Here is a 72,089-nt window from a genome sequence, read left to right on the forward strand (position 1 = left end):
TTTATCCTCAGCAGATGTGGAACCAAACATCCCTATCAAAAGTTTCAAGTAATATTTCTGTGAAGTCTGCAATATACTTTTTCCACTTCTGAAACAAACTATGCTCCAGTAAAGAGGAAGTATTTACTGATGTAACTTACCAGTCTCTCTTTCACAGTTTGCTTCAATTATTTTTGAGAATGAAGACAACAGTGAAACTAGCCTGTAGTTTTCAATGCTTTGTGCATTACCTTTTTTTTTTTAGTGAGGGCACCACTCGTGCGTGCTTTATATACTCCAGGAAAACACCTGTACTAAATCATTCATTTACTATGTTTGTTAATGGGGCTTGTACGGTATCCACACGACTCCAAAACAGAGACAGGGACCTCAACTATACTTTTTGACTTCTTATTTCTTTAATCTTTGCACTGTTTTGCTAATTTCAAGCTCTGTTGTCAGCAACATATTGTACTTTCCCTGAGTCATCGTGGGTGCTACATTTGTTTTAGGCAGATTTTGCTGTAGTTTCTTTGCAGTACCAAAGAAATAATAGGCTTGTGTACTTTTAACGGACTGCACACTTTGATGGCTATAATTAATTCTGAGCGCTCTGTAGCGGCATTTGGTGGCAGCAGGTACAATGTTCCTTTGATCTGTGCCGACAGAGCGGGAACATTGGCGTTGTGTCGCCATCATTTTGCAAACATCGGTATGCCAATAATAGCAGCGAACAATGTTGGGGCAATGTCGCAGAACACGTTTTAAACCCAGGGTAAAAGCGCCTTTGTAATCAGAGCTTCTCCGGCATTCGGGACATGTATATTTTTTATCTTCATTCATCATATTTCAGATGGTACTGCCCTAGTTCAAAAACTAGAAAATCTTCACAGTTTCACCACACCTAAAAAAGTCACATGACGGCTACGAAAGCTACACACTCGACTGCAGTTATCAACTGATTGCTGAACATCACGTTCTCGTATTTTCTGTTACCTAGCGAAACATCGGTTGTTTCCGTGGCAGATCGGCTTCATGGAGCTGGTAGTTGAATGTCAGGCTCTCCAACAATTTATGAGAATATTTGAACTCAGAGATGTAAATTCCGCTTAACTCTATGATTTGTTTAAAATTTTTTTTTATTTTGTCAGTATGCATACAATTGATAGTATGTTGCGTAAATTTTGAAAAATGCATTGAAAAATCTATATCGAAAATGAATTTCATCAGATGTGGGTTGAGTTGTAACGTTGGCGGTTTGTGTTAGCCGTAATGAGTGAACGTGTGGTTGTGTGGGTGTCGTGCGTTTTATTTAGGTGTAGCGTTGGGGGTAAAGTTAGTAACGATGTGCGTGGACTAAAAATGAAAAGCAATGCTAAATAAGTATTCGGCTGTAAGACCGACATGGTCACTATTTGTTTTGTTAAGTTGTCGCTGAAAAAGTAACCTCAAAACAATCAAAATGACAGGTATCTTAGAAAAAACAATAGCCTCAATTGGGTCACTATTTTCACCCCTGGAAACAAATGCCAGTCTGAAAGGCCTGTTCGAAAAATGCATTAATTCTCGAACCCGAGTAGTAAGTAGTGTTTTTCACATACGGTTTGCGTTTACAATCTAAAGTACATTGTTTATCAAAGCTTCCTATCACGATTCCTTACAGGAAGAAGAATGGACTATTAAGCAGTGCTTGCGATTAGTAAGGGAAAAATTATCAGAGCCAAATATTAGTTCCTCGACCATTGCAAAATGTTTGGTTTTTGTGGTCTTTGCAGAAACACTTGGCTACAAGGCCGAATTCGCATATATACATGCTGTTAAACTCACACAGAATGGATCGCTGATAGAAAAGAAAATAGGTAGGTTAAAACAACATAAAGAAATTAAGATTCTAGCTTAGCTGGATACATAGAAGCGATTGGAATTGAGTGACGTTGCGCCTGTTTTTTATTGCAATGCTTTTGTGTTAGTATTAGACCCGGAATGACAGATTAAGTTAATGTTTATAGCTTTCACCTAGACAATACGTACGCCTCACTATAAACCCAAGGATAGTGTTCTTTGTCACAGTCCACATTGATTTGAAGTGTAACTAATTTGCTCATCGTTTCCTATGTCTTAGCTCGTGACATCTAATGGTACAAGGTCTTTTAGATAAGATAGATGGAATTTTTCATATTTAATTAAATATTTGTCACAAGTTGCAATTAGTAATTACGTTTTAAGCTGTTTAGAGATCAGACATGCGGCGGCAGTTATTATTCAGTAATGTAGAGGAATAACTAAACTAGTTCTACTGGAAAACGTAACTAGATACATATGTTGAATGGTTTTGAAAAAGTTTGATCTGGGTGGCTAAAATTTAAATAAAACATAATAAATACTATTTCAATGTTTTATCTACCACCTGTAAAGGGATTTATCAAATTTTCAGAATATGACATGTAAGGAAATAGGATACAAGGACTGTACAGTAAATGCACAAAAGTGCAGCACACATGTAGTGTGCAAAGCTCAACCATTATTCTGACAGTTAAGGTTAATACACAATTTAATATTTTATCGAATCCCAGCCATTTCATTAGAACATTGTTGTTGGTTTCAGTCAGCAGAATAGTACACAGTAATCCATCCTGTACACGCCACTTCATTTCTGCATAACTATTGCAGTCAGTGCCCTTGTTAACCTACTTACTGTACCCAAGCCGTGCTCTCCCTCTACATTTTTAACACCAGCCCCCCCCCTCCCCCCCCCCCCACACACATATATATGCATACACATCTTTTCACTACCAAGTTCTTCATTTAGAAAATGTATAGTGAGTAAAAAAAACCCTTGGAAGATACGGTAGGATTCAATGAAAGAGTAAGAAGTCCTATTTCAATCTTCTTGCTGGTAATGCTTACCAAAGCCTAAATGAATATTTAAACCCACCAGTTGGCTCAGCTCAAGAGAGATCTCAGTATGAATTTGTTAAATCTGAATTCCAGAGTTTAGGATTGATCCATTTCTGTGGTCCTGCAAACTGTGTACATGCTTCAGCATTTGTGGCATTATAGTGACCATTCAACATCAAGGTGAGCTATAGGAAGGAGAATGGATGTTGTGCAGAAACTATACTTTATATTTTGCAACATATACATCACACGAGTTGTGGAGATAATTCCTGGGTTGAGAGGCTGCTTTCATTTTTTTCCTATTACACACACAAATCACTTTAAGAAATCATTACTGGGCATATGACTTGAAAATGCAAATATGATGTAATACTAACATACTTTTTAATAGCACCAAGAAAAAAAAATTACCGGTAAGACATAAGAAATGTGGATCAGTATGCATGAGACAAGGAGCACATGTTTGAATCATCTGCTTAATGATCTTGTGATCTGATCAAGAATGGCTTTTTGTTTAAGAGGAGGAGTCCAAGAGATGAGTTGCCAGATGAAAATATAGCCATTTAATAACTGGAGGTTAGTTTAAACAATATAGTGCTTTAGTAGGCATCATTCAAATTGATGTGATATGCCCTTACCTTCCTCCAGTCTGAGAACTTGCCCAACCAATTGTGAAGGTGTCCACAATTTAATCACCAGAAGAAATTTTAGGACCAACAAAGAACCGTTTGTAGTCCAATGCCAATATTATGTCTACTCTGAAGCAAAGCAGACATTTTAGTAATGCCCACATGAAGTTTGGTGTAGTTCTTCCATCTTACTTAAGAAGTATACTCTTAAAGTAAGTCCTTCAAACTAGATACAGTCTATCATTCCATAAACATTACTAGCACTTAATGTGCAAATATTTGTTCACAAATGCCTATTACAAATATTCCACATTTTCAGTGTAAATAGTCATCTTTATATGAAGGAAGTATACATTCCCCAATGCACACCTCATGCAACCTGTATATACTGTAGACTGTGGTGCAAATTGGCTCGTGACTTGGTGAGTCGAGCAATCTCTGCCTAATTTCAAGTTATTTGAACCTGGGATATTCATGTTGAAGTTCATAAGCACTGCTATAACAGTAATTCTATTGGGTGCCATTGTATGCTTCGGTGAAACATTCGTTATGGAAAACTTAATTTTTTCTTAATTCATCAAAGATTACGGTTGGTTAGCAAGCTGGAAATTACATCTGGGACAAGTGGGTATCAGATTCCACTTGTCCATGATGAGTTACTTTTTTTCTTAATTTCCCAATTTAATCAAGCTAAATGCTGAGATGGTTCCTTTGAGAAGGACATGGCTAATTTCCTGCACTGCCCTTGCCCCATCTATGCTTTTACGCCATCTCTGACAACTTTATCAATGGAATGCTGGACTCTATTATTGTCTTAATTTCCAGAGTTAGCCTGCAGAAGACCTTTAACTCAGTTGCTTTGTCAACATATATTTAAACTGTATATTCATTCATTGTTAAAATGCAGCTTTTTAGCCTAAATTGGGTATGTTTAAAAGGCCAGATGTATGTTATATACCTCGTGGACATTTAAAATGCCGGCCACTCGAATAAGATGTATCATGCAAAAGCCATTATTCCATTGGAAGCTATTGGCATATCAAATCACTGTACTGAACAGGTCATTGAATGTTGTGCAGGAGCAGTTGAATTTAATGGAAGTGTAGTTATTTGTAGGCCCCCTAACTCAGATTTCAAGACATTACTGGTTGAGCTACAGATAGTTTGCTTTGTAGAACTTACCAAAAATTAGTTGTATGTGGCAACTTCAGTATTAATTTTATTTTATGGTACAAGGGAAAAAAGTTGAAATTTCTTACATTCATATCATCTAGTGTAAACTACAGTCTTTCAGGCCAAAGTGTAGCAGAACAGTAGCACAACTGTGTACAACATGTTTGCACATTCTTCATTAGTAGAGGAACATTCCATTAGTGAAAGATAAATGGCCCTTGAGATCATGATGCATGAATTGTAATACTAAAAGGAATTTGTGCACCTGCCCCCCCCCTCCCCCCCTTTCCTACCCCAACACACACGTGTTAAAAAAAACTACAGAATATTTGTAAATGTTAGTCTAGTGGCATAAATACTTCCTTAAAGAACTAGTTACATTATTTTTTTTTATAGTGATGATAACATAGATAATGAATACAATGCTTTCTTCATCATATTTCTCATTCTATTTGGAAGCTGATTTCCATTAGAATATTTAAAACTGGGTGTGAACACTAATAGACAACCTGGATGGCTGAAAGGCATAACATATCATGTAGAACAAAGTGGAAATTTTAGCAAAATGTTAGAAATAGTCACATTGAGCTGGGATAGCTTATTGCAGACGGTACTGGAAGATGCTGAAAAATGTCATTCAGAAGGCAAAAGTGTACGTTATGCAAATAAAGTAGCTAATTCCCAGGATAGAATTAAAAATCTGGTCAGTTGTGAAGAAAGTGTCTGGACAAGAGCACAAAGTTGAGGATATAAAGTCAGCACATGAAAAGTCTGACAAGTCAGATACATGTACAGATTTAACAACCATATGGTGAACACAGCAGTTGAATTAAATAAAAACTTAGTTCCTACAGGAAATCATATAACTCTCTTAGAAAATGGCTTTCCAGGACTACTTTCTGAAACTCTTTGATGCTAACAATGGAGATTCAATTACTGAAGACTAAGGACTATCATAGATATGATGTGGTATCTAACACTTGTACACATTAGTAATTTTGATTTTAAGAATGCCCAGATTCCGAAGTAATTAAAGTTCTCAGTAGAGAATCCACCTCTTAAAAAGGAAAACAGATAACATAATTTGACACCTATTTGTATGCCTTCAGTATTTACAAAAGCTGTTGAAAAGACTGTGTACGTAAGGGTAATTGATCATGTCAGTTCATGAATCTCAGTTTTAGAAGTGGTTTAACAACTTAAAATGCTGTATTCCCTTTTTTTCAGTGAGGCACTGGACAAATTAAACAAGAAGTTGGGAACATTATTTGTTTTCTTTGATTCACTAAGGTGTTTGATCAACAAAAATGAGTTAAATCGTGCTTAAAGATGTAAAAGGGACTAAACAGAATGTTCATGAAAAAGTAGGGGCTAAAGAGAACTTGTTTGGAAAAAAATACATTTTTAAATAGATTTTCTGAATTAATATCAGTGAAGGTCGTAATGAGAGTCGGATATTTTAAGAAAAAAAAACATAATAAATAAATTTATGTGCAGCACTGAAATTGAGAATGTGTATGGCACAATATCACATATCTTTATAACTTGATAATGTGTCAGCACACTGCTGCATTGGTGACACTGGTGTCTAATATTTTTGTAGTTCGAAGGGTATAAGAAATATAGCTTGCATTGAAAATCAACACTGTGTATGACACATTGTCACCACAAAGTCATTTTGAGAATAAGCCCACATGCCTATGCAGGACGGGTATATTAAAGGAACAGACCAGTGACTCTTGGGACTATTTATTCTTTTAGTACAAAATAAAGTCGTGTGGGGTGTTGCCTCACATTGAATAGTGCACATTAAGTGTAATCTTGGCACGCCTAAACAGAAATCTCCAAACATTGGTCTTTTTCATAATTGGATTGGAGAAGTTGATAAACTTTTTGAAAAACCTGTCAGAAACAAGTGAACGAAGGTTATTTTATCATTCATTTTGTGCACCAGTTTTTGTGCTAGTCTTTTTACCTCATATTTTCAAATTGACATTTAAATTTAGTTTACTGACAGACAAATGTGATTCAGTTGAAGTCTTGTTTTTTATTTTCTGCTGTTTTCTTAGTGTTCGTAAGACATGCTAAATATAGGTAAGATATGATAAATAGTCACATTTCCTTCAATGCAAAGATTCCACAGCTCATGTTATCACCGTCACCAGGGAGGATAACAAACAACAGACTTAACAATTAATTTTCTCTGTGACAAGTAGCGCAGTGAAGAGCATTAATATAGGCTAGTGTGATGCTTTAGTGTTGGCTAATGTGCCCTGGTATACGTTAAAGAACACTACTTTTAATGGTTTCCTGGAGAGTATTAGTGGCCACACAGTAGTTGACATAGCATAAAAATTATTTGAAACCAGTGTGTGAAAAGGCTCTTGCTGATATTAAAATGGACATTGGCGACCACAGTATTTGGCTTTCAGCTGACGAGACCACTGACTATTATGGCTGATTGATAGCTAATGTTGTGGTGGGGGAATTAGATTCCAGATTCCATGGATTGCGCTGGCTATATGCTAAAAGTGGGAACAACACTGAAATAATTCTGTCCCAGTATGATTCATTGTAGTAGCTTTACTAATAACTTGCAGTACCTAACAGAGGGAGGCAGAAATAATTTTGATGAGCTTAACAGTACCACACCACCTGTTGAAAAATCAGTTTTCAAAGCCTCTACCCACTTTTAGTTCTTTAAGTAAACAGCTCCAAACCTTGCACCTGGCTCTTGGCAGCTATATGTTATGCAGAACACTACCAAAAGATAGTAGATAAATTTGACTCTAGCTAGTTAGCTTTTATTGAAAAATCCATGATGGCTCTTTAGAATAACATGAACGTTTAATTTTTGGCATTTTTAAGAGCTCACTTCCAACATCTACCTGTTGTGATTCAACACAGAGTCGGCATCTCTACCTTTGAAAGGCAATGTAGACATGATACTGAGATGCAGATGTATATGGAGGACATACCTGGTTCACTGGGTACTGCATGTGTCATTTTTACTAAGGAAAATTCATCTGAGGCATTGTTCAGAGGGAGAAGTTTAGAGGTGGATTGCATTCGGGGCTCTTTTGTACTCTAGAAAGATCTTCCTCAGCCTACAAAAATGTACTGAGGTCCAATAGAAAAAGTTGAACTTTACAGACCTTAGAAACGTGGCTGATTGTATACTGAAATACCAAAACATAATATAAAGTTTCGTGTTAGTAGTAACTTTAGGCGACAGATTGTGGTCATACATAGGTACACATTTCAGGTGTATGTTTCTATATGAGTGACATGTGAAAAGAATTTTCAGTAAAACACTTTTCATTAAAATGTCATGAAAAGAGAATATTATTTTAGTGTGGGCAAGTATATGAATTGTTTATAGTGCTGAAATAAGGAATAGTTAGTTGTTTATTTTGCAGGAAGAACTAGAATACTAATATCAAAATTATAGTAATATTTTCTGTATTGATTTTAGTGTTCTAAAAAGGCTAAAATAGTTTATTTTAACCTAAAAATGGCTGTTTCAAGGAAATGAAGGCCAAAATCCGTTTTATGAAAACTTAAAAATTCGGATCCTGCTGATGATGAATTTGGCAGTGGAGGATGTTGGTTGCAGTGTAGGCAGTGTATCAGATAGTGCAGTTCAAGAAAGTTTCACCGAGTGAGGTGGCGCTGTGGTTAGCACACTGGACTCGCATTCGGGAGGACGACGGTTCAGTCCCATCTCCAGCCATCCTGATTTAGGTTTTCCGTGATTTCCCTAAATCGTTCAGGCAAATGCCGGGGTGGTTCCTTTGAAAGGGCACGGCCGATTTCCTTCCCTAACCTGAGCTTGCGCTCCGTCTCTAATGACCTCGTTGTCGACGGGACGTTAAACACTAACCACCACCACCAAGAAAATTTCGTGATATGTAGAAAATAAATTGATGCCAAATCGCACTAAGGCTCAGTTTTAACTACATCAATCACACAGTACAAGTAAAGCTTGGGATTTTGGTTATACAGAATGGCATATTAATGATTCTGGACAATTAAAATTCCTAGGAGATCAGATAGATGGTAAGCTGTCATGTAAAGACCATGTTCAGGATCTTGTTCAAACACTGAACACTGCTATATTTACTGTTAGAACAGTATCTGCCGCGAGTGACAATACAACATGATAAGTAGTCGACTTTGCTTACAAAGTATGGCATTATATTCTGGGGAAACTCTTCCCGTTCACAAAAGATATTTTTGGCTCAGAAAGTGGCAGTGCGAGCAATATATGGTGTAAGTTCGCTAACCTCTTGTTGACCCCTGTTCAGGAGTGTGGGAATTCTGACACTGGCCTCTCAAAAAATATTTTCTTTAATGTCATTTGTTGGTAACCATATGAGCTTACTCCCAAGAATCATCAGCTTTCACTTGGTTATTACTAAGCAGAAATCCAATATGCAAATGGATTGCAGTTCCTTGACTCTTTTGTAGCAAGCTGTCAGTATTCTGTTGCGTCAATTTTCAATAAGCTACCCAAATGATTAAAAAACATCTTAGCATTAATTCTTGCTCTTTAAAGTCCAATCTGAAAAATTTCCTCATGGCTCACTCTTTCGAGCTATTCCTGGAAAAAGTTAAGCAAATTCCTTTGTTACATTGTTGATTATGCAAATATATACTCAGTAGCTTGTTGTGTCCATAGGAGATGTGCAAATTTTATTTTGTTTATTGTTAACTGTTCTAATATTACTTTCCTGTACTGACTAGTTCATTGATAATGGAGATTTGCTCCTCAGTTTGGCATTAAGGAGGTAGACATATCAAATAAAAATAAATAGAAAAAAATTACTGGTTATCAGTAGTCTGATTCATCTGTATAGGAAGACATTCGTAGTGAAGCAGGACGTGATGACGTATATAAAAGGGGAAAAAGGGAAAAAATTACAATATGAAAATTGTGAAGCACATAGTAATGGTAATGCATAATCTGCTACAACTTCCTCAGCTTTAGTATCTGTTCGAACAAGTTAGTTAAATGAACGTTGTGCATATACTCAGCTGAAGTTATTGTAAACAGCTGTCGCATGTTATTAAATGAAATATATAGCACTCCGCCTTCAGGCCACAAGTGGCCCATTGGGACCATCCGACTGCTGTATCATCCTCAGGTGGGAGGATGCGCATAGGATGGTGTGCTCAGCACAGCACTCTCCCAGTCGTGATAATGGTTTTCTTTGACCGGAGCCGCTACTATTCAGTCGAGTAGCTCATCAATTGGCATCACGAGGCTGAGTGCACCCCAAATGAAATATATAAGAAATAAATAATACAATATGATACGCAACAATAAGAAAAATAAAAATAATAAGAGCATGACTACGTAAAGAAATAATTTGAATGTGCTAATAATTAGGAGTGAAGAGACCCGTCCCAACATCTGCAAAAAATGATTAGAGGGAAAATAATATAAACCCCTAAATTGGTGATCTAATTTTTTCCATATATATTAAAGAGAACTTGCAGCTATCATTATATATAAACAAATTATCTCTACTCCATTCGTTTTAAATTTACCTTTGATTTTACAGCAGAAAAAAGCGGTCAACTTAGATTGGAAAATGTATGTTGTGGTGCTGACTGTTCATAGTTGTTGTGGATGTGTGTGCTGCAGGGTAAGAGACAATTTTCTAGACAGTAGATAATGACATGCTGCCTGCACATAGATGGTTTCTATGTTCTGTGATGGCAAGCAGGACTGAAAACATTCTTTGTTCCTGATCGGAGTATCTGCAAAATGTTAACATGTGTGATGTTTGGGAAGGAACGAGTGCTAAGCAGAAGAGCTCTATTGCCTCACATTTTTCTATTGCTATTTTTAATGTAGATGTGATCAAATTTTGCAGGTGTTACACAAAACTTGCCATAGTATGAAAAGTCATCAGGACTTCTGGAGAGGTAGGAGGTTTCTGTAACAACTGTTCTAAAAATTGGAATGTCTTGATAAATAAAACATTCCACATACAATGGTAGTATATTGTACTGAGATTACATATTATTGTTGCTCGGACAGTGCACGGGTATACTGCCGGTTCATAGTGTCCAACGGGCACAATATTTCGGTGATCAGACATGTCGCCATCGCCAGGTGCACTGACCAACTGAGCTCCTGAGGGCGGGTGGCCGATTTAAATCCCCTCCGCCTGTGGGCCGCTCTCTTCGCTGTCCGCACCCGCGCACTGGCGGTCGTGAAGATGTGGGCCTCGGAATCTATCGTAGCGTCGATGTGCTTGCTACGTCCGCCCTGGTCGCCAGTTCATACTTCTTGCTGAGAGTCTTCTTAATTACATTCGATGCTGGGACCCAAGCCTTGCTGAGATTGTAGCTGCAATCTCGGTTGATAAGTTCTTCCCTGGTGCGAATTTCGATAGCCTCTCTTATATCGCTGTCCCAATATTTAGAGGTCTGAGCCAGGATCTTGGTACACTCATAATCCATCTCATGTTTCTTGGACAAATAGTGCCCTTTCAGTCGAGTGTGCCTTTGATGTTCTCAGCAACGATCTTTGATGGTTGCGTACTGTTTGTCCGATATATGTCTTCCCACACTAGCAGGGAATTTGGTATATGCCGGCCTTCCTCAGACCGAAGTCATGTTTCACACTTCCCAGCAATGCCCGTGTTTTATTAGGCGGGCAAAATACGGTTTTAACTCAGTGTTTCTTTAATGTACAGCTGATTTTCCCCAATAGTGCGCCATTGTGGTGGTGGGACAGAGAGTGCGTCTAATCTGCAGTTCTGAGTACCCGTTTTTTTGGAACACAGTTTTGAGGTGTTCCAATTCCTGGGGCAGATTCTCTGCATTTGAGATGCTGCGCACCGTGTGTACTAATGTTTTTAGTACTCCGTTCCCCTGAGAAGGGTGGTGGCAGCTGTCTGCATGCAGATACAGGTCAGTGTGTGTTTTCTTCCTGTACACACCTTGGCTCAGAGTACCATCAGCTCTTCTCTTGACTATGACGTCCAGGAATGGTAATCTTCCTTCTGCTTTGGTCTCCATAGTGAATGATCTTTGGATGTATAGAGTTTAGGTGTGTAAGGAAATCCAGGAGCTTGTCCCTACCATGGGGCCACATGATAAACGTGTCATCGACATAATGGAAGAAACAAGTAGGTTTCCAATTGGATGACGCCAAGGCTTCCTCCTCGAAGTACTCCATGTACAAATTCGCGACCACCGGCGAGAGTGGGCTGCCCATTGTGACTCCATCCGTTTGCTCATAGTCATCCCCATTGAACAGAAAATACGTTGAGGTCAAGACATGCCTAAAGAGTTAAGTGGTCTTCTCGTCAAATTTCTGCCCAATAAGCTTGACTGACTCTCATAGAGGCACCCTGGTGAATAGTGAAACCATGTCGAAGCTCACTAGAATATCGGCATCTTTCAGTCTGAAGTTGTTGAGACGTTTCATGAAATACACGGAATTACAAATATTGTGAGGGCATTTACCTACATAGGGGCTAAGTAATTCAGCCATGTATTTTACCAGCTAGTAAGAATGTTAGGATGATGACATGTTTCATACCAGTGATTCTAATCAATTTTGCTGCTTAAATGTATTTGATCTCCCTGTTTGAGATAACCTCTCACGTAACATTCTAACAACAGTTCTCAGGATATGCTGTGTATTCCAGAAAGCTGGAGAACAATCTGTGGCTGATACTGCAGAAGTGTAAAACTTAATCACCACAGTTTAAACTAAACTGTTGTGTCCCAGTGTACCCACAGTCTTTGGTTGAAGTATATGTCAAACAACTGGGTGAGAACAGGGAGCAAACTACAAAAAGTTGGGAAAGCTTTAGACTGTGCTGCTTAAACTACTGCTTGTTTTCTTACCTCACATTGGTTACTCAGTACTGTACTCTCCTCGGCTCTCTCAAACTGTGTTTTGCGTGGAAGAATAAAAGCACTGTAGCCATCATTGGCCCATTTTTTAAATTTTAGTTTTTAGTGCAGCATATTAATTACTCATTCATTGTGGGGAAGATCTCAGGATGTCTGATAACTAGTTTCTGCTCTGTGGCTTAAAATGTAATGCCAAAGTCATTCCCACTGGCTGAAGAGGTATCACTGCTTGCTTCATAATCTAACCTTAATGGAAACTTCTGCAGAACATGCTTTCATGCAAATGAATCCACTGACAGGTTATACTGTAATTATAGTGATTCAATCCAAATATTTTAGCAATGTTTTGAGATTGATAACTACATGCTTTAAAGCCCTAGCACAAACCGTAAGTATACATCTTTACTGGAGGTAATATGAAATATCTCAGATCTTTAGTCAAGGAAGGATATACAAATTACAGTGTGCATAATCTGAATGCAAATTAAGCATTACAAAATGAGATGTAAATTTCTGTAACAGCTGCTGTGGAAGTGGTAATCAAAAGTACAGAAAATAGGTTGAGCTCAATTTTGAACTAACAAATGACTATTTTTTCAGATTGAATGGAGTAGGCTCATAGTTAAAGACGGAAGAAAAAGTGACATCAAGACAGATTAGGAAATAATGAGAAAAGAGAGCATTAGGAGGAGTAAGTTAGCACCAGGAAAAAATAAAAATGAACATTTGAACTGTGAAAGTGAATCTGTTGTCTTCAGCAGCAGAACACTCAGCGCTCACAAGTAACATGCACCTTCTGTGATTTGCATTTTCACCAAAGGATGACTGATCAACCTGTTCTCTGAGTATGTTCCCAGATTTGCACACCCCAAGAACATTTAAAAAAGTAACTACTCTGAATTATGGGACCAGAAACTGTTAATAATAAACAAAGATGCTGCCTGTAGGGTACATAAAGTTGAAATTGGTCTCAAGTGTTGTGATAATGCCGAGATGTTTTCATCAAATCAGAAGAGTACTTTTTAGCAAGCAATTTCCTTGGTGAATCAAAGAGTGGAAACTCCAGGCTGGAATACCAACCACATTAGAAAAAGGATAGATTGCTACTCACCATAAAGATGACTCGTTGAGTTGCGGGGAAGCATAACAGAAAGACTGTTACACATTATAGCTTTCGGCCAATGCCTTCCTCAGCTAAGAAAACACTCCCACATTTACACAAGTAAGCATTTCTCATGTGCACATGACAACCACCAGCAGCAGCTCCTGTCAGATGACATTTTCGCAACCTGGTATGGAATAAAGAGTAGGCAAGGCTGCCAAAGGACCTCAGAAGAGTAATTGAGGAACAAAGGACGTGAAATGCCTTAAAAAAAGTTTTTTGAAGAGTGGAATCATTAGATAAGAAGTGTCATTTTTGACAAGGTGTTAAATCAGTAGTTAAATCGGAAAATTGCTCATAGATTTACATGCCCACAAAACAGTTTTAATGCCATAACAGCTGCAATAAGAAAGTAATGTAGACCAGATTCTTGTGTACGTTAAAAAAAAAAAAAAAAAACACAAAAGTTTCATGACATTCTCATTTTTTGTGCAATTAGTAGCAGTATAGGGATTATGTCTGGTGCAGGAGGCAGCCTTCATTATTTGCTTTCATCTCCCACGTTTTTCCTCCTCACTTCTGTGTATCTTACAGTTACAACTGATTTCATCTCACAATATATGTGTTAGGCTGAAACTGCGTACTGAATTTGGAGTTCAGTACTGAAACCCTCCCTTTTGTAAGCAGCACTCTTCCAATGAAGCTACCTGAAATCACTTTGTGAACTATGTCTGATGTTGAACATGTCACCACCTCACACTTCCAAGCACACAGTATTAATTTGTCATAAATGTTCCCACCTACTGCTAGTATGTAAGAAATTTAATTTTCTTCACCTCTTTACTATCATTTAAGTATTTACTGTCATTTTCCTTCTGACTGCTCTTTGCAGTTATCTATCACATCACTTTCCTGTGGAATTATGTTATCGTTGTCCACTCATATCGTGATTTTTAATACTTTATCAGTTTTAGTGAGTTTTCCCATATTTGTGAAATGTGGTATTCCTTGGCATTAGATAGATGACTTCTTTGTATAGAAATTGTTAGAGCCATTCAGGAAAACATGTGAATTTACTTTTTGTCTTGTGTTAGTCACCAGCATACTTCTCTGTTTTCCAGGCGACAAATATTCTGCACAAGGAATGGGAACATAATATCTGAAATTGACAGTGTGTTGGATAGGGAAAGAAGCCAGAGCCTTAAAGAATGGATAGTTAAATAGTGTGACTGATCCACACAGGCAGAAGACAGAATGACATCGGAAATGTTATGGACTGTGTGTTGTATAACAAGGCTTTTCTAAGGTGAGTTATGTCTGCCTTCTACTTTGTGAGTCATCCACACCCATATAATCCACTTTTTGAGGTGAGTGTTGGCTTCTTTCACATCTTACACACTGGTGTCCAGTTATTGCAGTATCTGTACGAATTCGAAAGGAACTGTGTCAATTGACTCACATATTTCAGAAAAGATCCTGCCTCTGTAGTATACTACTTTTTTCATTGTTATTGATGTAGGTATGTGCTCTGGGTAGCTAAAGCAGGTCAGTAATATCCACTGTATAAAATATGGAACATGTATCAGCTAATCCGATTTTTTATTTCAAAATTATTTGCCTTTTATAGGGAATTAGTGGTAACACTAACAGAAAAGAGAGAAACAAGGAAAATGAAGAAGATAGATTAATGTTCCATATCACCACCATAAAAATTTATGGATGCTGCTTGGTACTGAAATATACAAGTACAACCAACTCCCAAAATAAACAAACAGCATATTTAAGTCTCAGAAATTAAAGCAGCATACCACAGATCAAGAACTTGATGAAGATGGTTTGCGTATTAAAGGTATACTTCCCTGGCACACTTGTTGCGTATTTGTCGGAGTTTATCTTCACCAATTTGATTGTTGAATTTCCTCTACTTTAAGTGTCACCATCCCCATCACTGCCAAAATCTACCAGCTGAAGGGAATGGAAGACTCTCATTTCAATATCCTGAGTGCTGTCCCCAACATCTAGTCATAAATGTGTTCATTCATTCATCATTTTTTATAACTGAAGCTGTTGGGAGAGGATGTTTAGTGGCAGTACTGCTTTTTCGGTGTTACATATAGATGTTTCTAAAAATAACTCTGAAATGTTTGTTACCTCTCATTAGGATTCATGTCACCTCCTTATAATTTTCATTGTCAGTTGCTTCTGTCACTTTCGTATTTTGGATTTCAGTCATATCCCTCTCACATCTTAGGAAAATTCCATTGCAAGTCCTTATTCCCGTAAGGGAATGGTATTGATCAATTGCAGCTCATTTATCAGAAATCCATATATATTATCGAAACAATTCACCAGTATGTTTGTTGCAGTGTAATACTACTTCCTCTGGGAGACTCTGACATCTTCTGAAGTCATTTTTGTGACAACTGACTTTGTTTATGGTTTTCCATTGACAATGTACTTGTAGTTTTTTGAGAACCAAGTTTGTGTATTAATCACATACCAGTTCATAATTTTCCCACTATTATTTTCCTTTCGTGACCCAAATACTATGTTTATTTATGTAGCTGTTGGCATGATTTCATAACATAAACACAACAGAATATTTTGTATACTAGAATCACAATATTTTGAAGTGAACCATTGAGTCAAATGTAAGAGAAAAATTGATGTTGCACAACAAGAATTAAATAATCTTACAATTATAGCACAAAATAAGAATTAAATAGCTTTCCCAGCCTGCTCATATGTGGGAAACAAACAGGCTGGACACCCATTGAGATGCTGTAAGTTGGGCTGTCCATCTCAAGGTGCACGAGATATTTCCTGATCCAGTTTTATTTTGCTTGTCCTGTACATCTTTGACGTGTCTGGCTGATATTTCAAGTCGGTTTGTCTACAGTGCAATTGACATGATGAGCAAGCTATTTTATTGTTTGCATTTCAGATATTTATTTGCCTTCATTTATCCTTAATAACTAACATTCCAATTTCCTGTAACAATTCAGATTATCAGAGTTTGGCATACTTTGTCTTTATTTTTGCAAGTACGTATGCCACAGTATATTTTTAAAAATTTGTGTTTCTTATTGTAGCTATGGTCAGTATAATTATATTAAGAAAATTGAAATTCCAGGATGCAAATAACGTACAAAGGATAAGGACAGGCAAGCATTAATGTACAAATGAATTGTGGGTAACAGCAGTGGGATTCGAGACATAAGGGTATGACAAAAAATGTGTTGGGGGTTATGAAAGTATTGGCAGCCAGAAGTGGTTAGCAGAGCAGAGGTAATATTGAATATTAATAGTTGTAACAATCAGAAAACTGAATGAGCGGTAGCTGTATTTGAGAAAATGTGGGAGAGTAAAATGTTAGGAAGAAATAGGACTGAAGTCAGAGGTGGAAAATAACTAAACAAAATGGAAGATGACGACGACGACAGAGAACAAGATGGTGGAGAGTTAGGAATAACAGAACTTTTACCAAATATTGATGATGGTATGACAGTTTCCAGTTCTACAGTTCGAGGAGTTGTGATTTTAGGGGGGGCTGGATTTCATGAGTGTTATATCTATTGGGTTTAGGAGTAGGGTAAGCGTATGATGATATGGAGATTGAGTGAGTGGTGGATTACTATCTTGGAAGCTGGGAAAAGATTTTGCAAAACATATCCCTCATCTTATGGCATAAAAAGGCATATAGCTTGGACAAATAATTCCTGCTAGCTAATGCTGATGCGGCATTCACTGTTGTTAAGCTTGTGAAAAAGGGGGGGGGGATTTTCTGATTTTAAGTGGAAAATTCTTGTCAAATTAGAAGTACTGTTGGTGATTAGTTGTTTAATATAGACAGTTTTATGGAGCTGTCAGTGAAACATAAATCACTGTTATAAAAAGAGAGTCCAGATAAGATGTAAAGTACATAGGTTCTCTTGCTGTAGATTGAAGATACTAATTAACCTGAAATAGAATTGTGGTTTAAGGCATTGGGAGAATAGGAAGGATGCCTACAGGCGACATTTATACAGGTTGGCATGCAATGGGTGGCATGTACCTACATCAGCTTTTCACTTTATTTTGCTGAACGAGCCTTCGTGCAAGACCTAATTATAACTTGGACCATAGGTGGCAAAGCAGATATGTAATTAGTTGTAAGAGTTTGAAGCCAGGAGGCTGCTGTCAAAGATAATAATCCATGGCATGCAAATGGAAATGATGGGGAAGTGTGTGAAAGGGGGGGCAGGAGGGGGGTTTACGTAAAGGCAGTGGAGGAATTAATTATCTTGAAACTAAGAAGGAAGTAAACTCAGATTTGTGGGACGTGCTGGTGAAGTAAGACTGAAAAATCTTTCAGTGAGAACTTTGTAACCAGCCAAAATCATACGGTCAGGAGGGAACAACAGTGGAGGATTTGTGGAGATTTGGAAGAAAGCCACCTGTTGCTTTTCTGACAGGTGCAAGGAACTTGAGTTAAGATGACAGGTTATAGTATGGATGTAATGTTTTGAGATGATGATGTAGATTATGCTGGACTTCTAGGATGGAAACATAGTGATAAGAATTGAAATATGGGTCAGTAAACTGGCAGACGCTCTCCATACCCTAGTCGCTTTGGTTCATGATCCTGATAGTGTAACAGACAATTATTAGTCCTCTGTTGGTTTGCAGGTGATGAATATTGTTATCATAACTGTGGTGTTGAGATTACTGGGGTATTTTTGATTCAGTATCGGAAGGTTTTAAGGTGGACGAGAGAAACTTTTCCAGGGATCAGTATTTTGTGAGAATGTTTTGGTGATGGTGTTTTAAAGACAGAGAGGTTATTTTGGGGCTATGTAGGAAGCCTCTTGGGTGTAGGATGTGCAGCTCGACAAGACAGAGTTTCATGACATTGAACTGGGGAGGTGAGGGTCTGAATGTTAATTGTGGGTACTAGGGATGATGATAATGCTGAGGGTTAAGTAGGATGGACTGAGTGCCAGTTGGATGTGACAATTTGTTGGGCCACGAATGGTTTCAGGAAGGGAATGAGACTAGATTTTGGTTAGAGTGAACGCAAGTTTACTAAATTCTCCAAGGTAGAAGGAGCAAGGTTTGATCGTGGAGTGGTGAAAGAATAAAATATAAAGAATAGGGGTTTGACATGATAAAGTGACAGAAAATAAAACAGAACTTTTGAAACAAGTAATAGTTTCAAATTCTGAAGGTGGCAGGGGTAAAATACAGAGAGCGAAAGGCTATTTACAATTTGTACAGAAAGCAGATGGCAGTTATAAGAGTAGAGTGGTATGAAAGGGAAGCAGTGGTTGGGAAGGGAGTGAGACAGGGTTGTAGTCTATCCACGATTTTTTCGATCTGTATATTGAGCAAGCAGTAAAAGAAACAAAAGAAAAATTCGGAGTAGGTATTAAAATCCATGGAGAAGAAATAAAAACTTTGAGGTTCGCCGATGACATTGTAATTCTGTCAGAGACAGCAAAGGACTTGGAAGAGCAGTTGAACGGAGTGGACAGTGTCTTCAAAGGAGGGTATAAGATGAACATCAACAAAAGCAAAACGAGGATAATGGAATGTAGTCGAATTAAGTCGGGTGATTCTGAGGGAATTAGATTAGGAAATGAGACATTTAAAGTAGTGAAGGAGTTTTGCTATTTGGGGAGCAAAATAACTGATGATGGTCGAAGTAGAGAGGATATAAAATGTAGACTGGCAATGGCAAGGAAAGCGTTTCTTAAGAAGAGAAATTTGTTAACATCGAGTATTGATTTAAGTGTCAGGAAGTCGTTTCTGCAAGTATTTGTATGGAGTGTAGCCATGTATGGAAGTGAAACGTGGACGATAAATAGCTTAGACAAGAGGAGAATAGAAGCTTTCAAAATGTGGTGCTACAGAAGTATGCTGAAGATTAGATGGATAGATCACATAACTAATGAGAAGGTATTGAATAGAATTGGGGAGAAGAGGTGTTTGTGGCACAACTTGACAAGAAGACGGGACCGGTTGGTAGGACATGTTCTGAGACATCGGGGGATCACCAATTTAGTATTGGAGGGCAGCATGGAGGGTAAAAATTGTAGAGGGAGACCAAGAGATGAATACACTAAGCAGATTCAGAAGAATGTAGGTTGCAGTAGGTACTGGGAGAAGAAGCAGCTTGCACAGGATAGAGTAGCATGGAGAGCTGCATCAAACCAGTCTCAGGACTGAAGACCACAACAACAACAACAACAACAGCAACAACAACAACAACAACAATAGTTGTGAAAATCAATGGAAAAGGGGAGGAGATTATTAATGAGATGGAAAAGCCAACACGAGACAAACAAAGAACTTAAGGGCTAAGTAAATGAAATCAAAGGTATGTGATAGAAAATGTAATATAGACACCTGGCAGAGCTATGAGAAGCCTGTGTTGTACCGTGTTACATTTGGAAATCGAATGTGTGTTACAGAAGTCCAGATCTTTCATATATTTTAATTTGATAAGTGAAAGCTTTAAAAAGATAAGGTACTACATTGCAGCCTTGTTACCAATTGTATCTTCTCAGTTAATCTGCTCTTAGTGAATATCTAATGTAGCACTTACACTATTATCGTTTGCTTTTTGAATTGTTAAAAAGAGTAATGGAATTCTCACTTTCTTTGCTATTGCCTTTTGCAAATTTATACCATCAAATAGCTTTTCTACAACAAAAAATTGCTTCTCTCACTTTCTTTGCTATTGCCTTTTGCAAATTTATACCATCAAATAGCTTTTCTACAACAAAAAATTGCTTCTGATACATATCCAGCATTGAAACATATTTAGCAATGATTTCTGTAATCCATATGGATAGAAGCATTATTAGAGCCCTCACTAAATACCTTTTTATGATCATGGAATCCTGATCTTCCATACTATTGTGCTACCAGTCACGAGTCCTCAGTTCCCATCAAAACTGAATTTGAATCAGTTTTGTCACTTTTTGTCTCTGTGAGTGTGCAGCATGATTATGTAAGTTATTATCAGAGAGGAGTCCAGCAAACTAAGAAAAATTGATATTTGTGTGGTGAAAAGAAAACAATAGAGACAACTTATTATCAAAAAGAGGAAGGAAAAGAGGGGATAAACTGCAGTTAGGAAATCGTATTTTGCATACTGTTTCACAGTAGTTGTTGATAGTGAAGTAATAAACAGTTAAGGCTCACCTTATATTGATAAAAATAAAGTAAAACTTTCATTATTACCTTTAGAGAGTTTTTTTTGCTTTAAAACTTGATTCACCTTGTACAAAATATAGTTTTTTTTCACCATGTATAATGTTTATGTATTGAAATGTGCCACTTCGAAATCCTTTACGATTTATATAATTGCTTAGGCTTTCGTGGCCAGAGTCAGACGAGATAAAAGTTTTCTGGGTATGGTACCGCATCATAATGTATAAAACTACTACTGCTGGAGAAAAACCAACATTTTGGCCACAGTTGCAGTGGCCTTCTTCTGGGTCTAATGGTGCGTTCTAGCTGTGCAGTGTCCTTCATATTTTGTTGTTGCTGTTCACAGCACATGCCATTATGTCATAATTTTAAAAAGGTAGTTAGTTTTATTAGTCTCTTGGGTGCAAGCAATCAAAGCCCAACAGACCGCACTGTCGGCACGAGCACTACCGGTGAGTAACAGCTGCCGCGCGGCCGACATCCAGCAGTTGGTAAACAGCAGCCAACTTCTCATTCGACAGTGACCACCAATCATGGCACATAACATAAGAGCCAATAGACAACAGAGGTTACTTTCTCCCTCCACCGCAATAACCTGTTAAAATTAAGTTCCCTCTCCTCCTTCCATAAGTGACCAATGAAACTACCTACCTTTTTAAAATTATGACGTAATGGCATGCACAGTGAACAGTAACAACAAAGTATAAAGGACACTGCATAGCTAGAAGGCACCATTAGACCAGAAGAAGGGCACTGCAACCGTGGCCGAAACGTCGGTTTTTCTCCAGCAGCAGCAGCAGTAATTTTATACATTATGACGTGGTACCATACCCAGAAAACTTTTATGTTGTCTTTACGATTTCTTTGCACTCTGAAGCATAATATGCAACTTTGTGAAGTGTTGTTGCCAACAAAGAAGAACGGTTCCTTGTTTTAGTGTTGCCTTATCAAGTGATGTAGACTTACTGAATGATTCTTGTGTCAGAACAGCAAAAGTGGCAGCCTGAAGAGGAATGCCAGTTTTGCTATGCATCATGTTCTATTTTTTGGTTAATGTCAATGAAAAATCATTATCACATTCCACACCTGTAAAGGCATGCTGTTGTCACAGTGTTGTAGTGCCATTTCTACTGCAACTGTTGTCAAAGTAGTATTTTAAGGGAATGGCGACTACCACACATGTATCGCTGACATGGATTACATGCCAACATTTAAGTTTAACTGACACAGCTCCCATCTACATGACTTTTCTGCTCTGGTGCGGCCAATTTTACTGTTGAGCAAATATGGCTCTGTCCAAAGCCCTTAGGGTCAAATAAGTCTAGTCAAACGTAAGGTATACAAATTTCTATGTGACAGAGAGAATTAGAGAATTCCAGGGGAGATGAAATCCCCCCCCCCCCCCCCCCCCCTCACCATCACACCAGTCCTTTCTCCTCACCATGTTAGATGAACTTTTGGTAGAGAACCCCAAAATATTCATTGCTTGTGCAGGCAATTTTGCCGACTTTATCTGTGGGGAGCAGACAATCCATTTGTGCTTTTCACTTAAGTTAAAGCTAGCATGTAGAACTAACCAATAAATGACTGTTCATGCAGATTAAATTGGGGGGGGGGGGGGGCACACCCTGCTTGCCCTTTTTTATATCCGAATTTGTTATAAGTTTAAAGGCAGTCCTTTCGTAGCATAGACTAACATTTTAAATGTTACTTATAAGCATTTGTTTGCATCTAAAAGAAGCATGATGTTAGCATACAAACTTGTTTTATACTGTTGAACTCAAATGTGATGTAGGTATGAAATTGACAGGGTCTTTTCTGTGATTTGTTGTAGAATTATAGTTAATTTTCATTTTCTTTTTACAGGGTATCTGGCGTGTGTATGTCTTTTGAAAAGATCAGATCCACTTACAGTATTACTAGTCAATACAATACTACGTGATATCAGTAGCAAAAATGTGCTGTGTATTTCTATGGCCTTGACTGCTGCATGCTCTCTAATTCCAACAGACCAAGCCTCTGTATTTCTTCCTTTAGCAGTAGAAAAACTAAAACACTCAAATGTAAGTGTTGGATCACGTGTTTTGGAATAATGTCACACATGATTACGTATTGTGTAATGTTTAATTAACATTGTCTCTGTGCTTCAGGAATTTGTTCGTGGGAAAGCAGTAATAGCGTTGCACCACTTTTTTCGTACAAGTCCTGAACAGTGTACCAAGTACATTGAACAAGTACAGGAATTGCTTGGAGATAAGGATCCAGGTGTAGTGGCTTTGGCAATGCAAATTTTGTTGGATGTAGCAAAGGTACTTGGCAATGTAAAGCTTTTAACTAGCATATAAAATTTTAAGTCAGAAATTGTTTGGTAGATGACATTAGTTTAGTAAATGCATGTACAACAGGATGTGCTACTATCAACTTTTGGGATTGCAAAAGTTAACAAAGTTGTCAATCAAAAAAACTGTAATAGTTAGGTATAGGTACAACATGACCAGTAGAGTGAACACAGCTTTATTCCACGGAAGCATCAAAGATTTGAAATAACAGTATTTGAGTAACATTCCAATGGGACCAATTACATACACAGTGTGCTGTAGGAATACACACAGAGAACTGAGGCCGGGCGCAGCTCTGCTAGCCTTAAATAATAGACATGGGGCCCAAATCAGGTTCTGAGGGTGATATCTCTCTCTCTCTCTCTCTCTCTCTCTCTCTCTCTCTCTCTCTCTCTCTCTCTCTCTCACACACACACACACACACACACACACACACACACACACACACAAAACAAGTCTGAGCTGCCCTCTGTGGACAACATAGCACTGCTGCATGTGTGGCCTTCTGAATGTACATTCATTCCTCCTCTCTTACGGATATCACAGATTCTTGAGACAACCATTTTGTCCATCTCATTCGTTGGACTCTGGCTGAGGTGGCGTGCTGCTGCAGTGAGAGCATACAGTCTGAGATTCTTTGGGATCAGACACATCTATGCCCATTTTCTGTGTCAAAGTATACGGCAACACCAGTGATGCCGGGGCTACTTCCATATCAATCTCAGGCATCGGTTCTGGTGGTGCCGCTCTCAGTGCTGATGATACTGGTATCAGTGGCTGCTGAGGAACAGATGATGGACCCCTGACAGTGGTGTCTGAAGTAACAGAGGAACTGCAGTTTCAGCCACTGAGGATGGATGCCCTCGCCTGCTTGGGAGTGGAGAACCAGTAGCAGCAGGTGATGTGAGGCTCGGAGGCTATGGTGTGACATAAGGGGGCACCTGGCCAACCACATGAAGACTAAGCTTATCATGGTGCCTTGAGCAGAGGCCATTCTCAATGCGAATGTCGCAGAGATGCTGCCCCCTGGCATCTGACGATGACAGTTGGAATCCATGTAGGGCAACATCCAAAACTGCGCACCTAGACAACCACAACCGGCCAGAAGAGGCGTGGCGGCTGCACAAATTGATGTCTAGGTGGAGGGGTGCAGGAGGTGTAGCAGTGTCCTCAGCTGGTGCTCGTGGAGTAGCTCTGCCAGGCTCTTCTGCCGAAATGCAAGAAATGGTACAAGAAGAGAAACCGATTTAAGGCAACGTAAGATGAAAAGCTGACAACATGCTTTTTAATCTGAGTTTTAAATGTTCCCACTATGCATTCTGCCTGACCATTAGATGTAGATGGAATTGCAGAGCGAGTATGCAACGAATGCAATGGGAATTGCAAAATGCTGAAAACTCTTGCGATGAAAATTGGGGACCACTATCAGAAAAAAAAGTTGTGGGAAAGCCATTGACTGAAAAAAAAATTGGACAAAGCTGTGATGGTGGCACTTGTGGGTGTGGAAACACAATGAATGACACATGGAAAATGAGAATATGTGTCAACGACTAACAGGAAATGAGCATTGAGAAGGGGTCAGACAGATCCACATGTATAGGGTCCCACGCATGCGACGGTGTTGGCCAAGGAGATGAAGATGCCCAGGAAACTGCTTGGTACATTGCACACTGTGAATAGGAGACAACCAGGCGGATAATGTTATTGTCCAAGACAGGCCAAAACACATGTTGATGGGCCAATGCTTTTGTGTGTGATACACCCAAATGTACATACTGGGTATGTATTCATTATAGACTGTGTGTTCATGGATACTTTAAAATTGCCGCAGAGGCGTAACCAGCCCAACAGTTTCTTTACTAGAACTAGGGTTGATATACCATTAACTTGAAGCAATAGGCAAAATAATGTCGGATTCCATGAGGCGACCTAATTCATCTTTCACTTTGTCCTTGAGTGCCACTGGGACCAGATGGAGATGCAAAAAAATGAGGCCTAGCAGAAGGGTTCATGGTAATGCATGCTCAAAAATTGTTGGCATGTCCCAATCATGAGAAGAAAGAGGAAAACTCAGAACATAATGCATCTAACTGTGTAAATGACACTTGTTCAGTCGGTAAATTCACCTCATCTGAAATGGTAAAAATCATCAGAAATGGTAAAACCAAACAAGTTAAAAGCATCTAATCCAAAAACATTCTCTGTACATGTGTTATCTACAATAAGAAATGTAAGTGACCAGGCAGCTGACTTGTAGGTGGCAGGGACAGGGAATTGGCTGAGAATAGGAATACTCTGTTTATTGTTACTTACTAATTTTCATGACGTACGGAGAGGTGGAGGGGAACCCAAGTCCGTATACGTTTGTGAGTTTAACAAGATTGTTGCAGCTCCTGTATCCACATGCTCATGCAGAACCTTACGCAAAACAGTAACATCAATGAAAAGCTTGTTTGTCTCTACAGAAATAGCTAACAAAATGTTTACATCCATATCCACATCAGAATCATTGTGCTGGATTTTCCCATTACAAACAGAAGCAGTGTGACCTTTTCTGTTGCAATTATGGCAAGTAGCCCAGTGTTTTGGGTAGTCTGGGCATTCATGGTTTATCAAACAATGTGGGCAGGATGGGAGAGTGGAATGTGTGTTTCACTGTTTACTGGCATGTTTACTTTGTTAGTGCAGCTGCTGCTGAGAGCAAGGCTGGCCACCTTAACACTGATAGGGTGTGGACTGCTGTGGCTGTGTCTTCACCCTGCAAACTGTCTGAAGCTTGGTGTGGAGGAGAGGTTTAGATTGCTAATACCTCACACCATGACTGAATTTGGCTACGCATAGCTTATGACACCTCGAATGGCTGTGAAATGGCTAAAATCTCTGAGAGGGATTGATTTTCACACTGGAGGGCACACACTTGCACCTCATGATCCTGAACAAAACAATTGGTAGCATCTTTCAAGAGCTGATCAGCATATGGCTCTTTATGCACATCGGGCACAAAATGACGACAACAACTTGGAGTCGAACCGCCCATGTTCGGTAGGATTTATGTGGTTAATTCCTACAGCAGTAAAACTCAACCCGGGCTACAGGTTGATTCCTACAGCAGTAAAACTCAACCCAGGGTACAATAACATGGGTGCACTTAGAGTAGTATTTTGAAAGAAGTTCACACATTTGGTCAAACATTAAAGAAGATAAATCCTGCAAAGGGGCGAGTTGGCACAGGACTTGTTACATTCTTGGCGATATCCAAGAAAGGAACAAGGTACAATGTAAAATAGCAACAGGAACACCACGAGCTGGAAAGTTTTGTTGCAGACATTTCTCGTATGCTTCCCATTCCTCAATGGACTCATTGTACACAGTAAAGGGAGGTGGATAAACTATGGGAGCCGCAGAGGGCAAAACAGCAGTGACACAGACTGAGGAACATGCTGATTGGACAAAAGAGAAGCCAATAATTGAAGTATGCGAGTTTCATTGTCCAGCACCTGTCATTGGTGGTGCAACTCCGTGGTGAATGATTCTTGCTGTTCGACCGACCAACGTAAAATGTCCTCTTTGGCATCATCAGCCATCGTGAGAATAAATGGAGTACCAACCAGAGTCGAAACTTGTGTGGAGAACAGGGCCACATCAACACAAATTGTGTTAATTGTTTGTAAATACAATATGACCAGTAGACTGAACGCAACTTTATTCCATGGAAGCATTATCAACTTGAACACAGTACTTGAGTAACATTCCGCAGGAACCAGTTATGTACACAGTGAGCTGTAGCAATACAATCAGAGAAATGAGGGCGAGTGTAGCTTGGCTAGCTTTAAATAAACTGGGGCCCGTTACAGGCTCTGGTGGTGATATATATATATATCACACACACACACACACACACACACACACACACACACACACACACACACACACACACTAGTTTGAGGTGCCCTCTGCGTATGACATAGCACTGCCACACGCATGGCCTTTTGAAAGTGCACACACTTGTCACTGCAAAAAACTTGCTGTTTTTTTTAAATGTTGAGAGGATCACAGAAATGACGACATAATTACTAATATGTGTAACTATGAGTCACATGTAGTTCATTCAGAAATATTTGATCATCGTGGACAACAAATCAGCTTTTGCAGAAGTAATGACACAGTATCAGAACCAAAACAAACAACCAAACAAATTAGGATCATCAGTGAACAAAATATCAACATCTTTAGACCAATGTCAAGTAAGTAAACCTGGAATGAAACCCTACAGGTCTAAAGTGTAAAGTTCCTCTGAAAGGGCACGGCCGCCTTCCTTCCCCATCCTTCCCTACTCCAATGAGACCGATGAGCTCGCTGTCTGGTCTCCTTCTCCAAACAACCAACCAACCAACCCAGAGTGTAAATGAAAAATGTGATGCATTTATTTCAACAATTAAGTACCATTTTAATGTAGCATTTCCCAAAGTAAATAGACAAGAAAGACAGCAAGATTAAAAACAGTGGATTACCAGTGAAATACTAGAACAGCGAAGGAAGCTTCAGGATGTGAGACAGATGGGCGAAGCTGAAAACTATAAAATGTTAAAAATGAAGTATAGAAAAACAATAAGAGAAGCCAAAGCAAGAGCAGTTGACACCACCATAACGAACTCAAAAAACAAGGCAAAGGCAGCTTGGAATGCAATCAATGCTGAAAGAAAGGAAAAATATGGGTCAAACAAAGAAGAAGGTATTAGGTCAATTAAAATAGACAACACAGTGGTCACAGATGGTATGGAAATAGCAAACATACTGAATAATGACTATATCAGTGTAGTAGAAAACTTGAAATCGGAAAGAAATAATCAAAAACAGAAGGGCACAATAAGGTACCAAAAAGATCATGCAGTACTATGTTCTTAAGACCAGACACGGAAGATGAATTGCGGAAAACTATGCAGAAACTGAAGTCGAAGAAATCAACTGGTGATGATGAAATATCAAATCGTGTAATAAAGCTGGTAACTGAGGAGATAATAACACCACTGCTGAACAAAGTAAACTGTTCTTTCAGAGATGCAATTTTTCCAGAAGAACTGAAGATAACAAAGGTAGTGCCAGTGTACAAGAAAGGGTATAAGGATGATCCCAACAACTACAGACCAGTTTCACTGATATCAGGTTTCTCAAAAATCCAGAAATGCTTATGTATACCAGATTAGTTAACTATTTGGAGAAACATAACATTTTCATACCCTCACAACATGGTTTCAGAAAGGGTAAATCTACAGAATCAGCAATTGCCAGTCTAACAGAATACATTTTACAGTCCTTAGATGAGAAAAAGGTTGTCTCTGCAATGTTTCTGGATCTTTCAAAGGCATTTGACACCATTGACCATGAAACGCTGATACAAAAATTAAGCAACTATGGCATTCGAGGGCAACCAAGTGAATGGATAAAATCATACTTGTACAACCGCAAGCAGTATGTATCATTAGGAAACTCATACCAATCAGAAGCCAAACCCATCAAATATGGAGTGTCGCAGGGTTCGGTAATGGGGCCATTGTTATTTAATGTGTTTGTTAATGATATAGATGTTGAGGAGGAAGAAAAGAAAATATTGTATGCTGATGACATGACAGTACTAAATAGGTACCAAAAAATGGAACAGCTTGAGAGAAGAGCATACATATCTGCAAATGTCACAGCTCAATGGCTGTTGGAAAATGAACTGGTTATAAATCTAAAAACGACTATGTATGCGGTGTTTAAAAACAAGGAAATGGCTTTAGACATGGATTTAGAAGTTGATGGAACAAGGCTGGAAGAAGTAAAATCTGCTATATTCTTAGTTATTTTTGTGGATAATGAACTGAAATGGAAAAAAAAAACATACTAATAATGTCTGTAAGAAACTGAGCTCTGTTATATTCTTAACGATGCAGCTATCACAGTATTCAGACAAGAACCTTCTGTGTACAGTGTATCATGGACTTTTTGAACAAAACTTACAGTATGGAGTGACTGTGTGGGGAAACTCAAACAAACAAGAGACAAAACAGGTGTTCACATTACAAAAAAAGCAATTAGGACCATTTTAAGAAGAAAGACCTCTGAAACGCACAGAAACTGTTTAAAGAATTTAGGTATATTAACTTTTTATTGTTGTATATATATATATATATATAAAACAGAAAGAAACTTCCACATGGGAAAAATATATTAAAAACAAAGATTCCAAGACTTACCAAGCGGGAAAGCGCCGGCAGACAGGCACATGAACAAAACACACAAACACACACACAGAATTACGAGCTTTCGCAACTGGCAGTTGCTTCGTCAGGAAAGAGGGAAGGAGAGGGAAAAATGAAAGGATGTGGGTTTTAAGGGAGAGGGTAAGGAGTCATTCCAATCCCGGGAGCGGAAAGACTTCCCTTAGAGGAAAAAAAGGACAGGTGTACACTCGCGCACACACACACACACACACACACACACACACACACACACACACACACATATCCATCCGCACATACACAGACACAAGCAGACATATTTAAAGGCAAAGAGTTAAGGGCAGAGATGTCAGTCGAGGCGGAAGTACAGAGGCAAAGAAGTTGTTGAAAGACAGGTGAGGTATGAGCGGCGGCAACTTGAAATTAGCGGAGGTTGAGGCCTGGCGGATATCGAGAAGAGAGGATATACTGAAGGGCGAGTTCCCATCTCCGGAGTTCGGATAGGTTGGTGTTGGTGGGAAGTATCCAGATAACTCGGACGGTGTAACACTGTGCCAAGATGTGCTGGCCGTGCATCAAGGCATGTTTAGCCACAGGGTGATCCTCATTACCAACAAACACTGTCTGCCTGTGTCCATTCATGCGAATGGACAGTTTGTTGCTGGTCATTCCCACATAGAAAGCATCACAGTGCAGGCAGGTCAGTTGGTAAATCACGTGGGTGCTTTCACATGTGGCTCTCCCTTTGATCGTGTACACCTTCCGGGTTACAGGACTGGAGTAGGTGGTGGTGGGAGGGTGCATAGGACAGGTTTTACACCGGGGGCGGTTGCAAGGGTAGGAGCCAGAGGGTAGAGGAGGTGGTTTGGGGATTTCATAGGGATGAACCAAGAGGTTACGAAGGTTAGGTGGACGGCGGAAAGACACTCTTGGTGGAGTGGGGAGGATTTCATGAAGGATGGATCTCATTTCGGGGCAGGATTTTAGGAAGTCGTATCCCTGCTGGAGAGCCACATTCAAGGTCTGATCCAGTCCCGGGAAGTATTCTGTTACAAGTGGGGCACTTTTGGGGTTCTTCTGTGAGAGGTTCTGGGTTTGAGGGGATGAGGAAGTGGCTCTGGTTATCTGCTTCTGTACCAGGTTGGGAGGGTAGTTGCGGGATGCGAAAGCTGTTTTCAGGTTGTTGGTGTAATGGTCGAGGGATTCAGGACTGGAGCAGATTAGTTTGCCACGAAGGCCTAGGCTGTAGGGAAGGGACCGTTTGATATGGAATGGGTGGCAGCTGTCATAATGGAGGTACTGTTGCTTGTTGGTGGGTTTGATGTGGACGGATGTGTGCAGCTGGCCATTGGACAGATGGAGGTCAACATCTAGGAAAGTGGCATGGGATTTGGAGTAGGACCAGGTGAATCTGATGGAACCAAAGGAGTTGAGGTTGGAGAGGAAATTCTGGAGTTGTTCTTCACTGTGAGTCCAGATCATGAAGATGTCATCAATAAATCTGTACCAAACTTTGGGTTGGCAGGCTTGGGTAACCAAGAAGGCTTCCTCTAAGCGACCCATAAATAGGTTGGCATACGAGGGGGCCATCCTGGTACCCATGGCTGTTCCCTTTAATTGTTGGTATGTCTGGCCTTCAAAAGTGAAGAAGTTGTGGGTCAGGATGAAGCTGGCTAAGGTGACGAGGAAAGAGGTTTTAGGTAGGGTGGCAGGTGATCGGCGTGAAAGGAAGTGCTCCATTGCAGCGAGGCCCTGGACGTGCGGGATATTTGTGTATAGGGAAGTGGCATCAATGGTTACCAGGATGGTTTCTGGGGGTGTGTTTGTGTGTTTTGTTCATGTGCCTGTCTGCCGGTGCTTTCCCGCTTGGTAAGTCTTGGAATCTTTGTTTTTAATATATATATAATGTAAATAAAATAGAAAGAAACTTCCACATGGGAAAAATATATTAAAAACAAAGATTCCAAGACTTACCAAGCGGGAAAGCGCCGGCAGACAGGCACAATGAACAAAACACACAAACACACACACAGAATTACTAGCTTTCGCAACCGATGGTTGCTTCTTCAGGAAGGAGAGGGAAAGACGAAAGGATGTGGGTTTTAAGGGAGAGGGTAAGGAGTCATTCCAATCCCGGGAGCGGGAAGACTTCCCTTAGGAGGAAAAAAAAGGACAGGTGTACACTCGCGCGCACACACACACACACACACACACACACACACACACACACACACACACACATATCCATCCGCACAGACACAAGCAAACATATTTAAATATGTCTGCTTGTGTCTGTGTATGTGCGGATGGATATGTGTGTGTGTGTGGTGTGTGGTGTGTGTGTGTGTGTGTGTGTGTGTGCGAGTGTACACCTGTCCTTTTTTTCCCCCTAAGGGAAGTCTTTCCGCTCCCGGGATTGGAATGACTCCTTACCCTCTCCCTTAAAACCCACATCCTTTCATCTTTCCCTCTCCTTCCTGAAGAAGCAACCATCGGTTGCGAAAGCTAGTAATTCTGTGTGTGTGTTTGTGTGTTTTGTTCATTGTGCCTGTCTGCCGGCGCTTTCCCGCTTGGTAAGTCTTGGAATCTTTGTTTTTAATATACAAAACAATAATGTACATCACAAAAGGTAGTGAGGACTGGATTACAAATGCTAGTGTACTCACCCACAATACAAGAAGGAAGAATGAAGTACGGAGCATACCCCACTGACTGGCAATGCTAGAAAAAGGACCCCAGTACTCTGGCATCAGACTACTAAGAAGTCTCCAGAATGAAATTTTCACTCTGCAGCGGAGTGTGCGCTGATATGAAACTTCCTGGCAGATTAAAACTGTGTGCCCGACCGAGACTCGAACTCGGGACCTTTGCTTTTCACAGGCAAGTGCTCTTTTACTAGGAAGTCTGCCTAAAAACCTGCAAGATAGTGTACTTCACAATGACTTTCCAAAGAAACATAAAGACTATCTCATTGATAAAGAGTTTTACAGTGTTGCAGAATACTTATGCCATTAAATTTATATATATTGTTATTCATTATCAATTATGTAAAAATGTAAGCTAAAGGAGTAGAAAAAGAAGTGATAATGAATGTTAATTCTTTGACATGTCCTATATTACATGTAAATTTACTGTACACAATGTAATCTTACAGGATCAAATAAAATTCAATTCAATTCAATGAAATACCATCTTATTTTTAGGTAATTAAAGGAATCTAGGAGATGTCACGCTTGTTTTATTAGGAGAACCTTTGAAATTGATCGAGCTTGCAGCAAACATTGTAATTATGTCTAGTGGGTGAGTCTGATGGAAATTGCACCACTTTCTTGAGAGATGGAACACTTGTGGGTTAGGCAAAATTATGTTGGAAGCATGTGGACAGTTAAAGATTGGAGCAGCGATAAATTTGAGAGAATTATGTTTTTATTCTCTTTTTTATTCAGTGTAAAACAAAGTTCTCGGCATAACTGTAATATTTGATTCTTGGTTTAGTACAGTTCAAGGTTAATGTCTTTTATTGTGGGGACATTATGTGACATTTTATTCTCACAGGAGTGTGGTATTACCCATATAAATTTCATTCAATCCAACAAGTTGTATGAATAATGGAAGCAAATAGTGTTGACAGTAATAAAATGTTCAGAATGTGTTGAGAAGGAATGAAATGCTTACAAAGATGGCAAGAAGAGCGTAGTTTTATTGGAGACTGAAACATTAGATTGGATTAGATTAGATTAATACTTGTACCATAGATCATGAATACGACACTTCGTAATGATGTGGAACGTGTCAGGTTAATGAAAGATGTCTGTACATGATATTACATTATACAAAATATTGCATGACACTAATGTTTAAGTTAGTTTTTGCCCTCCATTAATTTATATCCAAAAATTCAGCCAATGAGTAGGAGTTGTCATCTAGAAATTCTTTTAATTTATTTTTAAATGTTGGTTGACTATCTGTCAGGCTTTTGATGCCGTTTGGTAGCTGACCAAAGACTTTTGTGGCAGCATAATTTACCCCTTTCTGTGCCAAAGTCAGATTTAACCCTCCATAGTGAAGATCATCCTTTCTCCTGGTGTTATAACTATGCACACTGCTATTACTTTTGAACTGGGTTGGATTATTAACAACAAATTTCATAAGTGAATATATATACTGTGAGGTTACTGTGAGGATCCCTGGATCCTTAAATAGATGTCTGCAGGATGACCGTGGGTGGGCTCCAGCAATTATACTGATTACACGTTTTTGAGCAATGAATACTTTTCTACTCAACGATGGATTACCCCAGAATATGATGCCATACGAAAGCAGTGAATGAAAGTAGGCATAGTAAGCTAATTTACTGAGATTCTTATCACCATTCATAGACTCTGTTGGAGATTTGTTAAATATTAAATGACATATTTTTAAAAGTGTATACCTTATTATACTAATCTACTGAGGAACTACCAACCTCCTCAAATAAGCTGATAAATAACCATTAAGACATTATTCACACGCAGTGAACAAGACACCTCAGCCTTAAGGCCTCCATGATTTTCAAAGTCAGAAATACATAAATACAAATTCCGTTCAACATCAGTTGGTCATTTTGGATATTAATTTACTGTATTGACATATTATTATACTGTAATAATTTCTGCCTTTTTCTAGGAAACTCCATCTTTGGTAAGTGAACTAGTCCCACTTCTGGTTCAAATACAGCATCAGATTTTAGATGGAAAGTTACCTCCTGACTATACATACCGTAAGATGAATGCTCCCTGGATGCAAATTTCTGTTCTTAGGTAAGGTTACACCTAAAAAGTAATTGCTAGTTGTCTCAAATTTATTTATTTTTGACATGCTGTTGTGGTATCAGTGCAATGATGTATGTACTTGTAGCACATTAAAATAACATAGAAAGGGGGAAGTGTAGCATTTGCTTTCTTTCAATTGAGAGATGACTGTTAGGAGTAACAACTGTCACAAAACATGAAACCTTAAAAGTAATATCATGAATAGAAGTTTGACAATATTGATTTTAGGAAATGTGTGAAGGAGGAATATTATCTTTTTACAACTATCCATCAGCAAGACTGAAGACTTGTATTTTATTTTTGAGAATTCCTTTCTGCTTTCTTCTCAGTCTTGTTCTTTAAATGAGCCTGGCTTTCCTATTTCTTTGATTAATGTTTTAAATATTTGTATTATCTGGTGCATAAAATAATTTTTAACTCATTGTACTGCTTTCATGTCCTGACCAGGTCATGAATCATAGCGAGTTTTCAAGTTCAAGTCCTGATCTGGCACATCTTTTTTATCTGCAAGGAAGTTTCAAGGCAGCACAGTCTCTGTTGCAGAGGGAAAGACAAATTCTGGAAACAGTCCATTAGGATATGCCTAAATTATTTCATCACAGTATTCTTTCTCTAGGAGTGCTGGAGAAGTAACATATGCAAAGGCTTCTGTCAAAATTGGAAAGTAGGAGAGAGGAACTGCCAGAAGTGATGCTATGGGTTGTGAGTTGTGCCTGGAAAACTCGGGTGGTAAGAGCATTGCCCATGGAACAGACAGTTTTAATCTTCCAAAAAGTTTCATTGGGGCAGCTGATTATATGATGGGGCTGGTGAGGTAAGAGAGAGTTACAACTACCTTTTCTATCAGTAGCTGTATCGTGACTGGGAACACATTTCTTGAGGTTTAGGCTGGGGTAATGGTGATGTAGATGCTGTGAGTGTGTTGGGGTGGGTGCAATGGTTCTGCCTTTGAAGGTCTCTAACTTTTGCCTTGTGACTTCTCTAAGTGTAGTGTTTCTGCTGTAGCAGTTGACAGAGATTGAAGGTTTGGATAGTATTTCAAGGGTTGTGAGTGATGCTGATGACACCCAGGAGCAAATCCCTTGCTTCACAGTGTGGGTTTGTTGAACTGTTGTGCACACATCAATTTCTGATGGTGTATATGATATGACCACCCATGACCTCAGTGAGAAGTGGTTTCTGGCATTAATGTCCTATGACAGTGCTCTATTGCGCACTGGTAATCATTCATAAGCGCAAACCCACATTGGTGCAGGAATGTTCTTGTGATACTGGTTCACTATTGCGGATTGAGGTCAGACAATGTCCAGTGCTACCATCCATGTAGTATTGTCAGCTGGACTGCTGCCGCTGATTGGAGCACTGATGTGGATAGGTGGTGCTGGCTTTCTTATCTTGAAACTTCTGCCATATGGGTCGTGTACTGTACCCATTGCTGACAGAGTGGAAGGCAGATGCTGGAGTTATATACTGGTTATGTTGAGTTTCAGTATTGAGTCACTTTGTACCATCCCCTCATCATTGTACAACAAGGAATTAACGTCTCTTTTCCTCTTAACCAGCCTGTAGCAGAGATAAGTATCAGTCGTGCAACTAGGTGTGGCTGTGAGAGGTAGGAGCAGCTGATGTAGTGGTCATGAGATTTTGTAGCACCCATGTAGATGGCAATAGCTCCAGGACGTGCTGTTGCCCACTGAAACTAGTGGGCTCAGTATAGATGTGTGTAGAGGCTGGCTCTGAGGGATCTGTTTGGCTTCCACTGATGCCGAGACCTGTGTACCTTAATCCTTAGCGTTGGGTAGACACAGCGAAGTGTGCTCTGGTTGTAGTGCAGTGACTGTTGGGTAGAGGTTGTATTTTCTGTTGTGACGGTGGTGGTGGAGGAGGAGGAGGAAGACTGGGACTGGACACATGTAGCCTTTCTGTGATGACAGGGGCAATGTTGAGAAGTCTACTGGATATTGTGGGGCTCCAACTGGCTCCTGTGGCATGTCAGGTGTGTACCTTGGGCCACAACAGCCAATATCTGTCATCCTTGATGATATATAAATGTGTCCGGCATTGAACTGGGCGTACGCCGATATGTGCAGGCCGCACAGTACAGATACGGCATAGTACAGATAGTGCCTTGGTAATGTTGCTGTAGGCGGCTGATACAGGAGTTCCAGAAAGAGAATTGTGATATTGGCCATCTTGGATCGCAGCAGGGTGCTGTCTATTTATCTGCATATGGCCAGGAAACTTGTTAGGTCACTGTCCCATGATGTGTAAAGTACCTTTTGAATCTGTCTTGAAAGTATTCACCAACCTCTCTGCTTCGGCATTTGAAGGAAGATGAAAAAGAGTGGTAGTGAGGTGTCTAATGCCATTCCTGTGATAGAGTGATTTGAATTCAGTGGAAGGACTGTTGGAAGCAATTGTTCCTGAAGTCCCCTGTGTTGTGAAAATAGTGGCATGTGCTAGATGGAAACTGCTGCTGTTGTGGACATTGTTCTAGTCACATAGGGGAAGACTGAGGAGGTGTCTATTGCTAGAAGCCATATAGAGTGTAGAAAAAGCTGCGCAAAAACTGTGTGGGCTTTCCCATGGCTGGTAAAGTGTAGGCAGTAGCCATTGGGATAATGGTGACTGTTATTTTGAGGAGGCTGTGCATGTCCAGGTGGCTTTCTATATGTCCACATCGATGCTGGGCCAATAACAAGTCATCAAGTTAAATTTTTTGTATATTCTTTGCCCCAATGTTCTGGATGTAGCAATTTGAGGCTTGGTGGATGAGATGCTTTCAGAATTACAACTCTTTGTTCTGACGCTGTGGACAGCAGGATGCCTTGTAGCATATTGGAGCACTGGCAAATTGAATGAAATAAGTGCAGCACCGAAGAGGCATCTTCAGCCTGTTGATCCAACCAAACCTGCACCCTGTTGTGTGTGACAGATTTATGTGTTAGAAGACAACAAATAAGCACACTTGAGCTCAGAATTTGAGATGTGACTTCCCTAAAAATACAGATTTAATAGATTCTGACACAAGTCCCAGTTGTCTGTTACAGCATCAAATAGTGAAAATTGTGCCAGAGTTGGTGTATGGTGCATTGCTTGCTTGCTTGCTGCTGCTGCTGCTGCTGCTGCTGCTGTTGCTGTTGCTGCTGCAGTGCTGTGAGAAGTAGTAGTTGTAGCCAACAGGCTTTCTTTAACTGTGTTTGCCATTTAATATCTTTGCTGGCATAATTTTAGAAATTCCTGTTTGATTTGTCTGTAAACAAAACACTTGTCGCCATCTATACGCAGTAGCCATTTTGCCAATTTGTTGTTTCACACAAACTATACTTTATTACAACCTCCAGAGGACATAATGGGTAACACAGATGGTGTCAAAGTCCGTGTCTGTAGCCACAAATCAAACAACAAAGTATCGTAACTAGTCCACAGAGAAATCCAAACAGAAAACTGAGATCTGATAAGCAGAGGCCAATGTACTTGATAGACTAGACTATTAGTAGCAGTCATGGTAAACAGAAATGATGTGTCTGTGTGATGATGGCTTTCTTATCTCAGAATTTTCACAAGAGATGTTGCTGGGGGAGCTAGCAATAGCTGCTGGAATTAGGTGTCGGTGGGTGCCCTGTACATTTATACTTGAAATGTTTGGCAAAAATACAAGAACACAGGCTCCCAGGAAGGGGCCCTTGAAATCTACGCATGTTCTGTTCCACAGCTGCTGGGGGTAGGTTGGGGTGAAAACCTGACTTTCAGAACTAGCTGTGGGCCAGATTCTCTAGATTGGATTTAATTTGTGGCCTGTATGCATCTCCTCATATGAGCATCCACTTGGGACATGTCCATGCCAAAGGAGGAATTAGTACTGCAACCCTTATGTAGACTTGGAGAGGGGGCAGGGTGCCTAGTCTGCTGTTCTCTAGATAAAGACAAGCCATCTGGTCCATATTGTACACCAGTTGGGTTCCTCTCGGCATATGTTGATCAAATAGCTCCATATATATCATTGATATAAAACAACTCACTCATTGAAAGACTTTTGCTTAAGGACTGTTGTTTTATATGGGTCACACCAAAACACAAGAAAGAAAATAAAAGTAATCTGCTGAATTGTATACCCATATCACTAACATCAGTTTGCAGTAAGAATTTGAAACATATGCTCTGTTTGAAAATTATGAAGTAGCCTCAAAGAAAATAATCTCTTGACACATAGCATGGATTCAGAAAGTATTGTTATTATGAAACACAACTTGCCCCTTATTCACAGGAAATGAGTTCTGCCAGTAGGGATCACAAGTTGATTTCATATTTCTAGATTTCCAGAAGGCTTTTGACATACTTCCTCACAAGTGGCTTCTAATCAAATTGCATGCATGTGGAGTATGGTGTCAGTTGTGTGACTGGATTCATTATTTTCTGTTAGAAAGGACACAGTTTGCAGTAACTGACAGGTAGTCATTGAGTGAAACAGAAGTGATATCTGGGGTTCCCAAAGGAAATTTTGTAGATCCTCTGCTGCTTCTAACCTATATAACTGATTTGTGAGACAGTACGAACAGATCTCTCTGAGTACTTGCTGTGGTGCTGTCATTTACCCTCTTGTATAGTCATCAGAAGATCAATACAAGTTATACAATGATTTAGGAAAGATATCGGTATGGTACAAAAAGTGACAATTGACCTAAATGATAATAAGTGTGAGGTCCTACAAGTGAGTACTAAAAAGAAGCCATAAAATTTTGTTTACAAGATAAATAATACAGATTTAAAAGTTGTCGGTTGAACTAAATAGGTAGGGATTACAACTATGAACAATTTCAATTGGAACCATCACATAGAAAATGTTGTGGGAAGGCGAACCAAGACAGTGTTTTATTGGCAGAACACTTAGAATGTGCAACAAAGGTACTGAAGAGACTATCCACACTATGCTTATAGCTGTGCAACACAAGATCCTTACCAAATAGTATGGATGAGGGACATTGAAAAATTTCAGATAAGGGCAGCTCATTTTGCATTAGCACGAAACAGAAAAGAGAGTGTCATGGATTTGGTATTGAAGCTGGGGTACATTCGTTGAAATGTAGGTGTTTTTTTATTGGAGTGAGATCTTTTCACAGAATGTCAATCACCAGGTTTCTTCTCTGTATGTGAAAATATTTTGACGTCTCCTATCTGCATAGGGGAAATGGCCACCATAATGAAACAAGATAAAGAAGAGCTTGCATGGAAAGATTTAAGAGTTCATGTTTCCCATGTGGTATTTAAGAATGGAAAAGTTGAGAAATAACCTGAAAGTGTTTCTCTGAACCCTTTGTCAAGCACTTTGTTCTTATATGCCAAGTAGTGATGTAGACATAGATTTATTTTTGAATTCAGCTATTGGTGTACCCTACGAATTGTCCCTTTGTTTTATGTTGTTGACCTGTGTTACGCACTGGCTTCCATTCATGCTTAGTTTTCATCCTTTTTTGTTTCAGAACATAATTCCTTGTTTTTCTTTCCTTTGTAACTATATCCTGCAGGAGGTTGCTGTCCGTAATGTATATATCAATAGCAGTATACATTATTTTGGTGAGAGTTATGTGAGAGTTACTTCAAATTCTCCATTATGAGATGTTGATGAAATTGCTTCACTGTCCAGATAATTACTGATTTCTGGGGTGCAAAAAATTATATTGCAAAAATAATGATATTGTCCCTTTCTCTGTTTTTTTTCTTTTCCAGTGCCCGATCATCAGGAGAAATATGTGTCTTCTTGTTGGGGGTGTAATGTAGGTTTTATTGCATTAAGAGGAATTTAATTACACAGGATTTTTTTTGATAGAAGTTGTGTTAACATACATAAAAAGTGTGTATTGTGTGCTCATTATATGGAGAAACGCAAGTGCTGGCAGAAATTACTCCCAGCATTTCGTGTCAGCTAATGTCATGCGGTGAAGTGTGGGACCACAACAATCGGTACTACAGTCCTATTGTTTGTCCTGTTGTGACAGAGTATTCACACTACACTGATAATTTTGAAACAGGGTATAGTGTTTCAAGTCCAAATAGAAAGGACAAGACAAACTATTCCCAACTAACTGTTCTCACCACCACAGTGCAAACTGGCTAAAGCATGGGCGATTTGGTATAGCACACAATACCTGCTTATTGTGTGGCTTCATGAACATAACTGTCACAGTTGCATATTTCTTGATAGATTACAATTTCTGCATTCATCTCTAACCTTTGTTTTTTCTATATCTCTGCTCTTCTTATTCATTTTAGTCAGATTTGTCGAACTTAATGCACTTTACGCTGTAAACACAAAAAGAATGTTCAAAATCCATAACTAGATTAATAGCTATTTAAAAGACCAAAGGATGGGGCATGAGTCGTGCTTAGATAGCTCAATTGGTAGAGCACTAGCCCACGAAAGACAAAGGTCCCGAGTTCGAGTCACGGTCCGGCACACAGTTTTAACCTGCCAGGAAGTTTCATATAAGCGCACATTCCGCTGCAGAGTGAAAATCTCATTCTGGTTACTTAAGTTGTTAGTTCTTTTATACTGCAATTTGTTGCTTGTGGTGAAGTTTATTTTCATGTTACATCATGTGAACAAGTTTACAATTTGCAACTAAATGGTACTTACCTAGAAAAAGCTGGTTTCACATATGTTGTATCACTCATTTTCCCCGCAAGTCCAGAGAGCTCTATTGTTTTTGTTTCTCTCTTTTCTTTTGCATTATGTCTGAAACAATGTACTAGAGAACAGAGTGTATTTTTTGTTTTATTTTTGCTCCAGCACTTTTGTTGCCTTTCAAAACTTCCAACAATTATTGCAATTTATTGTGATTTCTTTCAACACACACTATTAAATGATATGTGGATGTAACCACAAATTTAAAGCTGTTTCATAGATACTTTAAATTATGAAAGGAACATTGTTTTTATTTGTTTGAATGTTTACTGTTTTTTGAACATACACATCTTCCTATAAGTGTCTTTCAGATAGACTTACAGAGTTGCTAGTCCTGTAGCAATGCAGAAAATATTTGTAAAGAGGACAAGGACTAGAAAGGGACCAATGACAAGTAGACTTTGAATGAGACCATCAGTAGGCTGTCCTCATGAAAAGTTGATGTATGGGTGCTAATCTTGGTGCAGGACACAGCTTTAACTTGTTGCAGATTTTAAAAAGTTTGCATCATGTTTACTTCTGCTTGTAGTATTTATAATTGAAACATTGGTCTTAAAATTGGCAACCTGCAGCACAGTAATTACAAACCTAGTCCATAACGTGTGATTAGTTCCATTATTTAAAGGTACTTCACCAAAAGATACGTTTCCTGAAATTGCATTTAGTATTTCACTCATAACTTTGTTCTTTAAATCATGGTACACAGAAGATTTATCGTTTTAAATTTAGTACTTGGACAGTTGCCCTGGAATTTATTTTCCTAATTCAGAATGAAAATGCAAGAAAATTAATATTAACAGTTTCTGAATGATAAGCACAAAATAGTTGCTGAAATAGGAACAGAGTGACATTGCATAAATCAAAATAACATGCATAAATCTTTGACTTCACAGTTCAAAAAAGTTGTTAACCAAGGAAAAAGGAAATGTGTGTGTGAGAGAGAAAAGACAGGATATGATGTACAGATGGTGGATCAAGTATTTGAATCCAGAAAAATTCAAGGTATAGGTGAAAGACAGATGAGCTGCCGCTAATCAAGAGTGCTGGGCTGAGTTGACCTTATAGGAAATCAGTGGTTGCAAATTGAAAAAAAAAAAGACTCAGAGGAAAAATGAAAACTGGAGAAAGGATGGAGATTACCGGATCTAGTATTTAATAGTAAAATGCGATATCAGAAAGTGAGAGAGGACTAAAAAGACTGTAAAAGAGAATGGCGAAGCAGAGGAGAGTAGAAAGAAGGGTAATAAACTAAGATTTGGTGTACGGTGTCTTTGTCTTATTGGAGAGACACTTCACGTTTCCAGATTATGGAAATCCTGTGACGTTTCACAACATACTCAGCAGTATTATATATTTCTTCATTCTCTGGTATGTTTCAGTGTATTACTTGCTCTGTCTGCCCCCTCCCCCCTCCCTGCTCTTTTAATAGCTAATGAAATAACAGAGTTATTTTATGATACAATCTGTATATCAGTTGTCAGTTTTCTTTCAATGTCTTATTATGAGTCTTCACACCTCTTTATTTTCTGTTGTAACTTGTGTACTTAGGTCTTCTTTGCATTTTATTTTTTATTTCCAGAGAAAAGAACTGATATTTTCTCTAACTTTTTGAGATGTTTGAATTGATTCTACTGATATTCTATTGGTGAAAACCTATGTTTGTGTCAGTGCATAAAGTGATGAGCCATCTTTGATCACTTCTGAGTGTAATTTGGGCCTGCATTTTCCATCTTAGAGACCAGCATTTAAAAAGAGAAAAATTTTCATACTTGGTTTCACAGTGCAATCTATGCTTGTTTTAATGTGAACTACATATTTCAGTGGAAGTATTTGTCACACAACAACCATAAGATGTAAGACGTGGTCTGTGCAGAAAAGCTTGATGCTTGGTATCTCATCAAGATCAACTTGCATATTCTGTAACTCACAGTTGTTAAACAATGGCTGCTGTTCTTCCACACATTGTTCCCTGTTTGTCGAATGATATTCCCTCTTTTCCACCATTGAAGAGAAATTGTACATAGCTAATTATTTGCCTGTCATTTAGTGCTGAAAATTTACACATTTTGATGTGGCTTAGAATAAAAAAATAACAAGCAAGGAGACCGGGGTTTGAGTCTTGTCCGTGCACAAATTTTAATTCATTTCTTCAGCTTCCATCGTTATCATAGATAAAGATGAGACTTAAATGCATCGGGGAAAATTAATTATAAGATCTCTAAGTTCATATGTGTTTCCTCACCAGGCTTATTTAGTACTTCTGATATTTGTAGGTTACTTCAGCTGATGGATGAACCGACAGCTGACATTAGAGCCGTAATTCATAAGACTTTAATTTTGGCAAAGTCTGGTTCGCAAGAAGCTATTGGTGTTGCCATTATTTGTGCATGTATAGCAATTCTGATAAAGTACAAACCCAATGACGATATACTGCCAACAGCTATATCACATGTTACAGATTTGATGTCGAGGAAGAGCAACAATTTGAGGTAAAGTGAAACACACTAATAATGTTACTGTTTCCTTCCTTTGTTTTTTGTATGTTTTATAACAAAAATATTTATTTTGTAGGTATGCTGGCCTTGATCTGCTTGAAGTTATTCTGCAACACTGTCCCTTGTCACTTACACCAGAGCAACAAGAAATCATCATGTCAAGCCTGCAACATCCTGATCATGCAGTAAAAAGAAAAACATTAGCTTTGCTATGTGTAGCAGCAAATGCTTCAAATGCAGAACAAATATGTACACAAATTGCTGACTATGCACAGACCTATTGCTCCAACAATATTCATTTGCGTCACGATCTAGTAAGACGCATCATCCTTCTTACGCAAAAATATCCACGGGACACTGATTCATGGCATGTTGCAATGCTTCTTCGGTTATTGCCTCTTGCTAGTGACAGTCAGGTTAAAACCATCCATGGATCAATTAAGAATTTACTTTCAGGTATGAAGTACAAGTCTTTTTCTTTTAGACATTGGTATTTAATAGTCATGCCATTAAATGTTCATACGAATTCTAAAAATGACAAGAGAGAATGAGTATTTTCCACTAAAAAATTGAAATAACTCATAAGTATTGTATGTGTCAATGTGTGTATTTAATGTCTCCACTGATAACAATATCAGCCCTCTGTACTAACAGAACTACATGTGGGAGGGTGAGATTACGCTTCCTGTTCCATGCAGCTTAATGTATACGGTGAAACTTGCTTCCTTCACTGTGTGTCACATTTCCCTGGAAGTGGAAAACAGAACCATGCATATATTATGTGTTTATGAACAAGACAAAGTTTGATTAATAGAACTTTGTTTTGCAAAACTGATCTTTTGATTTTTGTATAATGTTAGTATTTTGACATCATTTTATTAGGCTTTCGACAAGGACATAGTTGATTCTAGCAGCAGTTTATTCCCACCTTCCATTACTGTATGGCACAATTAGCTTTTGCTGTCACACAGCAGTTTTTGATGTAAAACTTTCCTGTTCAAATACAGGTTACAGAGAAGGTTTTGGTATCACTGTTTGGGTGGTGGGAGAAAGAGAGACAGAGTTTATTGAAGTTGATGGGAATTGTATCTTACAAACATTTCCCTGTATGATAACAATGTGCGTTATCTTATGTTCAGAGATTAATAGCATGCCATGCTGTATTGGCTCCTTGTATTGTGTCTATGGAGACTAATTGCTCATGAGTCATTAATCATGTGAGCAATCTTAGTATTATAACTAATATCCAGGGTGTTCAAAAAAAGTGTCAAATACTTTGTGAGGTAGTAGTACTCATCAAAACAGGAAAAGTAAGTCCAGTAAACATGGGTCTGGAAACACATCCTTTGTGAGGTAAAAACATGTTTATAGGAAGGGCTGTGCAATGCTGGGCGATAGATATTAGAATAGTTGTTGCGTTGGTGCTCCATCAAATATGTTAACAGGGTAATATGATGTTTTACTCACAGTACTCTACCTACCATTATGTGGTCTGCAGTCAGTTGTGTGGTTTGAGCTTGTGTTGTAGGCTACATTAATTTTGATTGTGTTTGTGTGTCTTATTGTGCAGTGCTTTCAACCCTGGGGACATAGCAGGGTGCTTACTGTTATTGTGCCATTTGTATGTACAAATGGTGTAGTACATTTACATTTTCTGTCTTCCACCACTTGTTAGCAATGGAAGCCTATTAATTGACAAGTGAGATGGCAGATGTGATATACTGCTATGTTTAACAAATAGGCGTAGACTGCGTGCCCATGCCCTCTAAACTGAAAAATATTCACATTACAGAGTGCCCTCTGATAAGCTGTTCGGTAGACTTTTCCAGCAGCTGAGGGATGCAGGTATTCTTGCAACTCGGAAGACTGACAGTGTAACGCCCCGCACAGGCCCCATGCTTTACATGGAGGAGCATGCGCTATATTTTGTGGAAGAAACCCCTGGGACCAGTGTGTGATGATTAGCATCAGCAGAAAGCGTGTCTCGCTTTCTTATATGGGGGATTCTTCATGAACAGTTGGTGCATCCATATTATCTACTGTGCATTCAGTCATAAGACCACAGGATCGTCATGGCAGATGGCAGTTCTGTCAACGGCTGTTGCAGAAGTGTGCCACTGATCCACTGTTCACATTCAAGATTTTATTTACCAAAGAGATGGAGGGGTCACAAGAGTTGGCGGTGTGAATTTTCACAACCAGCGTGTATGGGCAAATGTAAATCCCCAAGCAGTTGAGGAAAGAGGGCTTCAACACCAATTCTCAGTCAATGTATGGGTAGGCATACTTGATCATAGGTTAATAGGACCATACATGGTATCATAAGATTAACTGGGGCACATTATCTGGGCTTTCTCATAAATGTATTGCCTACCTTACTGGATACTATGCCATGGCAGCAACGAATACAAATGTGGTTCATGGCCCTTGGCCTGTTCATTCCCCAGACCTAAATCTTCTAACTTTTGGTTATGAGGATATTTGAAGGAACTGGTCTACGTCAAAAATGGCTCTGAGCACTATGTGACTTAACTTTTGAGGTCATCAGTTGCCTAGAACTTAGAAATAATTAAACTTAACTAACATCACACACATCCATGCCCGAGGCAGGATTCGAACCTGCGACCGTAGCGGTCACTCGGTTCCAGGCTGTAGCGCCTAGAACTGCACGGCCGCTTCGGCCGGCTGGTCTACGTCACACCAATCAACAATGTGTGGGCATTACATGGTCGCATCTTCAATGTGTGCCAGCAGGTACAACAACAACCAGGTATACTTCAAAAGGTGTGTCATTCCTAACCAAAGGGCAGAGGCATCCATTGTCATGAATGGATACTACATTGAACACCTGTAAACATATGTTTATTGCAGAAAGTATGCTTTCCAGGACTCATGTTAGTGGACTTAATTTTCTTGTTTCGATGGGTACTACCACCTCAAAGTATCCACCCACCTTTTTTTTTTTTTTTTTTTTTTTTTTTTTTTTTTTTTTTTTTTTTTTGAAGACCCTGTGTAGAGTTACCTGAATAGATAAGCAAAACTCTTTGAAATAATTCCCATCAGCAAAGTATAGTTACAGTTTGAATAATTAATGCTTTTACATTCTCTTCTAACCACTGTTGTAATTTGGTCCTATATTGTTTTTATAACAGGACCGAGAAATGTGACAGTTTGTTCGCTCCTAGTGAATACCTGTGTTTAAAAAAAAAATATTTTCCTAGCTGTGGCAGTACATGGTGCAATATTGGCTACGAAATTGTCTTCAGACATTTACTTTCAAACACACTTTCTTTTGTTAAATTAATGCCACAGCTTTGTATATGCAGTAATTGTAGTAGGAAAAGTAGAGTATATCGTCTGAGGCATGTGAATCTCCAAGCTTCTGCTTTGTGACCTCCACTAGTACTTGTCATAAAGTCAGCCTATTATTCATTACTAGATCATCATCATTAGTTGGTTAACTCATTGCTGAGTGTCGTGACCTCATTTCTTCATTCATTTCTTAATTAATTGAAACTTTTGAGTAGATGTCTCCATCCACAGTGATCTTCAGTTCTTAATGTGAAGAGGTAGACTGGTAACCTTCTTCATGTAATCGAACCATCTATTTGCTGTTCTTCTTCATGGTCTTCTGCCTTTGATATTGCCTTGCAAGATGGTCTTTTATAAATTAGCCCCTCCACTTCTCAAAGTGTGCCCAAGGGACTGGGAGTACCTTTGACTGACATGGGAAGATAAACTTCTTGTGATGCTAAGTACTTCTATGATGAAAGCTTTTGTTTTTTCTATTTGTGGTACACGCAACATCTTCAACCAACAACACACCTCAAAGGTATCTATTTGGCTCTTGTCACTAGCTTTCATGGTCCAAGTCTCGCAGCCATATAAGAACACAGGAAACACCAATGAATCCACCTAGTGCATCTTCATTGTTTTGGATATTGCATGGTTCTGCCAAATCTTAGTGAGTTTAACCATTTGGCTTGGCCAAGGACAATTCTTCATTTTATTTCCTTTCACATTTTCCCGTGCCACTGGAGATCGTAGATATACACAATCATTCACTGCTGCGAGAGCCTTTAAGCATCCTGAAAGTTGAATTTGATTTAAACTGTGGCAATTAATTACCATCAGCATGTTTTTGATTTTTATCTCAAGGCCGAAACTTCATGTAATAGTTTTCAGTCTGAAGACAGATCACTAGATAAACCCAAACAAGCATAAAAACAGTGAGTAGATTCAATTTGAAAATATTTCTGAGCGAATATTGCCATTGAGCCAAATGTGGTTATGGAAAAATATAAGTGGTGCCAAGAACCACACTTTTACGGCTATTATCAAAACAATTTAAAATTACTTCAGAGCGTAGCTTATATATGTAAAGCAGGTATTTATTCCAAATTGTAAGGAGAAGTGTTACAGTCACAGTGATTACTCATATATCATATACTATGTGTGATTTTAATGTGTCCTGTCACAAATGGCCCGATCACAACTACCTGATGGATTCGTTAATATAGATGTTGTGGACCACATCAGTAAAAATCCACATTGCACAAGGTTATGGAATAGCCATAGTAGTTCAGCGCGTTCTGTTCAGTGGTGCGTGTAGTCTTCCACGAATTGGTCAGCATTAACTTTTGATACAATTTGGCAGTGGTCATCATCAATGTCATCAGTTGTGGTCATGTAGTATTATGTGTCTGTTTTTGCAGTTGACCAAGTGCAATGGGGTATGTGACAGAATGGATGCATTTGGTACGAGCATGGGTCTTGCTCCTGGATTTTTAATCTGTATTCCATTCATGGGCCTACTATGACTACAACAGTCTCTAAAACTCTTCACTGCAATCTCTCACATCTGTCAAAAACCGCCTTGCTTACCTTCCATACGTCCCGAGACCTACCGAAAGCTGAACTTAGGTAGGCATGTAACATTCTTCGACCTGTGCTCTAGAAAATCTTAAGTCTTTCTGAGATTACAGTTCTCTCTAAAGGTTTTAGTTATAGTTTTACTTCTGAATTCATTCTTGCTGAACTTTTTAAAGGTGTGCTTTCTTTTACTTAGTCTGTGCAGTGAGAACTTTGTTAGCCACCTACTGAACAGAAGAGAATCAGCGCAAAGACAACTTTTAATCTGGCCTTGCTGATTTTATAGCTCTGCCCATGATTCTTTCCCAATCACATCTAACCATCCCCCGTTATCTTCCATGTATTCCTTTTCTCTGACTCCTCCTCTGCGTTATTCTCTAGATCCATATATTCATATATTCGTGAGTTATTAGTAGAATTATCCACATAATTGCTTCATTTGACAGCTTGTGAAACAGCTGTTGAGCATTTCTTCTGGGCTGAATGTAAACCAGGTGAAAATGCTCAGTTTCTTGCAACACTAATCCGTAATGGTGTTAGTTTAACTTCATTTATAGGGAGTTATCCTGAGATTGGCTGTGTCATTTTTCCATGACTCTATGCCAAGTGATTCTTTAAAAAGTAATATGGTTTTGATTTTATATACAATGTACTAACTTGCATTGTTTTGGAGGTTATGAAAGTCTCGATTATATACCAGCTCTGCTCACATGTAAGCCGTGCATCCAAGGTGTTGATTAGTTACCTGAGCTGTGAGGACCAGGCGTGAGTCGTGCTTCGGTAGCTCAGTTGGTAGAGCACTTTCCCGCGAAAGGCAAAGGTCCCGAGTTCGAGTCTCGGTCGGGCACACAGTTTTAATCTGCCGGGAAGTTTCATATCAGTGCACACGCCGCTGCAGAGTGAAAATCTCATTCTAGTTACCTGATGTTACTCAGGAGAAAACTAAGCTTCTGTGCCACCACAATATTTTATGCATGTGCTAGAGCAGACTTCTTCTTTATTTACCATTGTAATTAAATAATAGCATGTTACTGAGAGAAATATGTTTTCAGGTTTCTAGCTGAGCTGACATTCTACTTTTGTGCGCTGGTCAACAGGTTTCTTTGAAATCTGAAATCGTACTCCATGAATATCCTTTGCTTTCATGTATTGTATGAATGTTGCACATGGCATACTATTAGAATCACCCTTTGATCTGTGTTTTACAGGTGAAGATCAGCAGAAAAACATTGGAGATACCAGACAGAAAGTGATCAAAATACTTCACAAATATTCAAAGTCAAAGATAGCTGTAACAGCAATTCTGCAATTATATGTTTGGGTAATAAGCCGCTTTGGGCTTCCAGCAGTTGAAGGGGCAGTTAACAAACCTGCAGACACTATCAAAGAAGTAATTGAACTAGGACATAAAATTATCAGAAATGAGAAGAAGAGAGACCCATTTCCTCAAGGTGTTAGAGATCTCCTTATTTCAATAGTTCAGTCACTGCAATACATTTCTGTTCATAAAAAGGAACATGCATCTGGAATAGATGGTTTTCTACAAGAACTATTATCAACTTCTAGACGAGATTCTTACTTACGTGACATTTGTTGTGAGCTGAAGTGTAGTTTACCTTTTGTAACAGCAATACATGAACACACTGTAAAGGGACAGGATAAGTATGACCAGTTGGACTTTACATTGTCATTTTTGGATGAAATGGTATGCAAAAGTTTGGAATCTGGAGAAGAGCCATACCGTCCACCACAGGCTGTACAAGTCTTCCAACAATTAACTGAAATGCCATTACCAGCAAAGAGCAGCCCATGCACTAGTGTGATCAGTTCTGAGAAAGGATCGCTAGCTGGTTCGTGGTGTTCTGAGGATTTCAAGCTGTGGAATATTACAAGGTGAGTGGCAGAGTTCAGGTTGTCCGATTGACACTTTATAGACTATGAGGAGATGACCAGTCTCCATGTGTAACTAGTGACTAAAATGAAGCAGGTTGTGTTTAAAAGAATGAACTTCCTTTTTGGTGATTATTTGATTAGTTCTACTACACTACATTCTTTTAAACAAAGGAAAATCTAGCATAGAATGTAACCATATTATATAAAAAAAAGATGTTGTTAATCACCATATAGCAGAGAAGCTGGGTCGCAGATAGGCACAACAAGACCTTTGTTAAAAATAGACACACACACACACACACACACACACACATACACACACACACACACACACACACACACATTTGTGACAGTCTTTCTATTGTACCTAACCCCATTATTTTATTTGTTTAAGAAAATTGATCTGATTTTATGGATTTGTGTTTTATTTGTCTCATAGGCTCAGTGTTTACATTGCCACACCATCATGTCACTAGATAAAGTGAAAAATTATAAAACAGAGTAAATAATAATTAAATATTTCATAATGTCATGGTCTTGCTTATCCTTTTCCACATTTTTCCCGTTGTGCAGTTTCATATTTATAGTTATACCAGTTGTTACTCTGCCTTGTCAATTCACTGAAGTTCTTTGAAGCAGTATCATAGAATCACAAAACTCATACATTTAGATAGTAGTCTCTAAAATTCAGATATCTTGTTGTGTGCTTATTTAAATGTATATTCTTCAATGCCACTGAGCTGCAGATTTTGTGGAGTTATGATGATGACTCTGCACACAATGATTGAATGTTGAGTTTTAAAACATGGCAGAGTAGTTTTTATCACAAGTGGTATATTTTGGGTGCCAGCATTATTACAGTCTGCCAGTGGTATCTCCAGTACCATTCATGTTGCTTTTGCTGTTGGATAATGTACCTTGAAAGTCCATATAAATTTCAGTTAAATATTTTATTGTGCTGGTAGATCAGTATCTTCTGGATAATTTTATGTACTGTAAGAGTCTCTAACTGTGTGTTCCTTTCTAGCATGTACTGACATAACCTGTAATGTTTCAGGCAGTTGTCTCCAAATATGAGCCCAAAAGTCGTGTGGACCAAAGAGGGTAGATTAAACCCAGCTGAGAACAAAGCTAAAGCTGAGTCATTAACAATGCAGGAACCGGATAGTTGCAGTATACAGAGCAGTGAAGCATCATCAGCTGCATCTATTTTTCATTTACCACTTCCAGAAGAAAACTTGTCAGTGGCCGAGAAAAGTAATGTAGATCCTCTGGACAAGTTATTAACTTCTGATTTTAGCAAGCTCACTTTTAATACACTAGAGAAAAGATGATAGTTCCTGTTATAAACATGTATTAAATGAATGTACTGAATTCTTCCAGTCATTTTCCTGTGGAAGTACCTGCACTTTTGTGATAAAAAATGTTTATTAAGTCTTCTTTGAATGTGTGACTGAAGTTGAGTTCCAAAAACTAAGATATAACATAGTTTTATCCTGTTAAAGTATTTGGAATGTTTTACTACTGAGGGATGGATAAATTTATATAAGGTTAGTGTTACCATGTTCAGATTGTCGAAGACTATGTGCCTTGTTGGAAGTTATGTTTATTTCTATAAAATGATTCTTGTATTTATACAAATAAAATAAATTTTTAAATAAAGCTGATGTTCTTTCTCTGTTGTAAATAAACATTAAAAATGTGTGTCCCCAGTTGTCTTTTTTTCAATTGCAAACTTGATGTGCACAGTAAATATTTTCATAGACTCTAAAATGAAGCATTTTACACATTACTTGTGAAGCAGTTGATACACGTATTTTTAGGTTATACAGGGACAAAAAATAAAAAAATAAATAAAATGGGGAGGGGGAGGGGGAAGAGAGGAGAATGTAGCGACCAGAGATGAAATTTTTGAGATGCATCAGAGATAAGACAAGAAAGGATAGAATCAGAATTGAAGAGATTGGAGAAGGGACTGGAATACTAAAACTTTAGCACAAGGCAGAAACTACAAAGCTAGTGATATGGACATATGAGGAAAGAGGGAGAATAGTATGCAAAAAAAAAGTTTTTTTTGAATGGTTAAGTGGAAAGAGACCACAAGATACAGTGAAAAGGAGTTCACCAATAGAAAAGAAGAGAGGTACACCAGAAGACATAGTTAAGGGAGAATAGTGGTGAAGAGGCAGACAGTGATGGTTGTGCTTGATTCACAACTGATCCAGGCAGCTGTAAACTGGTAATAAATAGGAGGAGGAAGAGGACAAGAAGAATGCTTGCTGTGTTGTCATATAACCACACTCAAGTCCAAATCTGAGAATGGGGTCATCATTGGAGTACAATAATTAGAACCGAGAGCATATTTTTTATGAACACCAACCTACAGTCAAAATGGAACTAAACTCATGGATGGTGAGAACAGCTGTTTATTCAAACATCGAAGTTTCCAGAATGCTGGTATTTATCCAAACATTGACTGTTCCAGAGTATTCAAAATACAGATATTTCAAGAACCTTCCAGAAATGGTAAGTACTAAGTAATAAATAATTGCTGGTGGTCAGTTTTGAACTGGTTGCCTGCAGCACGCCAGCCAGCGATGATAAATACTATGCCACGCTATGTGCAACAGTTCACGGCATTGCTTACTGTCCTGCAAGTATAGTGTCCCGCTGTTTCAGAAGTTCTCATCGGAACTGTCTACAACACCCTGGATCTAGATAGTGTCGACAGCCTTCTGTGTGGTTGCACTGGCAGATTCCTGCATTCTGGATGTGTTGTTACATCCCCTTGACTATACTGAGCATCAAAGGTAGCCCCTCCCATTGAACCTTGTGATCATTGAATGGGTGTTCATTTTCCTTGAACCTCACATCATCAGTCTGTGCCTCTGGACAGTATAGGGCATCACATATAGGTCATGGATGAGGTATCTGCAGTTTTTTCTTCTTGGTGAAAAGTTATAAGCCTCAACTTCATGTGTGATGCCCAACATACAACGAAGGATACAATATGGTCCAAAGTAGTGCTTTAGTGACTTTCCTACAGCGTCACTTTCTGCACCACAGGTGTAAAAGTCCGTAGTAAGTCTCCCAAGCTGTTTCTTACAGGCCATTGCGTGACGTTATAGTGTTGTTGGTCTTTCTCCTGGGTCTCCAGTCTATGTGTCAAGCCAGCTGCTTTGCTCTATTGGTCCTGGTGATGAGGTGTTTTATGTAGTCACCCGGATTATTGTTGGTTGAAACAGGAACAGTATGTCTGTTCTCATTTTAGCCTGTCAACTATGCTGCAGGAAGAGCTGTTTGTGAAGTGTGTAGTTTCCTGCTTGCTTTTTGTATGTGAATGTCATGATGAGCAATATTGAATCCCTATCTCTCTGTTTGACATATACATAGACCAAGAGCATATCTGTCATCTTATTAAAGCCTTTTATGTGGCAATTCGTCTGTGGATGGTAGGTAATTTTCAGCTTGTGGGTGATTTTCCAATGCGAAATTACCTCTGATATTAGTCTCAACATTAAAACTGTTACATGATCAGAGATTATCAGATGTGGTGCTCCATGTTTCAAAATTATGTATTCTACAAGGGAACTTGAAATTTCCAGAGCGTTGGCCATTGGCACTACTCTAGTGATGGCTTGACTGATGGGTTAATTAGTGTAGATTATTATACATCAATTCATATTTGTCAACTTTGGGAACACCCCCAAGAGGTCAATTACAATTAGGTTTCATGGTACTGATCAGGCATGATTGGTACCAGATTCCTTGGTTGTAATTGTGGCATGTTTTTCCATCATTGACATTTCTTACAGTGGCTCATGTCTAATGGATTGGTAAGAGTCTGACCAGTGATACCTGTGTCTGATTTTGTTTACGGTCTTCACTAATCTCAGACGACCAGTGTTGGAACGTTGTGGAAATACTTCAAGATATCTGTCCATAGATAAGGTGGGACGATGAGCACCCTTATTATAGTTCCTCTTACACAAAGCTCTGTTTTTTAATTGGAATTCTCTTTCATTCAAGGCTTGTATGGTTTTAAGCAGTGCTGGATCATATGTGTTCAGCAGCAATGTCATTAAATACACTGATGACTGAGATTTTTATGCATGCTGCTGTGTTTTACCAAAGGATTCCATGAAAAGCAGTTGGCATCCTTGTGTTTGTGTTTGCTGTTGTGTACCATGGTGATGTCATACTCCTGAAGCCTCAGTACCCGTCTCGCCAGTAGACTAGATGGATCCTTTGGGCTAGTCAGGCAGCATAGAGAATGGTGGTCCATCATAGTGGTGAATGATTTGTCAAATAAATATAACCATACCTTGTTGATGGTCCAAACAAATAGAGTAGATCGTCTTGGTGTAGTAGAGCACTCTGGAAGCATAAAGCATCCCCTTTCCAGCTCCTTCCTGAACTTGTGCTAGAACTTGCAGCAGTGTTGTGAAAGCTACACTTGACCTCACCTTTCAGGTTAAACTGCAAGGACCTGAGATGGTTAAGGTGGGGGGTGATCGGCACCATCAGTTATTGCAGATACTGTGTTTCACCAACAACCACGAGTGGAACATTGTGGATTTCTGGTGAGGTGAGTGTAATATAACCATTTGGTAGGGCTTCATTTATGTCCAGTTTGTGTAGGGTGTAGTCTAGGACCTGCACCACAGGAACTTGACAAAAAGCCTTTGTTTTAATACAGTGGTACAGGCCCTATTATGTTCATAAAAGGTGTAGACATAATTACTTTGTATAGGCTTATTTGGCTGAGTTTTCATTGGACAGCTCATATGAATTGATTTGGCACTCATCTTCTCAACCCCAGCTATAAATCCCTAAGGGTGTCCGGTCAAACATATGGCATATCAGTTGGCAAAACCACTCGTAGTTCTTTGGCAGTTTGAAGTACAAAGTGCTACCAAAACGTTCCTAGGATACATCAATAAATAAAATAACACTTTACCTGGATGTTATTTACCACCTTCAAAGTAGTCCCCTGGGGGATGAATACACTTTTCCCAGTGGTTTTTCTGTGAACTGAAAGTACCTTGGAATGCACTTTCAGTCCTGTTACAATCTCCTCAACTATGAGAAATATTCAGCTTTTTGACTTGGGTTTGATTCTAGGGGATAAAAAAATGTTATTTGGTGCCAGGTTGGTTGGATATTGTGGATGGGGAATAACAATCATTTTTTTATCAACAGAAACTTGTGGTGATCAACACAGTGTGACCTCACATTGTCATGATAGAGGAACCAATCACCCGTGTCCCACTTTCAGCAGACAAAATTCTCTGACATGTCTCGAAAGACAGCCCCACAACAACAACATACATTATGAACAGTCTGCCTATGATCTTCACCACTGCATTCTGAACAGCAGCATTTTCAGGACTAACAGTGGCTCATGGCCATCCTAATTGGGAACTATCATTGAATGATGTACTACCATATTGAAAACATTTAAAACCATGATAAGTTTGACAGTGTTTTAAAGTGTATTTCCTAAATGCTTGCTTCAGCATGTTAACACAGCAGTTTTCCAAATCTGAAACAAAAGTTAATGCACACTTGTTGTTCCCATACACCTGCCACTGTCAATTTTACAAGATACTCAACACACAAGAGTGGGGAAATGCTCATGAAAACTAAACACGACCACACAGCATGAAACCACTGGATCCACTAATTCTGAGAGGATGGTGACATTTTGTCATACTAGCTAGACTTCACCAGCTACACATACATTCTGGGAACTTTTGGGTAGCACCTGTTATGTCAAATTTCTCCCACAGCTCAATTTCATCAAGACCTCTTGCTAGATGTGAACTTTTGGACCTGGGGAAACCATTTTCAGATAACTTTATTAGTTAACGACACTGTAACAGCACGGACCCTGACAGGAGCCAGGTGTCATATTCAGGGTGTGAGAGACAGCTAGCCACCGCAGTTTCCTCAGTGGCAACCAACTTCACTGACCAATGACTAGGATTCAGGAAGTTTCGACTGCATTGATTTTTGCAGTAGTACTTGTCTTCCTCATTAACAAGTCCCCTTTGGCTTTTTATACATCTCCAGGCCAGACAAACAAGGCATCAGAATGGGCGGGCTTTGCATAGACGCCCACTGTGTGTGTGTGTGTGTGTGTGTGTGTGTGTGTGTGTGTGTGTGTGTGTGTTGCTGTGGTGTTACTTATCACTCAGATGATGCAGCTACTGTCATCGCAGCTGGGCTACACAAAAGCAACTAGTGCTGCCCGATGGCTTAGGAAAGTGCCTTCACTCTGCTGCCGTCCCCACAAGACTGTCTGCTGGGGATCCTGCAGCCACCTCATTTTCTGAAGAATGAACTGAGCTCCTCCCTGCTCTGCACCACTGGCGTTTGAGGCCGATAGACCCAGTGCCACAACCACAGCCAGAGGTCCAGGACTTGCCACATGTATTCGCTGCCTTATTTTGTTTTTCCTTGCTCTGGTCACCCGATCTGAGACACTGTCACATCATCTTGACTACTCAACAGCTAGCTGGTGGTAGCCAAACCTGCTGGTAGCCAAAGTCAATCACTACCCTCTTCGAGAAGCACTTTCAGTGATGTGTCCACAACAGTGCACCTGGATACAGGCTTCAGTGTCCCTTGCATGTTGTCTGTTTATTGCAGGTGCACTGCGTTGTAGAGTTAAATTCTTCTGGATTGTTAGGTGGCATCATATTTCTTCAATGAATCAACATTTCGATCCCTCTGCTGGAGAAGAGTTATTGGTTAATATTCCACCTGTTGCTATTGGTGCACCCATGCCATTGTCTAAAAGTGAAATGGGCAGAGCATGAGAGGGGGAACGTGTATCCAAAATATTATTGTCTTCAGAGCTGGCTTCCAGGGCATTGTTTGTATTGCGTGCACACCGTGGCTGCATATTCTCTTCGTTGATGGTGGGGAGATTTTAACTTCGGTGACAACACCCACAAAAGCCTGCAGACTTACGTAAAATGCTGCAATGTCTATTTGTGGTTAACAATAAAGAACTTTGACAACATTTGGCTGCCTTTGTTGTGTACATATCCATCAGCAGCCAATAGAGAACCACTTACACTCCATCCTCCTCGACACCATTACAAGTCATTGCAAGCTGTCTTGAGATCCTCAGCATTCAGCAGGTGGCTTACTGACATGTGACAAGAAACTATGGTCACATGACCACCACCCCGAAATGCATTTTTAAAATGTGAACAATCCCAAAATTTATCAACATCCCTGTTACAGTATTTTGATGGCTGTACCTGTTGCACGGATTGGAAGTAACATCATTCATATGAAGTGTAGGCACATACCAGTCAGCCAGTGAGAGTGTATCAAACTTTCACTTTAAGGCTGATTGTTTGGGAAAGTATTGAAAGTAAAATTTTCGTGTTGTTACATTGTGCTATTTTATATTTGCCTTACAAATTTTGTTTTTAAAATTGAAATACTCATTTTGTTTGGACATGAGTTTCAGATTTACTTCTTTTAAGAGAGTTGTTCACAGCGATTGCAATAAATCGTTTCAGTTATCCCAGTGATCTCAGTTATTTTCACTTTTGATCTCATCAAATTCTTAAAAACTTATACTTAAATAATAATTTTAATTGCTGGGTTACAGGCTTTTTATTCAAGAATTTCTCTAAAATGCTATGTTTGCAGGTTAATTATCTCAAAAAAGATTCTTAATTCTTTAAACGTAGGCATCACCAATAGAAAAAAAGCTATAACATCATCTCCAAAAGGGAGATTCAGAGAGGTGATCACAAACCAGAGATGGGAGGTAATTTCTAGCTGCTACAAGTCTGAGTATTTTTGAGAATATCTACTTCAAAATGAAAAATGAGGAGGATGTACATAAATGTGCACAATAAATAACGCACTGTGAAATATGTTGAATGATCAAGAAAAGATATAACTTTTAGCTGATACAACTATTTCTCCAAAAATTCTTAGTGATTTTCCAATCCAAAGGAAATCACACAATGCCCTTAGTCGTAGTGCAAACGTTCTCTTATGCAGAATGTTTATGAATTTAGATTTATAGGATGGGGATGGAAAACAGTGGAGAAGATCTATAAGAAAAAAGAAAATGGGAGAAGTCAGTGGTGAACTACAGAAAACTGCCACATTTATGTTGATTTTTAGCTCTCTGACATAAACACACACAGGCTGTGTTCATCCCCTTCAAGTGAGCTCCTTTGTCTGCAATCCAGTGTGCTCTTTCAGGTGATAGCATGCCCAAACTGTGGTAAGGGAAATATGTTCAGTTGGATATGAATATGGAAGTATTTATTTACCTTTTTATGTGCTGTTCAGACAACCATTCTATTTAAATACAAATGTATCTGGCTTTTCTCCAGAAAAAGATAATTCAGGTTACAGTTGACATTATACTTTGCAGCAAGAAAAATCTGTCAGTACATTTGATTATAGTCCTAATAAAATATCTTGGAAACAAATAAATGAAGCTGTACCAGTTGAGTGAAGTTAGGGTCTTGGGGAAGGGTGGGGTGGATGTGGGTCAGGTGGCTAGCGGAGACTGAGGCCAGGAGGATTAGAGGAGCGAAGGATGTGTTGCAAGGACAACTCTATCTATCTATCTATCTATCTATCTATGTATCTGTCTATCTATCAGAGAGGCTGGTCTTTGGGGGAAGGATCTAGGTGCTACAGGTTGTGAAGCAGTCAGTGAAATTGAGCATATTGTGCTCAGCAGCGTGGTGTGCCACTGGTTGGTGAGTTCGGTATTTGGCCCCAGGTGGACATTTACTGGTGGTAATGACCACATAAAATAATGTGCAAAAATTGCAGCAGAACTGCTATTCCATCAACCGCAGTTTCTGCACAGCATTTTATGTGGGTATGACCACCAACCAACCTGAATGAATGGTCACTGCCAAACTAAGGCCAGTATGCTGCTAACCACCTAGTGATAGACTATGCTGCTGAACACAACATGCCAAATTTCAAAGACTGCTCCACAACTTGCACTGTCTGGATCCGTACCCCAGCATCAACTTTTTTGAACTCTGTAGATGGGAGTTGTCCATGCAGCACATACTTCATTCTTGTAATCCTCATGTCCTCAATCTCTGCTGGCCGTCTGCTCCACATCCAGCTCCACTGCACCACAGGACACTAACTTCATTCATTTTTAAACCACACTCTCTTCTCTACACTCTCTCTTTCCTGCGTTCTATCCCCCCTCAAAATCCACTCCTTCAAAGCCTCATACTTCATTGTTGTTGTTGTTGTTGTTGTTGTTGTGCTGTATGAACTCACTGGTGCCGTGTGGCATTCTTATCCCCTACACCTGCTAACTGCCCCTGTCATATTCCTATCCTGTTCACCTGCTGCCTCCTTCCAGCTGCCACAGCCATCAGCCACCCTTCGCCAACACTCCTCCCACTTCCCATATTGCTCTCCTTACTAACTCCACCTGAAACAACCCCTGTCATCCGCACTGTGTATTCAATTGCCACTGTGTAGCCATACGTGTGTGTGTGTGTGTGTGTGTGTGTGTGTGTGTGTGTGTGTGTGTGTGTGTGCGCGTGCGCGCGCGCGCGCCGTTACTATACTTAGCAAATGAAGACTATACAATCAATTATACCTGATAAACTTCCAGTAAAATAAATTTTCTTCACGTCACTGCTTATAACATTGTCATTGAGCATGTTAGTGCTTAAATCATCAGTCCATCAGCAAGGATTATGGCCAATAGTTACATCACAGCTTCATCCATGTAAGGCACATAGATATCAGTAAAGCTGTGTGTCCTCAGTTGCCAAAGATTGAAGTAATGCAATACTTTTTTTTCCTCAGTGGATTTTGGTTGAAAAAAATAGTGTTTATTGGGGGGCATTGTGCAATATTTCTGCTTCCATCCCTATACTTTCATGAACTTCTGATGGGCGATGGCACTTCACATAGCCTTTATAATCATGTCTGTAATGGAGATGAATTCTTAGCAGAGAGCTGTTATAGAGTATATGCTGGAAAACCAAAGCATTGCAAATATTAGTAGGTGCTTGCAGGTTGTCTACAGAGAACAAAAGTACAGTGGGTCATTGCATGAAGCATCTGTCACCACTACAACAAGGTAATGCAAACCTGTATGATCTCCACGTCCCAGATGGCCGCACACAGCTGTGACTCCTGCAGTGTAGTGGCTTGTGGACATTCTCATTTCAGGTAGTCGATCGATCACAATAAAACACCCCGATGTACAACTGGACTCTCTACCCTACAGCCTGGATCTTGCACCTTCTGATTTCTGTCTGTTTGCCACTCTACAACAAGCAGTATGTTGATGACGGTGAGGTGGCTCCAACGTCGACCAGCAGAGTGGTACCATGTGGGCATACAAGCCCTCCCAGTAAGGTGCTGTAAGACCATCACATTGAATGGAGATTAGATTGAAAAATAGGGTTTTGTAGCCAAAAGAGTGGGGAGTAACATGCAGTGCTGGAATACTGAATAAATGACCTAAATACTACTCTTTTATTGTATGTCTGTACAATGAAAACTTGATTTTTAAAAGATGAGTTGCACCATAAGACATTAGCAAATGAATTTAAGTTGAACAGATTAATGTGTTACCTTGACTTGTTCCACAGCCTCAAACATTCTTATTGATGGTATATAAAAAACATGATGAATGAATTTATGTATACTCTACTTCTTAAATTTTGATGTCATACTTCACTTTTACAGAACATCAATTATTATTCTGAAAGCAACATACCCTATTTCATTAATAGTTGAATTCTTTTTTTTTTTTTTTGGTTTGGGTACTGGCTGTTATTTTGCTTTTAGTGGTTCTGTTTGCTATATTTACGTACATGAAGAACACTAGTCAATATCTCATCAAAACTTGTGAAACTCAGTCACTGACTGTCTCAATTTAGGAAAAAGAACAGAAAGAAAATAAATCTTATTCCATTCATCGAATTCCTGTAACACAACACTCTGTGCTACTGAACTAGTCACTACTGCATTAATTCCATTTTAAGACCCTCACAAGAGATTCACCTACACGGAATAATGGTACTCTCCCTATTAATGCAGATGGACAGAAAACAATTAAGGTCAGCAATCAGAAAAGAAATTATCTACAAGAATCTTCGCGTAGCTGACAGTTTGAAAGTGTGGTTTGGTGCCTGTGTTACGAATCATAGTATTGATTACAATAATGAAAATGTGTGTGACATGTAGCACTGTTGAGTTCAATGGAAGTTTCAGGATATGAATGAATGTGTACTACTAAGAATGGTAACCTTGATAAATGAGCTAGCAGATGAAAATTGTCGATAATGATAGCAGTGATGCTAATTGTTGTAGTGAATAGAAAGTTGTAGAAGGTGGGTAGTTGGTTAAGCATTTCATGGGCTGTGGGGGACATACTTACCACTAAGTGTATTTCTTTTTCTTCATTTAAGGGACTACCACTTCTGTATCATCCTGGCATTAAGTGGTAGTCCACTGCAACAATTGTAGTGTCTGCTGTGAAATATAACTTTCAAGGCTGTGGGAAGAATATGTCCCACCAAATAACACTGTTTTAAAGGCCCCTGGAAAGTATGCACACCACAAAATTAATATGTCCCCTTGGGAAGCATACTTTTTTTTGATACACTTTACCATCTGTATTTATGCATAATATCTTGTGGTAGTACACTGTACCATGTGTATGAAAAACTGCCACAACATGAGTTTCTGTTTGTTGTGAGATCAGCTTTGCTTCTGCATTGGAAAATACACTTTCCACCAAAATAACAGTTCACAAAACGGCCACCACAGGTTTTGCTCACTCCTAAATAACAAAAATAAAATTGGCAAAAAAGAAATATAGTCAACTGATCACAGTTCTAATTGAAGAAAAATTAACTTCATGGAGTCACTAGAAAAAAAATCACTCATGGAAGGGTTAATTGTTAAGTTATAGTTTTGGATTAATAGGAATGTGTTGTTTTATAATAGCAATGTGATACAAGTGGTAGGTATATTCTACTCAAATGTATTAAAATAATGTTTATGGTTGGTTTCTGCTTACCAGCAGAATAGGTTATAACTGCAAAAGAGTAAATGAGTAAGCTACGCAAAAAGTTTCATGTGATGTTTCCAGGGAGCAGTGAGGTGACTCTGCCATCAAAACAAACAGTAAGAAAATAACAGTATTTTAATAGTGACTTTTGACAACAGTGTAATATTACATTTTAATTGGTGGAAACAGTTTGGTGACAAGACTAACATACAGTTATGGAAAACATGAGCATAAACCTCATCACTACCATAAAACTTGTCATTTTCGAAATCCATATGCTATCAGTGAGTACAAGGTCATAACATTTTTATGTAAGTGAATTCTGTGACACTAAGTAACAATGCAGAAACCTATAGACACAACACGCAGAATATCTTGTAATCTTACATATCATAAAGAGTTGGCGTTTGTGATCTGTCATACACTATACTTATTATGTGTAACAAGAAATGTGTATTTACATTGACAACTGAGATAAAAGCAAGATATGCACCTTGCATGACATATATTTCATAAGACTTGTGCATATCATCTGTGGAATGTACATTCATTAATAAAAGAAATAACCTACAAAACTATTTGTGCACTAAAATATCATTTTCATAATACTGAATGTAGTTTGAGGTTACAGAAGTCAGTGTTTGTTTTACTCTGTTAGCTTCCGGAATGAGAAACCAGTTTGCACCAAACACTTCAACAAGTGATTATTCATTTTGGTAACAATAGTTCATCACCTCAATGCTCACACAACAACAGTCTTTTACAGAGATTGTCTTGTCTATCGCTTAGGCAATTTTTTAGGAAACCAGTAAAACATTTATCAGTTTCGCAAAAAAAACATAAAGCTCATTATGTTTATCCTTATACATTTCATATTCAAACGTTTTTTATGTTAATAGTGTGCTTTACACAATAACTGAGTGCCTATTACTTTTCTTGTGTGGACTGTATTGTTCAAGAGCTTCAGGTGGGCTGTTCATTGCACTATAGTCAATTGGGAACATTGCTGAGTATTTAGTTTCTCCTTCGTATGTTCCAAATAAGAACTGTCCAGGACCGTGAGGAAAACGGCCTAACAGGAAATTCGAGAAACACAAACGATAAATTGAGTAGCGGAGTTTGTAGTCACCATTCTGAAAAAACAAACAAAGAAACCAGTTAATTCTATGAAATTTACACATACTTGAAAGCTTATGTTTGTATTAAGACTATATGATAGAAATCTACTTTTATCATGGGTTGCTTTTGCCTCTTATCCAGAGCCTTCCATTGTCTCTCTGGTACATATTCTACCCATTTATTTTGTTAAACCCCTCTTTACTTCTTTATTGCCAATTTTTGATACCCAGATACTGCAAGGAAGGAAGAATTGAAAATACGGGTTAACGTCTGTTGTGTTGACAACACAGTAATTATAAATGTTATTTGTTTTAATGAGCTATTACAGTATTTTCTATTGAAAAGAGAGACCTCAGTTTTAATTCAGAAGACAAGCTGTAATGAATAACTGAAACTGAGTTGCCTTAAGTATTGACAACCATTCACCATACAGAGGCCTATTGGTCAACAGATAGGCACATAAACAAGTTGATGATTTTCTCGTTGCTATAGCTGTAGTTACCTCAGGTGGAGCAAGTGGGAAGGACATGGAAGAGATAAGTGGCAGGGAAAGAAAGATGAAAGGACAATGACTAAGCTGAATTTTGATGAATAAAAATATGAGGGTTGTCTTTAAAATAATGTTCCCAAGTACCTGCAGATGTGAAGAATGCTGTTACATGGAATCCGGCAATGCTGGCATAGCTTGGTTCTCCCTTTCCCATTTCCCACACCAGCGAGTTGTCTGCAATGCTCAGTCTTGGCTTGGCAGCTGGAGCACTCATTTGCGTCTAAGGCCAGGTGTGAATTATGCTGTGTAATTCGTTTTTTGTGTGCAAAAAAGACTTCGCCAGTGGACATTCATTCCCAACTGTGTGAAGTCTACAGAGAAATATGCATGAACATACAACATGTGTGCAAATGGTGCAGGGAATTAAAAGACAGACAGACAGATGTCCATGATGAACAGCATTCTGGACAGCCATCTGTTTTGGATGAAATGATTGTGAAGCAATGCTGAAAGATTGAAGTGGGATGGTTCAAGAGCTCTGCAAGATGATTCCTGATGTTAGCAAGACCACAATTGACAAAAGTTTTACAGATCATTTAGGATATGCCACGATTTGTGCAAGGTAGGTCTCGAGAATGCTTACGGAAGACCACAAACAGAAATGTGTGGAATCGGCCAGCAAATTTTTTCAGGCCTATGCAACTGAAGGCAAGGAATTATTTGACCCTATTGTCACTGAGGATGTGACCTGGGTTCACTACACAACACTGGAAACAAAGCAACAATCTCATCAGTGGAAACATCCAGTGTCACTGAAGCCGCAGAAGTTTAAATGAACACTGTGTGCCAGCTTGTTTTCAGATAGAAAGAGGTTTTTGTTGTGTGAAGTCCTGCCTTCCAGTACAACAATCTACCAAAACAAGAGGAGAGGCATGCTCACAAAGGGAATGCATTTCCATCAGTGGAACACTTGTCTGCACATTGTCCACGTCACGACTGGTCTTATCAAAAAATTTGGATGGGATACTATCACACACACCCCCTACAGCCTGGCATAGCCCCATGTGACTTCCGTCTCTTCCCTGAACTTAAGAAACACTTGGGTGGGACACATTAGACAACTGGAGAGGAGCTGGTGCGAGAGTTCTATGATGTAGGCATACAGAAGATGGTACACTGCATGCAAAAATGCATTGATCTCAGTAGCAGCTATGCCAAAAGTCTAAGCTTCCACTCTATATTGTTCAATGTCAATAAACATGTTTCTCATTGTGAAAGATAACTGGGAACCTTATTTTATGGACAAACCTCCTAAGTATGCAAATCATGGAGTTAAAATAAACCTTCATCTGTTGAATAGTCTTTTTGCAAGCCACATTGTGAGCATGCATTAGGCTGTTCTAGGTGAAATTCTCACAGGCCATATAGCCAGGAAAGAAATATTTTCAGAGGTAGAGAAATTGAGCCATCAATAGAAATTATCCTTTTGTCTCCATCATTATACAGCAATTTTACTACTATGGTTCAGGAGGTAGCTATCATGTCTGGTGCAATCTGGATGTCATGGTAAGTTGTAGGGAATAAACCTCTAATTGCTAATGTGTTATATTGTAGCCCAAAACAGATCTAATAAATGAAAGAAATTTCTATTTTTAATAAACACTTTAAGAACTGTAACATTTTGTTCATTTTAAAGATTCAGAGACATTTTCGATTTCCTTGTTTTAGAGTAATATTATTCATTTGCTTCTGCAATGTTCCTTATCACAAGCTTTCTTCTCATTCTTTTATTACCTATCTTTCAATTAATTCTTGCAATATTTCCACTATAATGTAATGTGTTAAGCAATATATAACTGTGCATACAATTATCCTTTTGTTAGTAAAATGTCCAATAGTAACTTACCGAGGTCAGATTGTCGTATGCCAAGTCAATGAATTCATCAATAGCTTTTTTTTCAAACCCAAGAAAAGATGAATAGAATATTCTGAGTTCATCCTTTGAGATGATCCCGGACCCTACAAGGAAAAATTTACATTGAAAATGCCTACAAGTATGTGAAATATTTCATTTTCATACATTATCTCTCAAAACTTAACTGTTTACTCAAACTTACCACTTCTGTTCATTACAAGGAAAATAATTTTTGCAAAGTACTGCAGCCAGAGAGGAAAGTCATACAAGTTCTGGGCACTTTTCACTAATTTACTCCACTGTATGAGCCAGTGGTCAAGACTCACTGTCTCACTGTCATCTGACGTAGTGTCCAGAAAACGCTTGTTGTACAGACTGGATTTAATAAATGTATCTACAAAGCCATTTTGCACTTCATGGAGAATGTGAAACTCTGGAGAATTTGTTGACCAGTCAGCAAAGTGGCGCAATCGCTAGAAAAGAAAAAAAAAAGTCTTCATTAAACATATATTTTAGCAAAGTGACAACCACTTTTCTTATAACTACTTTGTTAATTAAATTTGTAACTACTGACAAATAAAAATTAATTATATTCTTCAGCTTTTCTGTTTTATTTTTAAGGAAAATTACATTACCAATGATGATGGTTTTTGCATAGTTATCACAGCAGATGCAGATCTGGGGTTTGGTTATGGGGGGGATCACAGTATGTACTCCATGTCACTCCCTGTTGCCACCCCCCCCCCCCCCCCCCTCCCCGGCCCCCCTTTCCCCGTTATGGTGTGCAATGAGTCATTTTATGTTCGTATTACACATTCATGTAAGTATGGCTAATTTCTGACTTTTTTCTAAAACATATAGATGTGAATTAGCAAATTATACCCACTGCCTTCAACACATTCATAAACAGAAATTCTTGTACAGAAGGGAGGGAGATGTCAAGGAGAAACATTTTCAGTTTTTTTTCAGATTTAAGTTTGCTGTCTGACATAAAGTAAATGACCAAAAATTTTGGTGTCACCAATAAGCACACCTTTTTGTGCTAAAGACAACACAATTGTGGAATATAAATGTAATTTTATCTTTGGTATTGTAGTAATTTACATCATTGTTCCATTCGAACTGTAGTGTGTTATTTACAATGAACTTCATGGAGAAATAAATATACCTGGAAACAGTAGTCAGAATATCTAACCCCTGAAACAGATATATATAAGATGTTTCTGGGTGAGCACCACATGTTTTTAAAGCACAGTTTTGAGAAACCAAAATTTTCTTTCTTAAAGATATGTTACTCCAGGACATTATTCCACAAGATACTATTGAATGAAAATATACAGCATATATTCACTAAAGTGTTTATCTATTCCCAAGATCTGCAGAGATTTGAAGTGCAAATGTGGCTGAACTGAGTTGCTTTGGAAGTTAATTTTTTTTTCCAGTTTAAATTCTCATCAATACAGACACCTAAAATTTCTGAAGTTTCTGCAATACTTATCATTTCCTTGCCATTCACTATGTTTACTGTTGATGTAGTACCTCCAGATATGCAGAACTGAAAATGTTGTGTGTTTTTGAAATTGAGAGTGAGACTATTTGCAGGAAATTATTCAATAATACTTTTAAGAACATTATTCCCATTTCTTTTGTTGATGTTTGTATTTTTGGAGTGATTAAAAAATTTTTGTCATCTGCAAATAGAACTAATTGTGCTTGCTGTTTATTAGATGGAAGGTTGTTCATATGTATGAGAAACTGTAGTGGCTCAAATATTGAGCCTTGTGGATTCTCACAAATGATTTCTCCCTGTCAGAAGAGTCTCCCCTGTTTACATTGGTTGAATTATTAAGTGCGACTTTCTGCATTCATTTTGTTAAATTGGTGGCTGCACCATCAGTTCAATAAGACCTCAGAAAAATTTATCTAGCAGGATATTGTGATACACAGGGCCAAACACTATTGATCGGTCACAGCATTTACCAACAAGTGCTGCTTGGTTATTTAATACTCATAAAATTTGCTGAGTGAACATGTAAATGGCATTCTCAGTTGATCATCTCTTCTGAAATCCAAACAGTAATTTACTAAGGATATTATTATTACTCAAGTAGGATATCATTCTGGATTGGTAGTTTCTGACTTCTTTGCATATTTCAATCTCTCTGGGTAATTACCTTGAGCTACAAATTGATTAAAATAACTTTGTGGCTGATGTGTCAATGAGTTGAATGATAGGGGCTAGCCACCAGCCAATCATAGTTCTTTTTGAGTGCTATATGTTTGCTGTGTTGCCGGTTTTGTAGGTGCATGTAGAACCTTGTCAAGCGTGGCTGGTAGCATGTTGGCAACACTGCTCTCTACTACTACACTGCATCAGACACGAAATTCTTTTACTTTGAGGTATAGTGACACATTATATACTTAAGAAAAGATAGCACTTATTAGAATGAGTCCTTAACACTGTGATGGAAACACCATCAGATCTAGATGAGACTATACAATTTTCTTAATTTTAGAAGGGTAAATGGATAGGGCCACCTGTATGATTGATTTTTATATGAGTAGCTTTTGCAATATATTACTTGATTTTTCTCTTGAACTGCTTGTACATATATTTTGAACTATGATTATTAAACACACCTGCTACCTGACAAACCATTTACAGCCCTTTCATTTAAAACAACAGCTGTTTTATTCTTCTATGTAACCTTTTATCATGTCTCGTGTTACACTAATTTCATACAGACTTCGGTCTGTGTTGGGGAGAACTGTTCTTAGTAGTTTTTGCAGTGTGCTGCTAGAGAATCTATACTTGTTCTTGCCAGCAGATACATTTCACAAGATACTTTAATCCCTCTAGTGATCCATGATTTTTTCATGGCTGTTCAATGTCCTGTCTAATTGGTTTATGAGAAAAGACATTTTCAAATAATGGTATGAATTTATAACAGAATAGATCAAATTTTGTGTCTGTGTTTGAATCACTATAAATTTCATCCCACATCACTTTGTGTAAACTTTTCTTAAAAATAATTGTCCTGGCATAATTAATTATTCTAACTTATTTTCAGAGAGGGGAATCTATACTGTAAGGCACTATCTTATTTATCCTAAACAATTGTACATTGTAATCAGAGAGAACATTTGCTATAGGGCATACAGTTATTTTCTTGCTTTGAGCTTCATCAAAGAAAACATTATCAATTAGCGTCCTGCTGTCTTTATATCTGTGTTGGAAATGTAATTACTGAACCCAAATTGTAGGATCCAAATAAGGTTTTCAGTTAATTTTACTGTCCGGGTTCTCTGGGAAAGCTACATTGAAATCATCACAGCCTGTTAACTACATGGTAAAGAATCCATACACATCACAAAAAATTTAAAATTTCCCAGTGGGGATCTATGCACAGTTACAACTGAAAGTGATCTGCATTTCAGTATTAATTCACAAGTGCACACTTCTATGTGCTGATAACTACAAAATCTACTTGTCTCAATGTTTTTGAACTTGTTTTCTGTCTTTATGCACAAGGTGATTCAGTTGCCCCTACTTGTGGGTTTTACGCAACCTGCAACACCTTCAAAAACAATGCACGAGATTTTCATATTCTCCTACTCACTACATGCAAACTGATAGTTCCACAGAAAAAAATGAAGAGGACATTTTTGTAGGAAATTTAATGTAATTAAGTTTTGTACTGGGATACTTTTTTGCTATCAGGCATGGTTTTTTATTTATTCAAGGTTCAAATGGCTCTGAGCACTATGGGACTTAACATCTATGGTCATCAGTCTTTATTCAAGGGAAACGTACAAAAGTGACCTTCAAATATGTTTTCATTTACATGAGCAGTAGCTTGCTCAACCCCATGTTCTCACAGCTCACAAGAATGTTGACCCAGGGCAGTCATGGTGATGCAGGACTTCCATGAAACTTGTGCTTCTGTGTGAAGTTGCTACTTCTATCCCATCCAGGTCACCCCTTATGCTGTAATTGCTGTCTTTAGTCAGCCTGCTCACTGCTCCTTTTACTATGATCACATGACCCTCTTTGATAAAACCCTTGCACAACTTCCCTACGTCCTTTGTAACCTGGATAGGACTAGCAATTGGCTTCTCAATACTTGGGCCTGGTAATTACCCTATTCCTAATTTGTCTTGTACCATCTGGCCCACAGCCCTGCCATGGCTACTATCTAACAGCAAGATCCTTTTCTTTTAATCACTTTTGTTAGCAATCTACTTTTTTGGAAGTGTGCTGGACTCTACTGTGACATACCAGTGGATTAGGCTCTACTCTTCCAATTTCAGATGACAAACTTCTTTTGTACTGGAAGCCCAAATGTAGCTGAAGAAACTAAAGAGTTGTTGTACTTTCAGCCACTACTAATTACCTACACCAAATTACCACACCTTGTATCCCCTTCAACCTACCTGGTCCAAAAAGAAAAGAACCAAATGTATTTCATTGTGAAATAATGAAAATAAATGTAACTATCAAAATAGCAGTATACCCTTACTTCTTTTCAGCAGAGTCATCAATTAACATTATTAGAACTAATCTTGTCTACAATTTTGCTTTCAATTTGCATTCCAGGTAAGGCACAAGTACCGTTATTCCTTTCAGAGTAGTAGTCCAGTGAGAATTTTTAATTACTTTTGAAAGAGAAAACAAACTTTCATCTGAAAAAATAGATACCACCATTGGTATGTACCTTCGGAGTGCAATGTTTGGATGTAATTACTCTATAGTCTGTTTAAAATTACATGATAGTTAACATCTGTGAACTGGCGCTGCAGTGATGCCATATTGACTACTGTTCAGTTCTGAAATGTTCTTCATGTAATTCGGAGTGATGTTGGAAGCTGGTGCCATCAGGTATGGCAGGAAAGCAAGATGCTCTGTCCACAGCTAATTTTAAATGAACAGTGACTGAACTGCAACAGACAACACATTCTGTAGCCCTGAATGTACACTTGTGTCCTAACCTAACTACAACCCCTTGATGCACAATGTATCCAAGAAAATGGCAGTGAGCAACCTGCAGCAGAACTGTTAATCACACTCACTTTGCTCACTGTTTAAAGCTGTCCTGTACGAGCAAACTCAAGAAAGAAAAAAATTCAGTTTCTGTGCTACAAGTGAACTATAACACCTTCTTTTGCTAAGCAATCTGACGTGATAGCGACCAATGAACAGTCCTATTTGGGACTCATTTACAGGTTATAGGTGACAGGCAGATTCTAAATGAAAAAAGAGTGATAGGATGAAACATAAGAGTAAATAAAAAAGTCAATACCATGATGAAAATGTTGCGACAAAAGACCAAAAATTACATTGAAACCAATTAATTGAAAATAATAATAATCAGAATTAGTTTGATAAAAATTTAAAAATATAAGAAAATATAACCCAACAGGATTCAAACCCACAACTGCCTGCATTTCAAACTGGAGCTACACCACTGCACTACAGAAAATGTTTCGATTATGTTGATATATTTGTTGATCTCTACAACCAGTTGCAATGATCATCTGCTGCCCTTAAAAGGTTCAAGTTCACGCTGTGTCATATGAAGTTTACCTGCTGTAAGCTGATCTCTGCGGTGATAACAACTGAATATGTGAAGCCGAACTGCATCTTGTGCAAAAGAATCTGGTAGTATTTGGCTAGTGCTATGTACGAAGTGCACGTTACTTTGTTGCCATCATTCTGAGAGTGTTGTTTTGGATGTGTTTATCATGTGTGATGAAATGCAAAATAAAAGGGCCAGATCCAGGATTCAGGATCCAAAAACAACAACAAAAAATACCCAGACAAGGAATTGGAAGTGAACTGACAATTTGTTGTGGCAGTTTGACAAGAGTGAACAGTTCGGGAGTGACAATGATTGGAGGAAGACACCTCCAACATGTGAAGTGTCAACTATCAAGCAGTTTTCATCAGACTATAGTTGTTTTCTACCAGAAACAGCAAAAGCTTCAGTGGAACTAGTTTCTTTTCATTGTTAGTAGTACCTTCCCAACGTAATGCAAAATCAATACATTTGTTTTCTTTTCTATGTGCATTTTCAAATTGTGGTCTGTCATTGCCACCTTTCCTCCCAGCGCCCTAAGTGTCAGCCCATCTGAATTATGCATGCTTCAGGGCCCTTTCACACTGGGATACCACAGAAATTCCGCTGCCAATGACGCAACACAAGCATGGGATGCAGTGGAGCCTACCACAACTGCCATCTACCCGAGAATGGAAGCTCTGCCGGCAGACCTACCATTGTGAGGTTCTTCTGGGAGCTCTGTAAATCCTTTCCTGCATAATCTCCTTTGCAGTTTTG

The 72,089-nt window shown here is 38.7% G+C and overlaps 2 protein-coding genes across 4 annotated transcripts in view; one reads left to right on the plus strand and one right to left on the minus strand.

Annotated features, from left to right (window-relative positions):
* Window positions 1–1,058: 1,058 nt before the first annotated feature.
* LOC126276856 (AP-4 complex subunit epsilon-1-like) lies at window positions 1,059–51,834 on the plus strand. 3 transcript variants are annotated; one of them, XM_049977310.1, is made up of 9 exons: window positions 1,059–1,558; window positions 1,643–1,838; window positions 22,726–22,922; window positions 23,010–23,168; window positions 34,085–34,218; window positions 43,186–43,401; window positions 43,484–43,863; window positions 49,488–50,172; window positions 51,230–51,834. In XM_049977310.1, exons 1-9 carry the CDS (start codon window positions 1,442–1,444, stop codon window positions 51,504–51,506), a joined length of 2,361 nt encoding a protein of 786 aa, XP_049833267.1. In that variant the 5' UTR covers window positions 1,059–1,441; the 3' UTR covers window positions 51,507–51,834. The 3 variants fall into 3 exon arrangements, with proteins under 3 accessions (XP_049833267.1, XP_049833268.1, XP_049833269.1); XM_049977311.1 differs by lacking the exon at window positions 1,059–1,558 and adding an exon at window positions 14,784–14,968 and having other exon boundaries at window positions 1,751–1,838; XM_049977312.1 differs by lacking the exons at window positions 1,059–1,558; window positions 1,643–1,838 and adding exons at window positions 14,995–15,207; window positions 15,290–15,511.
* Window positions 51,835–62,347: 10,513 nt separating this feature from the next.
* The window catches only part of LOC126310771 (uncharacterized), a 186,006-nt gene continuing 176,264 nt past the window's right edge, over window positions 62,348–72,089 (minus strand). Inside the window, exons 5-7 of the mRNA XM_049992114.1 lie at window positions 65,957–66,227; window positions 65,746–65,858; window positions 62,348–63,363 (exon numbers count right to left, since the gene is read on the minus strand). Coding sequence (XP_049848071.1) covers window positions 63,136–63,363; window positions 65,746–65,858; window positions 65,957–66,227 — 612 coding nt within the window. The 3' untranslated portion in view covers window positions 62,348–63,135. The remainder of the gene's footprint in view (window positions 63,364–65,745; window positions 65,859–65,956; window positions 66,228–72,089) is intronic.

This window comes from Schistocerca gregaria, chromosome 1 (assembly GCF_023897955.1).
Source record: "Schistocerca gregaria isolate iqSchGreg1 chromosome 1, iqSchGreg1.2, whole genome shotgun sequence".
Classification (NCBI taxonomy): domain Eukaryota; kingdom Metazoa; phylum Arthropoda; class Insecta; order Orthoptera; family Acrididae; genus Schistocerca; species Schistocerca gregaria.

Excerpts from the sequence above, each read along its gene's own strand:
- LOC126276856 (XM_049977310.1), top strand. The coding sequence starts at position 1,442 with ATGACAGGTATCTTAGAAAAAACAATAGCCTCAATTGGGTCACTATTT. Across the intron at positions 23,169-34,084 it reads TTTTGTTGGATGTAGCAAAG|GAAACTCCATCTTTGGTAAG; the intron begins GTACTTGGCAAT and ends GCCTTTTTCTAG. Across the intron at positions 34,219-43,185 it reads ATGCAAATTTCTGTTCTTAG|GTTACTTCAGCTGATGGATG; the intron begins GTAAGGTTACAC and ends TGATATTTGTAG.